This window comes from Molossus molossus, unplaced genomic scaffold (assembly GCF_014108415.1).
Source record: "Molossus molossus isolate mMolMol1 unplaced genomic scaffold, mMolMol1.p scaffold_m16_p_10, whole genome shotgun sequence".
NCBI classification, from domain to species: domain Eukaryota; kingdom Metazoa; phylum Chordata; class Mammalia; order Chiroptera; family Molossidae; genus Molossus; species Molossus molossus.
Window position 1 is genome coordinate 78221577 of NW_023425345.1, and position 69451 is coordinate 78291027.

The window sequence follows — 69451 nt, forward strand, 5'->3', positions numbered from 1 at the left end:
GGCAACCCCCCTACCCCCACACCCCCCACTCCAAATCTCATCAGTAAAATGAGGTTGCGTGAGTTGAATGATGTCACCTGTTTAACTTCGGGCACACTGTAAGAGTTCAATAAAGGGTCATTACTATCTATGGCCACATTTCAGGACCCACCTATTCTTTAAATGGAGGGTATACTAACACGTTGTTAGTGCCTGGTGTTTGCATAGCATTTGAATCTCTCCTGCCACAGGCAAGGTAAGATCTGGTCTGAAAATTCCCACAGGTCTTACTCCCTTCTGCGCCCCCGCACCGTGAATTTCAGATTCTGGTCCCACCCCACCACATATAGCTTTGTAAATGACTCCTGTCCCCTGCTGGGGCCCTGCAGTTTCTCTGGAAATCCAATCCGAGTCTAACCTGCAGCCTTATTTTCCTTTGGGCCCTCACCTGCGCAGCCGCTCCCCTTGCCTCAGAGACAAGAGTTAATTGCCTGTTTTATAAGTGGTTGTATAAATAGTCATGACTTCCAGCATGTTGGATGAAAGAGCTTGATATGCCCGGATCAATATTATCCCTGGACCTTGGCCATGGGAATGTGCAGGGCTGCTCTGACACCTCGCGAGGCCTTCTGGCCCAAGAACACCCATTAGGTTTAATGTTTGACCCTTAGTGTTCAGGTGGGCCCTAGGATTCTAGTCAAAAGGATATCCAAAGTGGGAGCCTGGCTTTGGAGCCTGAGGAGGAGCTTAAACGCTTAGTTGTTGCCTCAAAACCCACATTACCCGAGAAATCAGGAGGATTTACCAGGGGTGTTCCTGTGTGCCCAGCACCACCTCCTCACGCTGCAGGCGGGCCTGACAGAGATTGGAGGGCGCTCCCCATATAGCATCCCAGGCTGCAGGAGCCCTGAGGCTGCTGGGAATTCCTCACAGGCCCTGCTCGTTTTCGGATTGGGAGGGGGGATGCCTGACTAGTTCTAGCTGCACCACCAACCTTGACCAGGTCCTTCCTCTCTTTGCATTTATTTTCTTTTCATAAAATGAAGGTGCCATGTGGATGGTCTTCATCACCTGTCTGGGTCTGACACTTCTGTAGGGAGAACAGTGGTCTGAAGGTGGAGGAAGCCAGCTCCAGGAGCTTCAATTCAGTTCTAGGAGGCGGGTCCCCTTGACCCCCGGCACACCACTGCCTTCCTCTGATGCTCAGGTGTCCGTGAGCTCCCACTTCAAGGAGATTAAAGGCCCCCAATCCTACCCCAGGGCTGCAGCTCTCCCCTCCTTCCCAGGCAGGGGCTGGTGGAAGAAATTCTCCCTCCTTGTTTTTCTCTGCCTAAGGGTCCAGCCTGGGTCCCACACCCCTGCCACACTCCTGTGCTGCCCTGTGATTTCCACCTCCAGACCTGGGTGATGCAGGGTGAGATGGGGAGCAGACCTGTAGGGCTGACCCTGCCAGTCACACCAACTCCTCTCCAACCCTGCCTCCCACCGCTGCCGAGACTGTGATCGGGTGGCTGATAATTGCCCTGGGCCTCACCCTCTTGGCAGCCCTCATTTCAGTACCTGGGAGACTAGCAGGGCAAGATGAGCCCTCAACTGACCCTCCTCTTTCTTTTAAGGAGATCTAGTGGGGAGCGATGTGGAGAGGAGAAAAGGGTCACGTCTCTCTCCAAAGACTGCTGATCTTTAGTTTTTTTTTTTTTTGGTATGTGCCCCTAGCGGGAACCACACCCGGGACTCTCTGGTCCGCAGGCCGACGCTCCAACCGCTGAGCCAAACCGGCCAGGACTGATCTTTAGATTTAACAAGACTGTCCATGCAGACCTAACACAGTGCATTGCCCACTAAGGGCACTCGAGAAGAGGTTAGCTGTTGTTATTATGATCAGTATTATTCTTTTGTCCTCAGACTGGATGGGATCTGAAGAGGCCATTTCATTCATCCTTCCGCTTCCTCCAGGCCAGTGGTGTCCAAACATTTCTGCCCCTGAAAACCACCTGAGACCCTTCAAACTCCCAAAGCTGAGATACACCCCAGTGAGATCTAGCCTCTAGGGGTGGGCCTGGCACCTATGGTGTTGAAGCTCTCCAGGTGATTCCAATGTGTATTAAGTTTAGAAACTACTTCTCTAAGCTGTCCAACCAGTTGAAGGGTATCCTTTAGGGATAGAAATGTGTTCTAGAAACTTGACCCACCATTTAATACTGACCTGAAGTTAAGTATCTTTTTTGGGGACAAGTGAAATCTCTTATGCTTCATTTTAAGCCATTCCCTCTTGTTATGAGGGACTAGAGAATAGTTATCACCCTACACCGAAGGCTCTGTTAGTAGTATTCGCTGGGCCCCCTCCCCAGCCCTATGGGAGTGACAGCAGCCCCCCAGGGGTCACCCAGATGACAGGAGATAGGCCAGGGTGTTGGCATTGGATGGTGGCAGCTGACCACAGCCAGAGACCAGAGGTTTTCCAAACTCTGCTTCCTGGGGCGTGCTCTTTAGTTTTATCACAATTTAACAATTCCTCACATTTAGCATGAGGGGGAACATAAGCTGGGTGAGATTCCTATCAATCTTCTCGGCAGTGGAGACAGAAGCGAAGCGGTTGGTTATTTGTGTTCTTCGCGATGGTTGGAAGTGAGTCGTGCGGACAGTGCTGCAGTTGCGGGGGCTCCAGTGGCCCCGAGTCCCGGGGGGCTGCAGTGGGAGGGATGTGGGAGGGGGTGCGGTAGGAAGGAGCCTGGCTTGTCTGACTCCTCAGTTTCCAGCTCCTCAGTGCTCCTCCATATTTGATCTCAGCTACTTACTATCGTCTCCATGTGGAGCTGGTATTATTATCTTTATTTCACAGGCCAGGGGACTGAGGCTCAAGGAGTTAAGCGTGTGTCTAAGCCAGCGGGTCAGGATGGGGCAGAGCCAGAATTCAAACCAGTTTACAAAGCTGAGCACAAGGATCCTGCCCTCTGCCTGTTCTCTGGACTCTGCCGGCTCGGAGTTCCTGACTTCGGGCAGCTCTCAGGGACATGTCCCGGGCCTCGGCTCCACTCCCCTCTCTCCTCTCACTCTACTGGCTTTCTCCTTAATGGCCCCCGCACCCGGGGGCTTCCCTCTCCTACTGGAAGCTCCCTGAAGGGATTCGGGTCAGGACTAGGTGCGGACCTGAGCTGCCAGGACCAGGGTAGCAACTCTCTTGACTTGCCTGGACTATCCCGGCTTCAGCATGGCCAGTTCAGGCGAGTGGGGCCGCTGATCATCCTACCAGGATCTGAAAGTAGCTATATTTATGTTTGTTCAGTGCAGTATAGTGTTCTGTGCTTTTCTACATGCTTTAAAGCCTTGACTCCTTGAGAAATAGATGCTCTGATTCCTTTAACTATCTGAGGCCCTAGAGTGGGCGACTTGCCTAAGATCATAGGTGGGTAGAAGTAGGGCTGGGAGCTGAAACCAGCTCTTGTGACAGTAAATGTCAGGCTCCCTCTCTTCTATCCTGCAGTGTCTCCTGGAGATGGTTCACTACGGAGTTACTGAGGAGATACCAAGGCGTGGAGGCCGGAGGCTGCCCACAGAGCCCCTCCCAGCCTCGGATGCCTTCCCTCCCCGCCGCTCCCCAACACCTCTCTGCTTCTTTCTCTCACCCACCTCTATTGCAGCTGTGATTTCAGCCCCCACTTTTGCAAAAATATTTACTTGTTGCTCAAATATAAAGGCAAAGGACATTTAAAATATTCGGGAAAAAATCCCTCCTATAATCTTTGATAAATCAATTCACTTTCCATGTAACTTTTTAGGCCTGGCTTCTCTGCATTCTTAATTTTGATGAGTTCATTGTATATTTAGCTTTATTTAACATTGTATCACAAGCATTTCCAATGCTGCTACATGGTTTCCCTGATGATAATTTTATTTACTTATTTATTTTTCAATATACTTTATATTTTTCTTTTTTATTGAATTTATTGGGGTGACATGGATTAATAAAATTATATGGGTTTCAGGTGTACAATAAAAGTATTGGTGCTCGACCAGTGTGGCTCAGTGGTTGAGCATTGACCCATGCACCAAGAGGTCACTGATTCGATTCCCAGGCCGGGCACATGCCCAGGTTGAGGGCCAAATCCCCAGTGAGGGGCATGCAAGAGGTGACCAATCGATGTTCTTTCTCATCGATGTTTCTGTCTCTCTCCCCCTCTCCATTCCTCTCTCTCTAAAATCAATAAAGAGAAAAAGCATTGGTTTATAATACATCATCTGTATATTGTATTATGTATTCATCACCCCAATTTCCATGATGATTATTTAAAATAATTGTATCCAAGTGAGCAAGCCATCATATTTCTGAGTGAGGACACTGAGGGCTTCCCCCCCCACGTTATTTGGTATTTATCATCATCATCATCATCGTCGTCAAGTTTCGGATGATAGCTACCATCTATTTGAGTCCAAAGGGCATGCACATATTTTGTTGACTGACACTGATGCTCCTTGAATGAACTTCACCCCTGCTTGCTGCCTGGGTCAGTGCTTCCCAGAACGTGGGCCTGCACACCAGCGCTGGCCCAGGGAACTTTATTACTGACTTCAGAGGAGACAAACACTGAATTTGAGAATAAATATTTAGGAACTTAATATTTTTCTTTTTTGCGATAGAATAACTTTATGTCTGATGAATCTAAAATAAACAACCGGGGCTTGTATTTTGTATAACTTTAAAAAATCTCCCTTTAAAAATAATTTATTTTCTGTTTTACAAAAACATTGGTTTATAATAAATAGATTGAGAATGAAAAGAAAAAGAGAGAGATTTCAGGATTGTTTGTCTTTTGGTCTAGAAGACAACGTTAGGTCCTGGTAGATGCTCAATGGATCTACAATCACGGGCCTTTAGTGCTGCAGGAACATGAATGTTTGTATTTGAGGAGCCTGCAGTGTAGACAGAAGCAGTGATGTAGCCAGAAAAGTGTGGTCAGTCTTGGACAGAGTCCCCTGGCTTTCACTCAGTGACCACAATACCATGTTTTCATGTGATTAGAATTTGGGGTGTGCATGATGATGATAACAATGGGGAGCAGAACCAGGGGATGGGGACAAAACTTTTGCCCCATCACAAGTCCATCCTTGTCCCAGCTGTGGTCCCTAAGTGGCTAGACAACCCTTAGCTTTGTCCTGGATCTCCTGGGCACACCCCCCAAAACAAGCAACTCAGTGGCGGAGTTTCTTAAGAAGATATCAACTAATAATTTGGGGGAAACTTGTAGAGGAGTTTCCAGCAACTGGATCCTGAGTGATTATTGCACTCTGATCTCTAACTGGCAAGAGATGAATGATAAATGATCAAGTTGGGGAAGTTTGTCTACAGTGCAATTTCTGCAACTCATAGGTATGAAGTTTAAACAGATGGAGCTGGCAGGCAAACTAAACATAAACACTCCCCTGCCAGACTCAGAAAGTGCCCTGCCCAGTCCGTGCCTGCGTGTGTATATATAGAGACCGAGCCAGATCTCTTGCAGAGGAGTCACGTCCTTCCCGCCCTGCCCTGTCTCTGCCTCCCTCCAGCTGGGCCCTGTCTCTTGTCTGCTTGCCTGGATGCTCCAGCAACCATGAGCCGCCAGTTTAGCTCTCGGTCGGCGTTTAGCTCAAGGAGCAAGCGGGTTTACAGCCTTGGCTCTTCTGCAGGCTCTGGTGGTGGCAGATGGGCTGTGAGCTCCGTGTGTCAGGCCCGAGGCAGGTGTGACGGTGGTGGGTACGGCAGCCATGTGAAGGGGTTTGGCTCCCACAGCCTCTACAATCTAGGTGGCACTAAAAGTATCTCAGTTAACCTAGTGGGAAGAAGCACCAGTGGTTTCCGCCAGGGAAGGGGAGCAGGGGCAGGGGGCCTTGGAGGGGCCAGAAACTTTGGGGGTGCCGGCTTTGGAGGTGGTGGTTTTAGAGGTGGCACTTTCTGTGGTTTTGGGGGTGGTGGCTCTGGAGGTGGTAGCTTTGGAGGTGGTGCTTTTGGGGGTGGTGGCTTTGGAGGTGGTGGCTATGGAGGAGGTGGTTTTGGGGGTAGCAATTTTGGGCTTGGGGGCTTTGGTTATTCTTGTCCCCTGGGGGGCATCCAACAGGTGACCATTAACCAGAGCCTCCTACAGCCACTTGACCTGGAGGTGGACCCTGAAATTCAGAGGGTCAAGACCCAGGAGCGGGACCAGATCATGGTTCTCAACAACAAGTTTGCCTCGTTCATTGACAAGGTGAGTGCCTGAGGGGCAGGCAGAGTACTGGGCCCGGCCGAGTGACTGCGAGGGTCCTGTGCCCTGCTGTCGCTCGCCACATTGTGCTGTCTTGGTTTGTGGTGACAACTATTTCCAGATGTGTATGTTCTGGGACCTTAAGAAAGCATTTACCTCATTTAGGCCTCAATTCAACTTTAGGAAATTGTTTCTATCTTTCCATGTGGCAGGAAAGCAGATAGGAGGTGTGAAAATTCCCGGTAGACAAAATACGTGATATTGTAATCGCGTTCTCATTCACAGTTATTCACTTTCCATCCATTCATCTACCCATCACTCATCCATCCCACAGACATTTACTAAGCATCTATTATATTCCAGACAGTGTGCCACAGGGTGATCCCCTGTCCTCAAGGAGCTGTGGCAGAACCTAGGCGAATGCCCTGGCGGGTGACACTGGGGACTAAAGTCAACTGCACGATAAGTAGAATTCTGAGTTCCTCATTCTAGCTCATCAAGGGCCAAGAATGAGCCAGATGAAGTTTTTGAAGCCCCTCCCCTTAGTTTCCTGATCAAACCTTAGATTGGGTTTGGCCTGAGTCCAAATCACTAGGCAGAGGCTGGTTGGAGACCCACGGGGAACACCTTGCTCCACATTTCCTTTTGTCTAAGGGTGGAGGCATGGTGGCTACTGTAGGTTCCCCAGAAGGCCTTTTTTGCCCTTCGGGATGTAGTGGGGAAGACCCTGGGGGTACAAAAGCCCCTAGATTCACAGTGACTTTCCCTCAGTCCCCACAGGAGTTCTGTGTGGAGACAAGAGCTTGACCTGTGGTCTGACAGCAGAGTAGCCATGGCCAAGGTCCAGCTTTGGGTTGTAGACCCAGCCTCTGATATCAGGGTAAATGCTGGGGGTGGACAGTGTGTGAGCAGGGAGGAGGTGAGTGCTAAGCCCAGTGACAGCCTCAGCAGAGTGCTATCAAAGTGCTTCTGGCTACTTTGATCACCGTGGATGGGAAATTTGGTTGAATATCATCACACCACAGGCATCGACAGGGACTGGGAGGGTGTGACTGGAGCAAGGAGGTAACAGGTGAAGGAAACACTGCTGGGAGGTCAAGGCTAGATCAAGGAGGAAGCAGGAACAAAAGCAGGCTGGGGAAGGGGTCAGTGAAATGTCCTTGGGCTACTGGCAGCTGATCTCCAGAGACTCTATTTGGATTGTGGCTTCTGCCATTAATAAGACATCTGTTCAATTCTGTGGCATGGGGCTGTGCGCAGAGGCCAGGATGCAGGAAACTGTGGCTTCTTGTCCTTTCCCAAAGGCATGGTCTGTGGTGACCATGAGCAGAGGCTTCTTACTCAGGAAGTCTTTGACCTGGCAGGAAGGGAGAAGGCTTCTCCTGCAAGACTTTTGACACCAGCCTTTGATCTGGTCCTGCTTTCACTCTTAACCCTATCCAGCCTATTCTTAGCACCACATGAGAGCTATTCTTTAAAAATGTCATATCCACCCTGGCCAATCTGGCTGAGCTGTTAGAGCGCCAGCCTGCGGACCAGAGAGTCCCGGGTTCTGTTCCTGCTAAGGGCACGTACCTCTGTTGCAGTTTGTCCCCAGCCCCGACTGGGGTCGTGTGGGTGGCAACCACTCGATGTGTCTCTCTCACATAGATGTTTCTCTCTCTCTCTCTCTTCCTCCCTCTCTCCCTCCCACTCTATCGGAAGATAAATGCAAAAATGTCCTCGGGTGAGGATAATCAATCAATCAATCAATAAATCATATCATTCCTCCATTGGCTTCTTGTCTCATTTACAATAAAAGCCAAGCTCCTATAGGATTCTATATAATCGGGCCTTCCAACCCAAAGCTGCTGCTTGCCCCTGGCTTGCATTTGTGAGAATTAGGCAATGTTGCCACCACCGGATGGAACAGCTCTCAAGCTGCAACTTTTAGTAACAAAGTGAGCGCTGGAATTTAGCTCCCCAGGGTACAGACTCACTGTGTGCAGTGGTCCTGCTCTCCCTCCCTGCCTCCTCTTCCACTTTCCTCTTGCTTTGCCACTATTGCATTCTTGCAGCCTCCAGGGCCCCAAGCATGGTTCCACCTCAGGGCCTTTGCACTTAACATTTCCTCTGCTTGGAACTCCTCCCTCCAAAGAGTGGGCTGATGTCCCCTTCTACCTCCGTTAGGTTTTAGCTCAGATGCCCCTGTCTCTGTGAAGCCTTCCCTGATCTCTCTGTTTAAAGTAGCTCCCTCATCCCAGCATCTCTATCCACCGTCCCGTGTCACCTCTCTCCACAGCCCTACAGTCATTGGACACACTGTCTACCTCGCATTTCTTTACAGTTGTTTCTCTAAATAGAACATAAACTCCTGGAAAGCAGGGATTTTGTCTGTTTTGTTTATTATTGAATCTCCAGCATCAAGAATAATGCCAAGCACATGATAATTGCTCAATAAATCTGTGTTGAATGAAAAATCGAGTCAGCCCATCATGTGTCCAGCTTGACTCTCAGAGAGCAGGAATGGAAGCAAATGCTGTTTTAAAAAGAAATAATGACAAGAGAAAGGGGCCTCAGGAAGAAAAGGGGGAGAGTCCAGTTCTTCCCATGGAGACACTGGCTTGAGCTTTTTCAGATGACTCTGAATCCTCTATGCCAGGCAATTTCAAAGCTCTTAGCATTTCATTAGCTCATGCTACTTATACACTGTCTTCTCTGTGTTGGGCACTGTGTGTCCATGTGTCTCAGCACCTGTGTCCACTGGAGAGCAAAGCAAACATGGCGGCCATCCCGGGGCTCACACCTAGTAGAGAGGGTTGTACTAGAATACCCCCAAAGACCGCAGATCATGATGGATGTCACGGGCTGATGAAGAGGGGATGCCAGGGGGTGGCCACTGTAGTTGAGATCTGAAGGGTGAATAGGAGTCAGCTAGGCAAAGAATTGGAGAGATCCGGGCTGTGGGGGCACCAGGAGGCCATGAACAGGAGGGAGAGGGGCACGAGAGGTCAAGTGGACTGGGCTACGAGGGTTAGCTTAGCACGATGCTAAATTTTATGTGTTAGTGAGTATCCCCTCAGTATTGCTGATGGGGGGCACAGCCCAGGAGTGTTTGGGGGAGCCTGGGGAAAATTCACAATGGCTTTCAGCGATTTTTCTAGTTCAATTCCATTAAAATCGCCTGCACTCCCTGAAGCCAGCTTCTGCCAGCCGCTGCCTTGTAGTGTGCGTGGCCTAACAAGAACCACAGTCAGGGGGCCTCGGGCTAAGCCCCAAGCACTCAGAGGTGTCTGACTGCGCCCTCATTGTTTGATGTGGAGATTCCCTGTGGGACCATAAGATTCTTTCTTTTCATCCTGCAACACAACACAGGGCTATGAACTAGGGTTCGAGGGTTCGGTAGGTTTCTCCACTCCCTGGGAGTGCCCGAGTGAAACAGGCCACGTGGCAGAACTTTCTCACAGGGGTGTTTTGAGCTGTGTTGACAAACCTGTGAGAGCTGGTTTGCCTTATCTCTGGCTTTGATAAGTCAAACAAAAATGGGCCACGAGAAACAGTGGCCTCTCCACACACATGTTCTAGCCTGGAGTCGGAACCCAAAGGGAGTTAACCAGGACCCTCCAATGGGCAGTCTCAGGGCGGGGGTTCTGGCACCCTCCTTAGTGCTGTATTGTAGGAGGTTCTTCAGGGTTTCATTCTGACAGCACAGGCAAGGGGTTTGCCCACATACGCAGCTGCCAGACAGATTCTGGAGCGTGTGTGTGTGCTCACCTGAGCCAAGCATAACGGCATCCACGGGCTTCTCCTAAGACGTGGAAGAGGAGGGTCCGTCTGCGGGCAGCCGGCAGAGCTGAGGTGAGTTTGGTTCTCATCATGCACAGGATGGTCCATGCACTTGGTCTGTACAGCCGGCCAGCTCTCCGGACCCTGCACCTGACCTTTGTGTCCACAGTTTTGGGAGAGAGGTGCTGAGAATATAAGATGATGCCCACTTTTGATTTTCTGTGTGAACGGAGGAAATAGCAATCTGGGCGATCCCCGAACACTAGATAACCCCAAAGTCCTGACTTTGGGATACTGGAATGCATTACACAACATAAAAAAATAGAGAGCATTTACTTTTAAAACTCTGTCCGGGTGCTAAAAGTGTTGAAATGAGGTGACTTTCCTGAAAAACACTGGCGGACAGTGAAGCTGGTGGGGACACCCAGGCGATTTGGCTCAGAAATCCGTTACTATTCTAAGCCAAATTGTTCCTGCCCTCCTCTTGTTCTCCTTTGTCCCAGCACTTCAACCAGAGACATGCGCCTGTGATGTGTCAGTGTTTCAGATGCCTGCTCACCATCTCCTCCTGTTGGCACAGATAAACAGAGCGGGTTGGTGGCAGCTCTGTGGTGTGAACGGGGGCAGTTAAAGGACACAAGGGGCTCAATGGGAGGGATTTACCTTCAATACCAGAGTAGCTCAGTGTTAATTTCAGGTTAGTTGACTTTACAGCCTTTGGTCAACCATCAGCAACCACACTGTGCTCATGTGTCTTGGTCCCAAAGAAAGAGATGCTCTCTGGTCCCTAGAAGAGCCATCCTGATGCTCTAAGCTCTAGACATGTTATGGGCTGCCCATCCCCCTCCCCACTGGGGTGCTTCTCAGACCCATGACCGGGGTGAACTTGGAGGGCTCTTGCTTTTAGGTGCGATTCCTGGAGCAGCAGAACCAGGTGCTACGAACAAAATGGGAGCTGCTGCAGCAGGTAGACACGTCGTCTCGGGACTTCAACCTGGAGCCTGTCATGGAGAACTACATCAGCGAGCTGCGGAGGCAGGTGGACTTCCTCCAAGCAGAGCAGATGCGCCAGAGATCGGAGGTCATGAGCATGCAGGGTGTGGTGGAAGACTACAAGAACAAGTGAGGAGCCAGGCGGGAGAAGCGCTCGGGGAGAAGCGTGGCGGGGAACTGATTCATGGGCAGGACATTCTGCTTCAGTGTTACTGTGAAGCGGCGGGAGCAGGGCCACTAAGCACAGCCATGCAGGCTCTGCACTGCACAATAGCGGGGCACCATTTTGCACATGGGAGCCCTGGTATCGCCAGTCAGCTCTCGATTGCATTGCTTGGGGACAGGGCAGACTAGGTCCATGGAGCCAGATAAGCCTCAGTTCCAGTGTGGGCTTTGCCATTTTCTGGCTGCCTACAAGTTTTCACATTTGTTAAGCGGGGAGAGCGAGTACCCTCCTCGTTGGATTGCTGTGGGGGGTAGATCGTGGCTCTCAGAATTTAGTATGCATCAGCTTGTTAAAATCAGATCGATCAGGTAGGTCTGGGATAAGGCTGGAGTATTGGCATTTTTAATGTTTCCAAGTGGATGATCCTGGGAGATTGGGGACCGCACTTTGAGATCCACTGGCTTAGATGAAGTTGTGTTTAATAAGTTCTGAGGCTGTGCCTGCACCTACTAAGCACTCAGTGAGCACTGGTTATCACTAATAGCAATGGCGGGGGTGACAGGACCTGTCTAATTCTATATCACTGCTCTCGCACCCTGCAGACAACGGAGTGGCCTTCCCTCCCCTTGCTGGGGTGCAGGGTGCTGCTCTCAACATCTCCTTGGCATGCTTACTGCGCGGGCCAGGAGGGAGGCAAGTTTGTGTGAATCGAAAAGGGACAAATGAAATTCACACCAAAGGTGTTGGGGGTGGTGCAGAATCATAGGTGACATTTTTTTTCTCTTTAAAAAGTTTAGTAAAAGTGATCACTTTAAGTTCTCAATTAAAAAAAAAAAGATTGAGCTTGACACATTTACAAATAAAAATGGACACTTTGGGAGTGTTCTATGTAGCTCTGGGTTTTCCACCTTGGGTCATTGTCTCCTTTGTTGATCTGGAGAACTTGCCAGTGAGCGTGGCCGGCCCGGTCGAGGACAGCCAGAGTCCAGGGCAGTACAAATATAAGGAGCTCCGAGCCGCCCCTGCAGCCTGTCTGTGTTTCTCCCCTTCCCCCTACAGATATGAGGACGAAATCAACCGGAGGACCAACAATGAGAATGACTTTGTCATTCTGAAGAAGGTGAGAAACGAGGGTGTCCCGAGGGAGGCTGTGTGACTGTGGATGGACTAGGTGACCTTGGGGCCAGCTTGTTGAGCATGTTGCCCAAGCTCTGGGGCCCTTACAATGAAGGGCCAAGTCTGAAAGTGATGATAATGGACAGATTTAGGAATCTTTGAGTTTTATTATATATTTTTAAAATTCCACACCCGAGGATACTTTTTCTATTTATTGTCAGATAGAGTGGGAGGGAGGGAGAGAGAGAGAGAAACATCGATGTGATAGAGCCACATCAACTGGTTGCCTCCCGCATGACCCGACCAGGGCCGGGAACGAACCGCAACCGAGGTACGTACCCTTGATCGGAACCGAACCGCAACTCGTTGGTCCGTGGGCCGATGCTCTAACAGCTGAGCCAAACCAGCCAGGGCAGGAATCTTTGTTTTAATCTCTCCAGGGTCATGAAAGTGAAATGAAATTAACTGAGAGCTTCTGAGTGCTAGTTATGTATGGCCCTGGGACCTGGGGAGGGACGTGAGGTGTTTGTGTGACTGACCAAGACAGAGAACTTGGTGTCACACTTCCTCCTGTCCAGGAAGCCAGAGTCTGCAGGTCCCTTATTTGAGTGAGGTGAGGACATTTGCAGGCAAGGAAAGAAACCCAGAGAAGCTTCACGCCTTGCCCAGGCCGTCCAGCCCGCGGGTGGCAGCCAGTGCCTGGGCAGAGAAGTCAGTCTGCCTTTGCTTGCTGTTTAGGATGTGGATGCTGCTTATATAAACAAAGTGGACCTGCAGTCCAAGGTGGACGTGCTGCTCGGGGAGGCCAACTTCCTGAAATCTATATTTGAGATGGTGAGTTTGTAAGAAACCCTTGTCTTTTCTCACATCCTACAAGGCGTGTGGGTTGTAAGAGAGGGAGGCCCGAAACGAAACATTGTCCACCAGGGAATCCTCTCCCCAGTCCCCTCAACCATCCTCTTAACCCTGAGAGCTCAGGAGTCCTGGGGGGGGGGGGAAGGGGGGTGGCGCACTGGAGATGGAGGCTGGGAGAGTCCTGAGGTAGGACAAGGTGAAGCTGGCTCCACTTCTGTCTGGGGAATAAGGTTAACACCCAGGACATTCATGGGCAAAACGAACCAGAAATCTTCATCAGTGCTGAGAGGTCAATGGGGGCTATAGGGAACTCCACAGGAGAAGACAGCGTGGATCTCAAAGGGAATGAGGGGGAAGATGGCAGTGGTGACGGGTAAGATGCTCTCAACACCCTTGTCCTCCAGTCACCCATGTCTAAGTGGGGGGCACTGCTCTGGGCCAGATGCTGTGCTAGGATATTGCTATGTCCTGGGTATGTCCATTCTACAGATGAGACAACTGAGGCACTGAGAGATGAAAGCACTTGTTCAGTGGTCCAGTTAGTCACAGTAGAGTCCAGACTCAAAAGTTAGTGTGAGTTGCTGCACAGGTGGAGCTCTCTCCACTGCCTCTGAGAGCCCTGGTGCTTTCAAGGAGCAGGTCTGCCGTCAGAACTCACAGCTCGAGGTGTGGCCAAGCCTGAGTAAGGCGGAGATACGGGCGCAGGAGCGGCATGATGGGCACGTGGCGTCCACGAGGGCTCGGAGTCCAGGCTCTTTCTTCTCCCTGGTCTGGGTGCCTTTACTTTTGGTTAAGGGACTTCTCAGTACACAAAAACAATCAAAAGAACTTTCCCCCAAGAGTCCCATCTGGCCCAGGCTTCTGGCTTCCCCAGAGAGCCTTGAGGGGAGCAGAAGAGGGAAACTGAGGCCTCAGGCAGATAGTAGAAGGGTTCAGCCTGTGGTCCATGTCTTTAGGAGCTGTCCCAGATGCGGACCTACATCAGTGACACCAATGTCATCGTGTCCATGGACAATAACCGCTCTCTGGATCTGGACAGCATCATCGAAGCGGTGCAGATGCAGTACGAGATGATCGCACAGAAGAGCAAGGAGGAGGCCGAAGCGCTGTACCAGACCAAGGTGAGCCCTGCTCCCGCCCAGGCGCAGCACTCAGAACTGAACACCCCTCCCGGAACCTGGATTGTCTTTCTCTCACTTCTAAAGTCAAACATGTTTGTTACAGAAAAGTTAGAAATTACAGATAAATATTACTCATCTCCCTCAACCACTATTAATATGTCAGCATATTTTCTACCAGTGCTTGGTAGCTAATATTTATTGACAATGCATGTGCCAGACACTGCACTAAATGCTTTATATGTTATTTTGTTTACTCTTTACAACAACCCCATGAGGTAAGGATGTTGTTACCCCTGTTTCACATATGACAGAGGATATTACCTAATTTCTCTAAGGTCTTGTGGCTGGTAAGTGGCAGAGGCAGAACTTAATTAAACCCAGATGTGTCATCTGCAACTCATGCTCTCAACCATTGTAATGTTTTTATTCTTATTTTTCATTATGCAGTCTTTTGAAATATAGTTTTGCACTTTTCCCTTTTACTTGCCACTTTGAATGCCTTTCTGTGATAGTAAATATTTGCTATCGCCTTTAATAGTGGTGTGGTATCCATGTTAAAAATAGACCCTCACTTTCAGATAAACAGCTTTGTAGTTAAGTCTGTGGGCACATCTTTGGTTACTTCTGTAACATAAATTGACTTGGACATTTTTGGAGGGTGAAGACTCTGTAGGTAAGGGTCAAAGGCCAGACACTAAATTCTGAACACCTGGCACCTGAGATCCACTTTGTGGGTGGATTACCTGTGGCCAACTCCAATCTCGCTGGCCTCTGTCACACTGTCCTACAGGCAGATGTTCTGACTGGCATGAATTTCAACATCAGACTGGGGAGATAGATGGCAACAGTGAAAACATCAGAAAGTAGAGATTCCTATATCCTAAGAATCTCGAAACACCAATCAGAAAGAATATATGCACCCCTATGTTCATAGCAGCACTATTTACAATAGCCAAGGTCTGGAAACAGCCAAAGTGCCCATCGGTAGATGAGTGGATGAAACAGCTGTGGTACATTTACACAATGGAATACTATGCAGCTATGAAAAAGAAGGCTCTCTTACCCTTTGAGACAGCGTGGATGGACCTGGAGACTATTATGCTAAGTGAAATAAGCCAGTTAGAGAAAGACAAATATCACATGATCTCACTTATCAATGGAATCTAAAGAACAAAATAAACTGACAAACAAAGTAGGTCCAGAGGCATGGATGCATAGAACAGAACAACAGATCTGGGGTGCGATGGGGGTTGGGTGAAGGAGGGCAAAAGGGGAGAAAATGGGAGACATCTGCAATACTGTCAACAATAAAATAAAATAAAATAAAAAGAAAGTTGAGATTTCCTTGAGCCAACCCTCCCCACAGCTTCTTTCAGAGTCATGGCCTGTGGATAGAGTTCCTATTGCTGGGACCGTGTAGACACTGAAAAGGAGATAGAGAGGAAAATGCAAATAAACACGGAGCATGCTGAGGGCCCCGGAGGAAATGAGGGCCTGACTGCCAGGGAAATCATTCTGGAAAAGGGTAGGAAGAAATACACGAGGGTAGAAAAAGTGAGGGGTGTCCCAGTGTGGGTAGAACCAGTGTGAAGGCCTAGATGTAGGAAAAGGGGCATCAAGAAGCTCTGTCCATCTGGGATGTAGGGCTGGCCCAGACACTGGTGGGAATGAGGGAGGCTTGGGGTGTGTATGTGTGTGTGTATGTGTGTGTGTGTGTGTGTGTGTGTGGTCACAGCTCAGATCAGGGAGGTTTGGTATAAGTGTGAGTGTGTGTGTGTGTGTGATTTGGGAGCTTTCCCAGGGAAAAGTGTTCTTGGGGAGGGTCTGGGAAGGCAGATTCACTCCCTCTTGGAGGGGCTCATGGTGAGTAGCAGGTTGATGGTGATGCTGCCTTTGACCCTCAGTACCAGGAGCTTCAGATGACAGCGGGAAGACATGGCGACGATCTGAAGATCAGCAAGATGGAGATTGCAGACCTCAATCGCAACATCCAGAGGCTGCAAGCTGAGATCAGCAACGTCAGGAAGCAGGTGAGATGGGTGCTCATGGTGGGCTGACCAGACATGCCACCTCCCATGGTGCCCTGCTGGATGGGCTCCTTTGCACGCTTCTTCTCCATGACCATCTCCGAGCAGATTGAGCAGATGCGTGGAGTCATTTCGGATGCAGAGGAGAGAGGAGATCAGGCTCTCCAGGACGCGGGGCAGAAACTGCAGGGCATGGAGGAGGCCCTGCAGCAGTCCAAGGAGCACATGGCCCGGCTGCTGCGTGACTACCAGGCACTGCTGGGAGCCAAGCTGTCCCTGGATGTGGAGATCGCCACCTACCGCAGACTGCTGGAGTGCGAGGAGAGCAGGTGGGCCATGTTTTGGGGCCAAAGCATACTGCTGGAGTAGTGGGACTGACTTTTGGAGAGAAGACCATCTCAGCTTTTTTGGGAAGATCGGTAGCCCAGGGTGAGCAGCATTCAAGTCAGAAGCAGAGGATGTGTGATTTGGCAGGGTCACGGTCCTCATTCTCCTGCCATTAAGTAGAATGTTCCTATATCTCAACCCAAGCGATTGCAGCCAGGTGGTGACACCCAGTGCTAAAAGGCTTCAAGAAAATCCTTAAAATCCCTTTGGCCCCACCAACCCTCTTACCTCTCTGCCCATGCACACACCTTTCCCATGCACCACAAGGCTTGCGGACGCTCTTGCTTCCCATGGGACATCTCTGCTCCTGATGTCTCCAGGCTGCTGCATGTCTTCCTTTGGGCTTTGCAGGTCTGGCTAATGTGTGCTTTGGTTTTACAGGATGTCAGGAGAGCTGCAGAGCCACGTGAGCATCTGTAAGTAGCAGTGCCCTGGGCCTGGGCTGGTTGGTGCTCAGGGGGGAGGGCTTCACAGGGCTACCCAGCAGTGAACTGGCAATGGGCATTTTGGCCTCCAGTTCCACACAATGAGAATGAATGAGCAAACACAACTGCAAAGCTTGGGAAATTCGTTGAAAAAAATTATGGCTTTAGCTCTTCTTTATCTTAATTTTATAATCCTTAATAATCAGCACAGCTTAGAACTCTTTAGGGTATATTAATAATGAAAATATGCCCGCACCTGCCTTTGTAGCGTAAAGAGTACTTTAGACATGGGAATACTTCCATCCAATGTATCTTTCTGCAAGTCGGATGCTGCCAGCGATGAAAGGTGTGGGAGGCTGCCCGGGGTGGCTGCAAGCGGGGACCCCCTGCTAGGTCCTTCTGACCCCGGTCTGGGCGCCCTGTCCCTTGCAGCCGTGCAGAGCAGCCAGGTGTCTCTCAGCGGCGCAGGAGGCGGCGGTGGAAGAGGCGGTGGAAGAGGCGCTGGAGGTTACGGCGGAGGCGGCAGCAGCTGGGGCTACGGCGGCGGCGGCGGCGGCGGCGGCACCTCCCTTGGGGGTGGCGGGGGCTATGGAGGGGGCAGTGGAGGTGGTTACGCGAGCGGCAGCGGTGGAAACTACGGAGGGAGTAGCAAAAGCAGCAGCAAGTTCGGGGGCAGAGGCGGCGGCTCCTCCAGACTGCAGATCATCCAGACTTCTACCAACACCTCCCACAAGCACATCGTGGAGTAGAGGCGAAGGTTTCTGTGACCCCTCGCTCCTGTCCCCTCCTCACACCCCTCTGATCCCCCCATACTTACTTTTTTCTGATGGGTCTCAGCAGTTTTGCCAGTAAAGTCCACTCTAGAGGAGGAAGCCGGTGGGTAGCCCCAAACAGCAGATCTATCTATGCAGGGCACTGGCTGGCAGGCAGAACACAGCCAGTCGCCTTGCATCTCAGACTCCACTGAGGGGCCCTGCTCCTGCCCGGGGCACCCAGGGCCCAGGTTAGCCAGAAGGTAAAGAGCATCTGCAAGGCCAGTAATGAGAGCCCAGGTCGAGCACACCAGGTTCCTCAGTCTCAGGCTCCCTTTCCTGAACCTGGGCTGCCCTGGGAACAAGACTCCATCCCTCAGGGACCCACAAATGAGGCCTTTGGGTGAGTGGCTGATGGCAAGGCAAGCTAGCTTGGTAAAGGGCTCCTCTGTGCCAGAAACTGATTCCTGCTTCTTGGTCTGTAGTCTCACCATGTGGATGGAGACTGTGTCCTATCGGCCTGATTCTGACTCTGTCTCAAGAAGCATTACCCCCTGGATTAACATCCCAGGTGGGAGTATTTCAGAGGGCTGAGCGAGTGTCCACAGGGAGGGCCGTCGTGAGCAGCGAAGGGAAGAGTCGATGGATGAGCATTCCTCCTGCTCTGTCCTGCCCCTCCTGCTCCATTCTTTGGAAGCCTGGCCCTTTCTGAAATCTGCTCCACAATGACCCTCCTGAGAATTGTCCAGCAAGCTGAGCACATGCAGCCCAGCCAGGCTCTGTCCAGGTGCCCAGCCCCTGAGCAGTGTGAATGATCAGACTTGCGTCTTGGGCAGTTCAGTCTGAACCAGGCTGTGAGCTGCCCTTATTTACAAGGTAGCTTAGTGCTCTTTCCCAGACTGCGAAATCCCTTCTGCCTCCTGTTCTCTGTGACTGAGCACTGCGTGAGAACCTGCCTCCTCGCTTTGGGCTTTACATAAGATGCGTGAGATGTGCTGAAGGGGACAACAAAGGGCAGGTATTGGCCAACTAATGGGCCTTGAGAGTGGGAAGGTGGCTTTGCTTCTAAGACCTGAAGTCACCTTCACTGGCTTGCTGAGTCCTAACACAACGTCCAAGCTCATGATTCTCTCGGTGTGGTCCCTGGGGAGTGCTGTGACATCCTCATTTCCAGGGTGAAGGTTGTACCTTGAAGGGCTTGACATTTCTGGCGTTTCTACAATAAACTTGTCTGTGATCTCAAACTGCTCTTTGGTCAGGAGATGAGTTATTTCACTTTTAAATTTCTACAGGCCTCTGAAATGATTCATATTTGGGAAGTAAAGTTTATTATTTTTACTATTTTTTATTGCACGAGTAATACACAGTCTTGAAACACCTTGCAGATATAATCTTATTAATCCTTACCGTGATCATTCAAAGGTCAGTTACACATCTGTTCAACAGGCATTTATTTGGCCCTTACTGTGTGGCAGACAGTGGCGTAGGCCCTGAGAATGCAATGTTGAATGAACTTATTTCTGGAACTGAAAGATGCTTACAACCAAAACGCTGTGGGGAGGGGAAGGTTCAGAGAGAGGAGAAATCAGCATGTGTCCAGCACGCAGGAGCAGTGGGACCTGCAGCAGGTGTCAATGCTGGGGAAGGGACTTCCCAACAGGTTCCTGGAGGGCTGGAAATGTGGAACAGAAAGTGTCAGAGCAGGTGTAGGCAGGAGGTCAGGGAAGGGCCCTCCAGACAGTCTGCTCAGAGACTCAAAGCTAAGAGAAGGTGAATGTGTGTGAGTCAGAGGGGGCAGCCTCACCGGAGAAACTGAGCTGGGGAGACAAGAGGCTGAACCCAGTGGGGGTTATGGGCAGGGGTGTCTTTCAGTGATGCCCCGAGGGAAGCATAGGTGCAGAAATTCAAGAATGGAGCAAGTTAAGCTGTCGCCTCATGCTACATGGTATTTCTGAGTCTGTGTAAAGAAGTCTCATGAAAGATGTGACCTACTTTCTCATTCCCTGAAGGAGTACAGATGAAACTTGGATATGAGATTCACTCAAATATGACTGCAACTCACATTGATAAGACATTGTGTGCTCAGACACACCCTTACATTCTCTCTGAGCAGTTTCTCCACATCTCACCTGTCCTGGTGGCAGGCCTGCGGAGGGAGGGCCTGTGGAGGGGAAGGTGGGCAGGCGGTTGCCTGAAAGGAAGGAGAGAGAGCAGACCATGCAATTTCTACACTTGAAGTCAAAGACCAAGGGCACGAGGACAAGGACAGGAAGGCAGAAATAAACACTAGTGGGTATAAACTTGATTTAGAGTGTTCAGCTGATAGTGGTGACACATGAGCCAATAGGTGTGGTGGCTGCTGGGACAGGCATGAGGACCAAGAAGAGAGTATTGTGCAGAGCCTGCTTTGTCTCTTCTGTAGTCGGCCCACTCTGAGAACATTGCTAAGTAGAAGCCCATTCAGAGGACAGTGGCCAAGATGGTGGTGATGGGGAATCAAAAGCCTGGTTATAATAAGATGATGGAGGGTCCCGAAGAAGACTAGGGGAAGATGTGATGGCTAACTGCAAACATTTGAGGAACTTCCCTATCAAAATGCGGTTGACCCCCCTGATTGATGACAGAGATGGACAGGTGGAAACTGCAGCAGATTTGGTTCAATATAGGAAGCACCATTGTACTGATCCTGAGATGGGAGAGGGAGAGGCCACATGGGGAGTTAGTACCTTTTAAGCAGAGGTTGGCTAACCATTTGGCAGGAGGTTGAGGGAGGAAGTGAAGGATGGGTGGGGATATGTGTATGGCAGCATTTCACGTCTTTGCTGCCCTAAGAATTCATGTGATGAAGCCTGAGAAAAAAGGAAGTCTACTCTCTAGTTTATATATGGGAAAATTAAGATCAGATACCAGGGGAAGATCAAGTCATGGAGAGGCCAAAGGCTCTAGCCAGGATTGTAAAATGAAGCCAAGTTTTCTGGCACCACCAGAACTATTACAGGGTGTGGACTTAATTATCCCTGGATCATACCTGTGCATATGATATTATTAAGGAATCTACATTGGCTCTGGGAAAAACACAAGGGCAAGGCCAACCCGAGGTCATCCTTCTCATCCTTCTCCTGGGCAGAAATTGGGATTGTCCCAGAAATCATGGACCTGTCTTTTCTCTTCAGAAGCCTTGACTATCTCAGTCATGGTCAAGGGGGGAACCATGTGACTGAATTCTAGGAATATTGGAATGGAGATGCCACAGAGTAGGGGAGTGAGAAATGAAGGCCAAGGAAAGAACAGTTAATCAAAGAGGACCTCAGGTCTAAATGAGACATCTTGATGTGATATTCTGGGCCTGAACAACGGGGACTAGCCCCAGAGGACACTGGAAGATGTTTCCTGGGATCAACAATATTCCTGTTACAGACAAGGAGCAATCTCATCGGGAGCAATGAGCAATTCCCTAGCTCTTTATCATATACGAAATGCTCCCACATGCATTATCACATATGATTCTCCCTGGCCCTGGGAGAGGCCTGGGGAGACCACATGTGGGGGTTCTGCGGTCCTTCTAGAAACCATGGAGCACTCCATCCCTGTTTCTGGTCAATGCTATTCCCACCAGGCAGATACTCAGAGGCAGAAGCAAGCAGGCCCATCCATTTATCAACAGAGGGGCAGCAGGAGGGAGCATGGCATTCCGGGCAGCACAACTCCCAGGGAAAGTCTGCCAGCTGCTCCTCTCTCTGAGAGGACATGGCAGGGCGGGGCACTCTGGCAATCTAAATTTAATTCCACCAGCTTCTCATGTACATAGATTTCAATCTGGGGACATGGTGAATAGGAGGAGCAACCATTGGCTTAATAGAATTCCAGCTCTGTCTAGGACAAAGTGTGCATTTCTGGCTGGGAAAATCCTTGGTCTAAGAAAAGAAAATCTCTCAAGAATGTCACCTCAGTTACCGGCCAGTTAGCCCAGGAAATATCTTAAAATTGTGAGCTGTGTACTTCGACAGTCTCTTTCAAGCACAGTGTGGTCCCCGTGATTTTGGTGGACCTGCTGACCTGGTTTTGCCAGCTTTCTGATCAGTACAGGGAACTCTATGTCTTCAGGTTGACCAACACTCTGTTACAAGGCTGAGCTGGGAACTTGGGATGTTGGGAGGTTCTTGGGCATGAGGGTTGGTTCTGAATGTCTCAGTATCAGGCCGGAGGGGCTTGTGGGGGGCTCTGAGTGAGTGGCCCGGCTTCCACACCTGTCCCAAAGTGCTTAGCCCCGGGATCGCCCTCACTCTGCAGAGCAGGCGTTCTGCAGTGGAAATAATACCAAGTCTGGCCTCACTTACTTGCACACCAGGTGCGCTCAGCATTCCTTCCTGGATGTGGTGGGCACCTGGCTTCCCTAGTATAGTCTATAGACCTCCCCTAAGCATTTCTCCCATAAGATGGCTTCCTTTCAAGAACCTAAACTTCCTTTCTGGGGTTTTCCACTGTTTCTGGTGAAACGGGCTGTCCTAAAGCTTTTTCTGATTGTTATGTAATCTTCTGGGTCCTTCCAAAAGCCAGGGTGAGAGAGAATCCCTTCTCTTCCTTCTGTCTGTCATCTACCACACTTCAGTTTCCCTGTAAGGTAGATATAGTCCTTATTTTACCGATGAGAAAACTTAGAAGGCTCAGAGAGGGTAAACAATCTATCTAAGGTTGCACAGCTACAAATCTGTAGTCAGGAGTGGCATCTGGTCTGGCTGACTCCATGCCTCACCATGAGACAAACTGAGCCTTCCTGTTCTACATGCTCATCTGTGGCTTTCTCTTTTCGAGTCTCTGCTCTGCTCCAGCCCTGCTAGTAGGTAACTCCTGGGGGCCTCTGTCTTTGCTGTCTGTCCTGAACAGGCTACCCCTAGTTCTGCACCTCTCTCTCCTATATAAGAACCTCAGCCCCTCCCCTGCTGCTGACAGCTTTCAACATCTCACCTCGCCTCCCCATTGTCATCCTTCTTTACACCTCCCAAGCTTAGACTTTTCCCACTCCCCTGAAATTTCCTTCTCCCACGTTCCTGGTGGAGTCCCGCAGGGCTGGGTGGCTTGTCAATGCATGTTTCTTGTCATCTCTTTTCTCAGTCCCATTTTTCAAAAGCTCTCAAAACATCACCACACCTGCCCCTGCCATGGCCTGCCTGTGGCAGCCTTGTCTCCGTGACCAGTTCTGGGGGGTGTGTGGGTCCTGAGGGTTGGAGGCGCTCTGGCACTCTGTTATCCAGCACTGATGGTGGCACCCCTCAGGTTCAGGGGGCTGAGTGGGAGGCTGGGGGCAGAGGGGAGCTGGGAGGGCACCCAAAGTTATGGAGGATTTAGTCATGCTTTTTTAAAGCTTATGGAACAATCGAGGGACCAGCAAACACACACATATACACTCACACACATGTGAAAATGAGCCAATCTATATATAAATATGCACTTGAATCTGGCAGCAACTGAGCTTGGAAAAAGAAACCAATGGATCAGTTGAGTGGTGTTAATCAAGGAGAACTTCCTGGAGGAGCCAACCTGTCCACCACCTGTGGGAGCAGAGATGTAGGCATTTGCCCTCAAGACCTGATGGATCAAACATAGATTCAGGCCCAAATGCTCATGAATTAAGATCTTAGCTGCTCCAGAGCTAGACTATGGGGAGGAGTATTAAGAGAGTTGCCAAGGCAACTGGAAGGCCTTTCAGAGAAGAGATGAGTAGAAGTGGGCTTGGAAGATGGAGAGGAATAGAGAAAAAAGAAGAAGAAGAGGACTGAATAGTCTGAGCAAAGCATGGGAGTGGAAAACTCAAGATAGGAGGGTGAGCAGGACATTTGTAGGTGATGCGGGTGGTGGGGCGGCCAGTGATTAGAGGAGGCCACGGGCTGAAGCAGGCACATGCTCGGAGTTGGACACTCTTGGCTTGTCAGTTACCACCCGGGGCCACTTGGGCATGTATTTAAGAACCCAAGTTGCCTTTTCTGTAAAACAGGGCTCATGACTACCATCTCCTAGACTTTTTGTGATGTTTAAACGAGATGTAGCTCCTTGCACATAGTCAGTGACTGTGGATAGTAGTGCGTCTTTTCTCTTTCATCTTGTCTTTATTTTCATTTTGCCTTTGTTTTACAAATTTGCTGTACACAAATAAGCCAGGAATGAGAGTGTGTGGTTAACGTTAATATCCCACTTTGATATCACCACACACCCTCTCCAACCCTGCGACATCGCCGGAAACGATGAGGTTGGCTGCCAGCAGCAGGGTGGTTCCCGGCCCGATTGGATTGTCTCAAAAGTAAGTGGGGGAAAGAGAGTAGGAGTTCGGTTCAGAAACTGGAGGGTCCCAGGCACTGAGGATGTGACCTGGAGGCATGGCTGAGCTTTTTGGGCCTGCCTTCTCACTGCTTTGTGGGCGAGTTAGATGGTGGGGGCCTTGGAGCTCCGGCAGAGGGGAGCATTCTGTGATTCCCTGTGCACTCACTGTGGGAACCCATTCCACTTGCCGGTCCTTGAGCCTCTTCTCCAGTTTAGCTGGAAGAACATTTGAACTGAAACCAGAAAACTCAAGTGCTAGGCCCAGATATGTTTTTTCTTATCTGGAGTGTCTAAGCAAGTCATTTAATCTCTCCGATCCTCAGTTTTCTGTTTTGTAAAAATTGCTTGATTGTCTAGTTCACAGGGTTCTTGTCAGAATGGTGTTTGTGTAGGTGTTTGTTGAGGTGAACTATGCAAATGTAAACTGATGGTGATTTTTACACCTTCTTTTTTGGCGGAGGGGGCGCCAAAGTTCAAATATGCTTATTAATTGTGATTAACAAGATCATTTATTCACAAATATTATTGAATTAAATAATTTAATGTTTCCAGAAACATAAGCACTAGTTACATCCTTGAAATGAAGACCTAGTCAGTTTAGAGTATTTAAGAAAAATGTCATCTCACCTGAGACCTATGATAGTATATTGTTTGTAACATGCAACATTATTTTACATATCACTCTGAAAGAGATAACATATATCACTGCCAATTCAACCTTAATATGCCATTGAGCCTAAAATTAATCCTAACTTTGGAGATATTAAAATCTGACAAAAACGTCTCTCCTGGAAACAAGGGAATATTGTATTTTATCAAAAGTACAAAAATAAATAAATGAAAGTTCTCTAGTGGATATATTTCTTTCTCTTGCTACCTAACAACCCAAATTTTGTTCCAGAAACTTCAATCATGAGCCCTGTGATTCAAGGGCCACTGATTTTGATGACCTTTTTTTAAAAAAATTAATTTATTTTTGTTGCAGATGCTTCTCCTTTTTCCCCAATGACACTTTCCTCCTGACCCCCCCCCCCCCAGTGTTGTTGTCTATGTCCATAGGTTATACATACATGCATTTAAGTTCTGTGGGTTATCTCTTTCCTCCTCTCCTCTGTACCCTACTTCTATGTCTCTGGGTTTATTTTGTTCATCAGCTTGCTTTGTTCATTATATTCCACAAATAAGTAAGATCATGTGATATTTGTCTTTCTCTGTTTGGCTTGTTTTGCTTAGCCTAATACCCTACAGTTTCCTCCATGTCATCTCAAAAGATAAGAGATCTTTCTTTCTTATAGCTGCATAGTATTCCATTGTGTAAATGTACCAGAGCTTTTTTATCCACTCATCTACTGATGGACACTTGGGCTGTTTCCAGATCTTAACAATTGTAAATAGTGCTGCTATGAACAGAGGGGTACATATATTCTTTCTGATTGGTGTTTCAGGCTTCTTAGGGTATGTTCCTAGAAGTGGGATCACTGGGTCAAATGGCAGATCAATTTTTAATTTTTGAGAAAAAACCATATTGGTTTTTACACCTTGTTTCTCCCAGTCCCTGCGCCTCTTCTTCTTCATGGTGGCAGCTAGAGAAAGTTTTTCACTCTGTAAATTGTCTATCGATTGCCTGACCACCCACCTCTGCATGCAAACACACATACAAGCAAACACACATGCACACACACACACACACACATGCACACCCCTCCAAAGTGTTAGAAGCAATCAGCTGTGCAGAGTAATATGTCTCATGAGGGAGTATGCTGAACTGAAAGTACTTTGATTGCCTGTCAGAAGATATTAGGCAACAGTCATTACCACACCAAGACCATCCCAGGTCCCATTGTTCCTAGTCAGGAACAAGATCTGGATTACTCATTGTCTATAGAGATGGTTGGCTTAGCAGCCCAAGGATGTTAGTGTTAAGACAGTTTCAGACAACAGTGCCATGGAGATGGCAAGGAAGCAGTGGGGAACAGAGGAGAGATGAAGGACACTTTTTGGAGGAAGGTATGGGACTAAAACTGTGATAGAAGAGAAGGGACAAGGCTCAGTGGCTGGAGAGGGCTGTCCTGGTTAAGAATCACAGGGCAACAGGACCAGATGCTCTTCACAGACTCCTCTTCTGCATACCTTGTGTTATGCAGTGGAGACCATCATACAGGCCTACAATTTGCCACTTAGAGCTGCTGGGAGCCAACTGAGGTTAGCGGTGGCTTCTCACTGAGTCTCCAATTCTGAGTTTACATGCAATTGAGGGGAGCATGCCAGGCTTCTAAGAAGTCTCGGAATGAAAGTCAGTGTGGGTTTGGGGTCTTTCCAGATCCCAATGCCACTACTTGCCTCCCCATTGAGATTGATCAGGTGCTGCTCTCCAGGAAGGACCCTGGGGTTTCCCAGCCCGTTGCAGTACATGCAGGGCATCCTTGCACCTGGACAGAAGCAAAATCTCCCCATGAACTTTGCACTTCCCATCTCCTCTTCTCAGAGTGAATTGAAGAACATGTTCCATGCATGCACAAGTGCTGGGGCCAAGGACTCAAAGGGTTAAAATGGGCCCCTGGCTGCTAGAGTTCCTTGCAGCCAGACAGCTCCTCATGCTGCCTGGCTTTCCACAAAGCGAGGAGCACAACCAAATTCAGCTGCTGTGCTGTCATACGACGTGCTGGTTAGGATCTTGCCCACCAAGATCAGCATCCTCAGTTCAAATCCCAGCCATGCCACTTAATATCCAGGTAAACTTGGGCAGGCTATTCAACCTCTGTGCCTCAGTTTCCTTATTTTAAAAATTGGGTAGCATGACAGGATCTATCTCAAAGTTGTGAAAATTAAGTAAGTGAATACATGTAATATATGTAGAACAGTGCCTGGTATGTGGTCAGTTTTTGATACATGTTGGCTATTATTACTATTACTATTGCCATTGCTATTGTCCAGAAACAACTTCAGCTTCTCAGATCAGGCTTTCCGGACTCCCTTTCAAATCTTCACTAATCTCTCCCTATAGTCTAGTGTGAGGCTTGAGCCACCTGTCAAGTCCTACCTCCTCCCCTTCACTTTACAAAATGTATGAACCAGGTTCTCTCTGCTCACCTCACTGCTGCATACGCTTTTCAACGGGCACGCACATGCCACGTGTTTGCACCTGGTTTCTGCTGCTGGTGTCTCTGTCTCCTGCCCTGGTCTATCTTCGAGGAAAAGGAACTCAGAACGAACATGTCTTTCCCTTCAGGTCCTTCCAGATCGCCTATCCACCCCCCCTGTTTGACGACAACTTCTCTCCCTCTGCTATTAGTACAGCGCATTTATAAAGCTAACATTGACTACAAATAGCTTCTTTGCATTGCTCACTTATTGAAGCTCTGACTTTGTGTCTGGAGATAAAACCTGGTGAGCTCCGGGGTTTCAAGGGCAGATCTCAGAAATGGGCTGGAGGGCTCCTTCTGAGATGGAGCGTGGGGAACTGCACCTGCCACACCTGAGGAGACAGTGTTTTCACAGCTGACAAGGGCAAGGTAAGAATGGGAACTTGCATATTTTTGTGACAGGAGGTTACGAAATCCTGTCAAGAAGCACCAGGTGGCAGAGGTAGGGTCCTCTTTCCTAAAGTCGCAAGCACTTGAAGAGAGATTTTTGCCTGATAAAACGATTACCACATGAGCAATCTTGCATGTGCAGCAACTTTGAGAACCATCCTGGGAGTGAGTGGTGCAGTGTTTACTGTATTGTTGAGGCTCGTAAAAATCTTGTATGGCTGCAGGCAAGCCAAACCCGTGAGTAGCACTGCATCCCGCTGACTCGAGGACCAAGCCCAATCACTCCCTGTATATAAAGGGAAGCCTCTGTGCTCAGGGTAGAGGAGTGTTAGCTCCTTCCCCTTCTCCACTTTCTTCCTACTCTCTCTAAGGCAACATGAATCGGCACTTTAGTTCCAGGTCTGGGTACCGGAGCGGAGGAGGCTTCAGCTCTGGCTCTGCCGGGGTAGTCAGCTTACAACGCAGGACCACTAGCAGCTCTGTGCGCCGCAGTGGAGGAGGTGGCGGGAGATTTTCAGGAGGAGGATGTGGTGGGGGAGGTGCTGGTGGTGGCTTTGGAAGTCGCAGTCTTGTTAACCTTGGTGGCAGTAAAAGTATCTCCATCAGTGTGGCTAGAGGAGGTGGACGTAGTGGTTTTGGTGGTGGTTATGGCAGTTGTGGCTTTGGGGGTGGTGGCTTTGGTGGTGGTGGGTTTGGGGGTGGTTTTGGCAGTGGTGGTTTTGGTGGTGGCTTTGGCAGTAAAGGTGGTTTTGGTGGAGGTGGTTTTGGTGGAGGTAGTTTTGGGGGTGGTTTTGGGCCCGTCTGCCCCCCTGGTGGCATACAAGAAGTCACCATCAATCAGAGCCTTCTGCAACCCCTCAATGTGGAGATTGACCCTGAGATCCAAAAAGTAAAGTCTCAAGAAACAGAGCAAATCAAGTCACTCAACAACCAATTTGCCTCCTTCATTGACAAGGTGAGTTGACCTGCTCAGTGCGCAGGGAACCTGCTCCTGGTCCACTTGGGAGTGGTGCAGCCAAGACATGTTCGGCCTTGAGCCCAATCTGTGCTTATATGATTAAAAGGGTATTTTTAGAATTGTCTTCCAGGAGATATGTTGGAAGTATGCTTATGAATGATGCTAGTGACTAAACTCTCTCTTGGACAAATGGGTCTGAGGTCGACATAAACGTGGGTCAATTTGACATCACCCTGAAGTGTTTTTTAATTTAGCTCTTGGGCTGAATTGGGACTCATACATGTTGAATGAAGATGACAGAAATGGGGCTAACTCAGCTTTCTAGGGTACAAATGAGAACCCTGGAAAAGTCTTCCAAACCATGAAAAGGAAGTTGAGTGTGAACAGAGCACACCGGATATTGTAGCAGAAAGAGTGTAGCAGTGCCAAAGACCTTTTGCTGTCAGAAGGGGAGGTCTGCCTTCTGAGAACTTTCCACTGATACCATATCAGGGTGGAGATGTTTTTGTACTTATATTTCCAAGTATCTGCTCTGAAAACAAAACAAAACACGTAAACTACTTTTTTACTTTTTTTGCTTAATCATCAATAACAATATCAACTCAATTTATCCACAATAGATTTGGGATTCAATTTTGGATTTTCCCAACCCACTTTTATGGTAATTGACCTAAAAAAATTGAAAGGTAAATCTCTTAAGTGTCACGTATCTATTTCAAAGTGCAGTCGCAGTAATTTCACATGCGCTTTGCTATTGGCTTTGTGTAGCTGCTCTCTTCTAAAGTTCCAGCAGAAATAATACTGCAATGGCCATTCTCAGGGAAATTAAAGCTTCACTGAATTGACAATGAGGTGGGTTTTGTTTTGAAGATGATGCTAACTCGATCATCTTCTTTCTATTTTTCTGTTTGTCATGGCCAGGAAGACAATAATAAAATTCTTTTCTAAGTGAGGTATGGGCCTTGCTGTGTGGTAGCCCTTGGGGCTCAGTGCCATTGGGCTCCACTTCTGTATCAGTGGGTGATGAGGTTTTGTGTTTTTAGGTGAGGTTCCTGGAGCAGCAGAACCAGGTGCTGCAAACAAAATGGGAGCTGCTGCAGCAGGTGGATACCTCCACTAGGACCCACAACTTAGCCCCCTACTTTGAGTCATACATCAACAGTCTTAGACAGAAACTGGATCAACTGAAGAGTGATCGATCTCGAATGGATTCGGAATTGAAGAACATGCAAGACCTAGTAGAAGACTACCGGAACAAGTAAGGAAACATGGCTGGGCAATTCTTGACCTTTGTTCTAGAATATTTCCAGGCAATGGCATGCTAAGACCATGAACAGAATATAACAATGTCTTTTCTTAGGTTAGAGGCAAATCAATTGGGCATTTTCAGAAATCTTCATCTTTTTAGAATCTGGAAATTATTTAATGGTTTTATTGCTCAAAAGAAAGGGGTGGCGAAAATATCCTAGGCTAGTAATGGAAAAGCTATAAGAAGCCATGCCAGTTTTAGTCTAGAAAGCGAAACCTCAGGACTCGCCTTCTCTGGATCGCCTGTTCACTTCTGGTTTCCTTGCAGGTATGAAGACGAGATCAACAAACGGACAAATGCAGAGAATGAATTTGTGACCATCAAGAAGGTGAGCAAATTCCGTAGGATGGACCTCACATCGAAAATAAACACTAGAACAGGGCCTCTAATTACTAGGCAGAAGGAAGTCATGTTATGGAGAACCAGAGAGTGGCCTGCTGAATGTCTGAAGTAGAGTTTTCCTTCCACATAGTCATGGACCTGGACTTAACCAGGCCCTCTGCTTCTCTGGAGCCCTCAGCATTTCATGTAGTAAGTGGGGAGGCAAGTTCCCAGCAAATCAGGCAAGCTTCTTTGTGTGTAATCCCACGGGTGGGGCAGCTGAGGGATGCTGATGCACCTGTGATATAAAGGTGTGGAATAGACCCAAAACACCTTTTCTACTTGGAAAATCACCTCACTGCTGGTGAGAGGGGTTTGCCCTGTAAAGACTATGACTCTATGCTGTCTATTTTCCCCTAGGATGTGGACAGTGCTTATATGACCAAGGTGGATCTTCAGGCCAAAGTTGACAACTTGCGTCAGGAAATTGATTTCTTCACAGTACTCTACCAAATGGTAAGCCCTCTAATTTCAACCACGTTTACCAAGTGGAGAACTTTTAAGCCCGAATCCACCACTATCCAGAGATTTAGAGGTATATCTTTCATTTCCTGACCCCTCCCTCTGTCTAAGTTGTTTTCTGTTTTAACAATAAGAGTCACTGAATATTATGTCTTGCAGGAGCTGTCTCAGATGCAGACTCATATCAGCGAAACCAATGTCATTCTCTCCATGGACAATAACCGCAACCTGAACCTGGACAGCATCATCGCGGAGGTCAAGAACCAGTACGAGGAGATCGCCAATAAGAGCAAGGCCGAGGCTGAGGCCCTGTACCAGAGCAAGGTGAATGGGCTGAATGTCTGGCCAGTTTTCCTGAAATGTCTTGTTTTGCTAGGCTGTGTTTTCTCTTATATTTGTGTGCGTGAGAAGGGGTATATGCTCTGTCACATCTAATTGACTTGATCCATCATCTTTAGTATGAAGAGCTCCAGGTCACTGTTGGCAAACATGGGGACAACTTGAAAAATTCAAAAATGGAGATTTCTGAGCTGAATCGGATCATCCAGAGACTTAGATCTGAAATCAACAGTGTAAAAAAGCAGGTACTTGCTTCTTCTTTCTATTTAAGAGGTGGTGAGTGAGAGAAAAGGCAGCCAAGAGGTCTCAGGGTAGGCATTTAGGAGAATGCCAAGGGTGTAAGCCTTGACTCAGGGCCAATAGAGGCTGCTGCATCACATTGAAGGGCTAAAGAAAGCAACCTGGTGATATGCTATCCAGAGGCAGGTGAAAGCCTGAAGTGACTTAAGTTCTTGTGGTTTTGTTGGACCCAGAGAACTGGCATCACTGGGGTGGAGAGTCTATTGGAGATAAAAAGGCCAGGGTGGGATTAGGTATTAAGAGAGTGTGTATTGCGCTGGATTCTCCTTTCTCAGATCTCTGGGCTGCAGCAGTCTATCAGTGATGCTGAACAGCGTGGTGAGAATGCCCTCAAAGATGCCCAGGGCAAGCTGAATGAGCTGGAGGATGCCCTACAGAAGGCTAAGGAGGACATGGCCCGGCTGCTGCGTGACTACCAGGAGCTGATGAACACCAAGCTGGCCCTGGACGTGGAGATCGCTACCTACAGGGCCCTCTTGGAAGGAGAGGAAAGCAGGTGAGAAAGGGACCCTGGGCAGTTTGGCTTCTTATTTGTTTCTTCCCTTGCAAGTTGGCCGCTGTTGAAAACTGGAGCTGTGTGGCTGCAGCTTGTCCTAGGTGTGGGGAAAGAGTGCTGGAGGAAAGAGATGGCTTCGCTTTGGGAGCCGGAGTCCCACACCTTTCTTTTGTGAGGTCTATAGCGTCTCTGTGAAGTGCTTTGAGACGGAGCAATGTATTCTTCATCTGGGCTGGCTCAGATGACATCTGGCCAAAGTCTCTGCCTTTGGAGGTTACCTGCACCAGATGCAAGATTCTTGTCTAATTTATATGGAGATGTCTTCCTGTTTGTGAGACATGGTTTTGGGAGGCCAGAAGGGACTGGATTAGTTAAAGCTCAAAGAGGAGCCCCTTTGGGAGCTGTGGGGCAGCTGAGAGGGCCTGGGGAAGCGCTTGTTGTGAAACTGGAGGGTGACAAGGACTTCGCTTTTCTCTCTCCTGCAGGATGTCCGGAGAGTGTGCCCCGAACGTGAGCGTGTGTAAGTGCAGCACAGGGCCCGTGCAGGGTTCCCGGGGGCTTGTGCAGGTTTGGTCGGGTTGGAAAGGGAGCTGGGATGGGAGGTGACTGAGTGTCCCCTTGCAGCTGTGAGCACTAGCCACACCAGTATCAGCGGCGGTGGTGGCCGCGGAGGCGGGGGTTTCAGCTCTGGCGGCGGCTATGGCTCCGGAGGCGGCGGTGGAGGCTACGGCTCCGGAGGTGGCGGTGGAGGCTATGGCTCCGGAGGTGGCGGTGGAGGCTATGGCTCCGGAGGTGGCGGTGGAGGCTACGGCTCCTCCGGAGGTGGCAGCGGCAGCGGCAGCTACGGAGGCTCCGGAGGCGGCGGTGGAGGCAGCAGTGGGGGACACAGAGGCGGCTCTGGAGGCGGCGGCGGCAGCTCCGGGGGCCGGGGTTCCGGCAGTGGCGGGAGCTCTGGAGGTGGCTTCGGCTCCTCGGGAGGCTGGGGATCCAGCTCTGGGGGCACGAAGACCTCTGGGGGCACGAAGACCTCTGGGGGTAGTTCCAGCGTGAAGTTTATTTCTACCAGCTATTCCCGAGGGGCCAGATAAAGCGGTGTTCTCTAGCCTGTTAGCTCTGCTCTCCATCACTCCCAAATACGCTTGGCAAGAGCGAGGTCAGTGCCCCAGCCCTACTGAAGAAAAAGCTACTGGTTAGTTCCATTGGTTCATCATGTCTCCCCAGCTCCTTCCTTTCTGCTCTGTTTCCCGAAGAAGTGTTTAAATCAGTGGCAAGCTCAGACCCTGGCCGTGACCCTGCTTTGTGCTTTGTCCCAGAACCTGTTCAGTCATCACCACTACACAAATTACATTTCAAAGAACCTCCTAAGTCAACCAGAGGCGGGCGGGCTGGTCAGACCCAAGGCTTCCTCCTGCGCGGAAGGCGCGTGCTCCGGGCAGCTCAGCACTTACGGCCCCATCTCTTGCAGGAGCTCTGCGCTGCTTTGGTTTTGTACATACGGTGTAAGCCAGTTGATTGACTTGTGTGGCGAGGTCTGGAACTCCCGTTTCCTTGTGTTGCTGCAATAAACTGCATCTGAAATTCTCTGAGTCTCCAACTCCTCTGTTCACAGCGCTGTTTATCCCGGATGGGTACTTTGTGGGAGGGAAAGAAGACCTTAGAGCTGCATGGTGTATGGGGAAGTTGGGACACATGAACATGAGCAATATGGGGAGGCTGGTCAGGCAACAGGTCACTTTAAACATTTAACATTGAACTAGACAAGCTCTTTTTTTCAGAGGGTAGATATGTCATGGAGAAATGGTGACAATAGGGTAGCAGGTTTTCTTCATCTGAGGTTTTCTTGAAAAGGGCAGTGAGCAAGCAGGTTGGGAAGGAGGAATTTGGCATTGAGAAGAGGGGAAAGTATTGCATGGATAAGTAATTATTCATGTGGAACAGCTGGTGATGAGAGGGTGTGGGTAATGAAGGCAACAGTTACTACAGCCAGAATACAGAGTTTGGCCTGGGGCGAGCAGGAACCAAGAGTGGTACTGGAGAACGGGATATCCATTTCCCCTCTTTCTCAGGCCACTACCCAAAGCTCTGCTTAATCTAAGTTTATATGTGGACATACAGCCCATACTTGTGAAGTAGTACAATGAGATAGCATAGTGGCCAGAAGCATGCACATGTGGATTCAGATGTGCCTGGGTTTGGGTCTTACCACCATCAGTTACTAGCTCAGTGATAATGTACAAGTTACAGAGCTCTCTGCCCCTCAGGTTTGTTATCTCTAAAATGAAGGTAATAAGCCTCCCTTGTGGGAATTATTGTGAAAATTAAATAAGATGACTAACACATAGTAAGCACTCAGTGAGTACCAATTTTAATGGTAATGGTGACGACGACGATGATGATGATGATGATCTGTCAGGTGTAATATTGCTGCTTGGTCTCCAGGCCACTCAGTAGATGCTTGCTGTAAGGAATAAATGAACATTCGTTTCTCATTGCTTCTATGACCATGAAAAAAATCAGTCATCTTCTCTGAAGATTGGTTTTCTTAGCTTCCAATTAGAAAAAGTATTCTTAGCTTCATTGTCAACCCAAGGGGAATACAGAGGATCCATCAACAAGAGTATCATGTAAACACAACTTGGTGAGCTCTATCCCTTCTTTCTAGTTACCCCTTCACCAGAGCTGCTTCCTTTCTGGACCTTCTCCATGGGAGAGTAAACCCCTGGGGCCACCAGATATAGCACCTGGGACACTGTTGAATGAACAGCGATATATTCTACTACTCTGACATACACATTTTCTAAATTCTTTATAAGGTTACAACTTTATTTAGTTACATTTCAGTATTGGGAATACACCTGTTCATCTTGTTTGGACTTGGGTATTCTTGGTAAGGCCAGACATGAAACAGAGACCACTAAAATTTACAGGGAAACTTATAAAAACTTGTAAGGCCCCAAGGACCAAATGAAAATTCTGTGTACGTCAGTATATAATGTAGAACTAAATTAAGTGAGATCAAATGCCCAAATACATTATTAGAAATACAGTAAAGAAAAAATCTGGATTCTGTTTAGTTCAATGAATAGTTCTTGCACACACATGTCAGGGATGAAGCCAATCCTTGGGTACTATGATGAGTGTGGCATGGTCTTGTTCTCAAAGAGCTTGTTCTCAAAGAGCTTAGAGACTTGGGTGATGGAGAGTATGTAAACATGTTATTACAACACACATGACTCATGTAATGACAAGAACATATACAAGGCATACAAATGGTTCACATTGAAGTGAGGGTGATTAAAAGTGATGCCTGGCAGGATTTTAAAGAATGAATAGGAGTTTATCAGGCAGAAAAGGACATTTAAGGCAGAGAAGAACATTTCAGGCAGAAGAAATAATATGGGTAAAGATGTGAAAGAAAAAAACTGCATAAGTATTTGATCATCTGAAGGAACGTGAAGTGATTGACAAGAAATGAGGGTGAAGAGTTACTCAGATCCAATCAGGAAGGCCTTGTAGGCATTCAGTGGAGTCTGGACTATAGTGTGTGGCTCAGAAATTCTCAGATGGGGTTTTGGAGCTTACTGGCTTATGATAACCTACGTGCACTGGGCCAATGAGAGGGCAAGGGTTGCTTTACTGATAGTGGAATAAGAATAGAGCATGGCCCTGGCTGGTTTGGCTCAGGGGTTAGAGTTTTGGACTGCGGACCAGGGATACCTGGGTTGGTTCCCGCTAAGGGCACGTACCTCGGTTGCAGTTTGTCCCCAGCCCCGTTGGGGTTGTGTGGGTGGCAACCAGTTGATGTGTTTCTCTCACATTGATATTTCTCTCTCTCTCTTCCTCCCTCTCTACCTGAAGATAAATGCAAAAATGTCCTCAGGTGAGGAGATATATATATATATATATATATATATATATATATATATATATATATATGAATCAAGCATGAACCACATTTCAGGTTGTACTTGAGTATTCCCTAAGAAATCTGGTCTTCCTAGGGGAGATCTGCCCAGGGAAATGCCATTTTTTCAGGCATTTTATGGCTGAAACAGCTGTGATAGGTGAAGAAAAGCCAGTAAAGGGATTTAATAGGAGAGTGACTTGGTCAGATTGGTGTTTTAGTGGGATCACTCAGGTCAGATTGGAGGTAAGAAGACTTGTTAGGAGATTATTGCAAAGGTATAGGTAAAAGATAATCAAAATTTGCACTTTAGTTCAAGTCCTTAGAGGTGGCAGAGTGACCAGAAATGAGGATGAGGATATGCATTCCAGAGATAGTTAGGAGTCAAATCATGAGGACTTGGTGATGGATTGAATGCTGGGTGGGTGGGGTGAGGCAAAGGGAAGAGTCAAGGGTGGCTTCATGTTCCTGGTTTGGGTAATAACAGAGAATATAGTAAGAGGGCTTGTGGAAAGAAATCATGAGTTAGTTCTTTTGAGGTGCCTCTGCTCTATCCATGTAATGATTAGGGCTACACATATAAAATGAAGAGTCATCAAAATTTAAAATATAGAGTAAAACCATCAGATAACTCAGGAAAATGGGGTAAGAGAAGAATTGCAGAGAACTCCCAGTAAGAAAGCCAGGGATATATGGGAGAAACTTGATCAAGTGGAGAAAATTCAAAGGACATAAGACCAATGATAACTCTTTTGGGACTATCCAGCCAAGAGACTGAGGTGTCCCAGATCTGGTAATGACCTCTCAAAATCTTAGACTTCTATGTTTTACCATTGGCTGCCCAATGTAGATTTGAAGCTTGGTGCTTATCCAAGTGATAATATTCAGGAGGAGGGAAATCCACAAGCACAAGTGTGGTAAAAATTCCCCTATCCCCACCACCGAGCTCCCTTTCCTGGTGGCAACCATATTTTCTTGGGTATCCTTCCAAAGGTATCTATACACATGCAAGCAAAAATGTACATATGTATTTATTCTCCTCTCTCAAATGTCCTGCTGCCCTGGCATCCCCACCCAACAGACACGACTGTCTCCCTCTAATGGGATTTGAATTGCATGTTCTTCAGCAGATAAGCCTTTAAAAACTGGTGTGGCTTCTGCCAATATGGCACAGCGTATGACTCAATCTCAGCATTTTGCCCTAACTTTAAGATATCTGCACACACCTCTTCTCCTTGGGGCTAGACCCATGTGTCTCCCTCCTAGAGTCTCAGCTGGAAGGACAGAATCCTCCTCTCCACCCATTGGCCAACAGATGCTTACACCTCCCTTTGAGCCATTCTTCTTCCTTAAATGGCCACAGTGTTGCAGCCATCAGTTTGGTGGCCAGTCTTCCTTCTATATCTTGTTAAAGTTTCTTTCCATAACTCTGTGGCTCTTACACAGCCACCTCTCTCAGATCCATCTACCTGTAGAGAAGAGCAAACTTCCCACCTTCTTCCTTCTCCACACACTGTCTCCTCTCCCCAGATTCCAGGCCCAAGACAACCATCTAGTGCCCCTGGGAAAACAGTGGAATCCAACTCATCCTGCACCGTTTGCTTCTCAGATTCTAGTCCAGTTCTGCCATCCCACTCCTTCCCCCGGGGGAGGGTCTTTGCTAGGTTTGGGGGCTGTTCACTAGCTCATTGAAGAGAGAATTCCAGAAGATGATCTTGAACCAGAGCCTATGGTTTTGCATGGAATTTTAGGAACCAAATCCACAGGAATGAGAACCTTCTATTGGTCCCTTGGAGGAATTATGACAAAGTCTCATACGACTGACTGTCCAGCTCTATCAAACACATGTATGGAGATTTTAACAGGGACTTTAATGAATGTTTCTTTTGAAAAAGAATATTTTTTCTTTAGATCAGTAATTCTAAAGTTATCAGTTTCATTGACCCACTTTATGATAAAAAATAAAGAAACACCCTTTTACTGCCAAGAAAAGAAAAATGTAGATAATATAATTTACAATTATATATAATTAAAAAATATCAATACAATGCCTTAACTGCAATATAAAGGAGACACAAAAGGGAAAAATACTGGTAATACTAATATATATATATTTCACGCTGTAGGTTCTCAAGCAGGACCGTATTAGAAGACATAATGATGCTTGCATTGAGAGGTAGAATTACCATGTGTTCAATTAGCCACAAATGCAGGCTGATGCAGGTATGCTGTATTGGCAACTTAAACACAATGAACAACTTTGTCATTGATGACACAATTTTCTAAAAAGGTGAAAACCCTGTAAGCTTTCTAATGAAAAGCAAATGCATTTTTCCCGATGTACACAGTAGTTGTATTTCTCAGCAACTCAGACTATCTGAAAATTGAGCAAAAATACTTTGCGTGTGTATGTGGTATGGAGTTGGGTTCTGGGCTGAGCCACTATAAATGGGAGGGCTTTCAAAAGTTGTGCAGGGGGTCAAGCATAATCTGGATTCTGCTCACCAAATATTAGTAACAGCTGCCACTCCTCAATATTACAGAGACAAGCAAGAAATGTTTCCATAGAATCTAGAAGTTCCCTTTGGCAATACTGCTGTTTTGTGACATTTTGTGGCTGGGGACATTTTTAGAACATTAAGGTGAGAATATGAGGCACATATTTTCAATTGTACTCCTCTCTCTCTCTCTCTCTCTCTCTCTCTCTGTGTGTGTATTGAGGGAGAAAGGTTGAAGAAAGGCCACATCTCCATCTGAGAATATATTATGTGGACCCCTAAATTGTGTCACTATTTCCATTAATTTGTTTCATTTGCATTAAAGAAACTTATGAGAGAGAGAGAGAGAAGAAGAAGAAGAAGAAGAAGAAGAAGAAGAAGAAGAAGAAGAAGAAGAAGAAGAAGAAGAAGAAGAAGAATCAAGAAAAGAATCCCACTCGGCCTATGACAAGACAAAGGCAGGGAAATCAGTAGAGAGTTTGGGGGTGTAGAGGAGCATTCATGGGGGATGGAAGAAGTGAGAGAGCATGGTGTCATGGAAACCAAGAGGGAAGCAGAATTCAAAAGCAGCCAGGAAAAGAAGTCAAATGTGAGTGCAAGTTTCCTGGAGAAGGTACGCATTGAGAAGAGCCTAGAAATATGGTCAGGATTTTGGCAGGTGGAGGGATGAAGTGGGCACTACGGGCTTCTTTCCTTGTGAACAGGGCGTGGCAAATAGACTGACTACAGTTGGAGGCCAGAGACGTGGCTTATAAAGTTGCTTCCTAGAGCTGCAGTTGGATGGAGTCTTGTGCCAGAGGAAAGGAGGATAAAGATGCCCATGAGACATTTGGGTGGAGCCAGCAAATTTTGGTTGTATGTTGGAAGTCCGGATACCAATATGTCTTGGGATGCTCTGTGCCACTGTGATTGCCCCTCCCATATCTGCTGAAATGAATGTGGCACTCCTTGCCAATCCATTATCAGAAAAATGGCACAGTCTTAGTCAACTCGTGACCTTCCCAGGTTCACATAGGGTTATTCCCACCCCTCCCTGGTGCCCACGCCCAGTTTCCAATCCGTCAATGGGCCCTGGTAGTTCTGTCTAGACAGGATGGAGTGTCCTCTGCTGGTGCAAAGGCTCCTTTACACACAGCGCTGGGACCGGTACGGGTCACGGCAAGGCAGCAGCTCTCAGGGGCCGGTAGAGTGAAGATGATGTGATACAAATATTTCAGAAAACTTTTGGGGAATAATATTTTTACAAATATTTTTTCTTGGTTCTGTTTATAAAGACATAAGGAAGCAGCTAAATCCCTCTTGGTACAGAGAATCACTTGGTACAGAGAACGTTCTCCCCACTGGATGTTGAACTCAGTGCCGAGCATTTGAAAAGTTCTGAGTGACCCACTGAAAGGCAAGTGTGGGTTCAAGAGCAAGAATTGGGGCAGAGAAAGGACTTGGAAGGAAATCAAAGGGGACTGAGGGTGGGTGTGACAGTCACATTCACTGAAGACAGATCACACCATTGTTATATGAAGAGGGTCAGGACTGTGGTAGGGGTCACCCTAAAGAAGAGCTTCCACCGAGGTCCAGTGCCTGACAGTGGCAGAGGCTGCCGTGTGAGATGATGTGTCTCCACTGGAGACACATCAGGAGACTGGTCTTTTCCAGGAAGGGGGGCTTCAGAAGAGAGTCAAACCCTGGATGGAACCACTTCCAACCCGAGACCCATGGCTGCCTCCTTTCCCCATAATCTTCCCCAATACTCACAATCTTCTTCTCTTTTCCTGCCCTAAGACTCAGATTCAACTTCAAGGATATTTTGACAAGTTATTTTAAAAAGTATAAATGTTTGGTCTTGGTTTGAGCTCAGCTGACAGGTGATTTGGAGAACATTTTTGTTTGGTCAGTTAGGAAAATGCCAGAATTTAGTCCTTGGGCTTGGGTGCCTCGTGGCAAGGTGTGCATGAGATGAAGACTGAGGTGAGGTCGTCTGGCCTCTCCTCCAGCTCCAGGTCCTTAATGAACCTCAACTATGTGGAAGATGAGGAGGGGTGTGGGGAAGTGCAGGTCTCTGGCTTAGCTTTCTGGATCCAACAACCCATACGTTCCTACTCTGTACACAATGTGGTAGTTTATCGGTCCCTTTGATTATCAGCCTTAAGTTCCTCCTGTTGTCAGCACAGTTGATTTCCTTTTGTTCTACACCTGGTAGAGCTGGAAGAACATTCTTGGCAAGTGGAGAGCATACAGCAATATTTCTGTGTCCTTAAAGGAGCATTAGTACTTTAATTTAAACCATCCTTTATCAACATTCACAGGTTATCATTTGAGATCCATGGGGAGTGCTCCATTTTTGGTTGCCTTCTCTTCAGTAATCTTCTCTCTTGTTTTGCTAATATATAAACAAGGTTTCCATAGTGAGGATATCAGACTATGAGGCAAGGTGGCGTGGCAAGAGCCTCATGACCCCTCATTGGCACTTGTGACTTGCCACGTGCACCACGTGCCTCTGTCCAGGAGGCGTGCACCTGGCAGGACCAGAAGAAGAAATGAAGTCCATCCAATGTCAGGACAATCATATGGCTATTAAGGGTCTGATGGGACAAGGGTTGGATTATCTTGCTTGCGGACCCAACTTATTAGCCCCTTCCTTGGCCACCCACAGGTGTGTAAATAGGAAGGAGCCGTCTGTTTGACATCTAACATCCCAGAGGTAATGTTACAATGAAAGACTTAGAAGCCTGGAAAGGACGCAGCTCCTGTTTACTTCCTATCTTCCATCATCATTGTGTGTAATTGGGTGCTGACTGTGATATTTATTAAGCTCCTGCTGTTAGTTTATGTGAGACCTTTTCTGGCTCTGAAATTCCACGCCGTCCGACCGTGTGGTTTGGTGGCAGAGATGCTGGGCTGGGTTCCTGCTCTGCCACCCTTTAGTCACGAGACCTTGAAAAGTCATTGAACTTGGTCTCTTTATCTTAAAAAGGAAGGTATCAGTTGGAGTGGTCTCTGACATGTTTCTGAGCTGTCAGTACAGATACTAACTAGACTGAGGTGGAGCGCCTCTCAGAGGGGCAGGTCACTCTCATTCAGTCTCAGTGTTGAGAGCAGGGACTGGGCAGACAAAGGTGGAATGGATATAAGTGGGGTTCACGGAAAAATGTGAATCCCGAAGATGTTGGTCCTAGCTCTGCCGTGTACTTATCTGTTGATCCCAAGCTGGTCTCTTCATTCTGTTAGAGGCTCAGTTTGTTCATGTGTGAAGTGGGCATAATATTTGCCCAACTTATTTCGGAAGAAAATTGTCAAAATGAGATGACATCTGTGAGTATGATTTGAAGTATTACAGGAAGGCGGCTATGGTTACCACTCTTGCTCTTCCTGGAGAACATACTAGAACATGGGGTGGGGCCAATGAGCAGGGGCACAGCTGGGGTACCCAAGAAAGAGTGCTTCCTTGGGGACCAAGCTGGACTCCTGTCCCTCATTCTCCCCTATGGCTTCATCCTTGTGGGCCTTGAAGCATTCAAGAGTCCTCCTTTGAAAAGAAATAGTCATTCCTGTGGGGAAGGCTGATATCATAGAGCTTTGTGGTGAGTGGTCGGTCAATACCTGAGCAGGGCTAGCTGACTGCCCGCTGGGAACTGGGATGGGGAAGGGGTCAGAGCTTGGGTGTGTAGTCAGGTGGCAAGATGCAGCCCAGGAGTTGATGCTGGTTCTATTTTGTTGCCACAATGTTGGAATTTCTAGACATTTTCTGCAACTGAGATAATGGAAAAGTAGAAACCTTTGCTTTCTGCTGGAAGTCGTGCTAAATGTTACATGTGTGATTTCATTCCTTTTCTACTAACTCTCTGAAGTGAATGCTACTATCCGGTCCACTGTACAGATAAGGAAATAGAGGCCACGGAAAGAGAAGCTAGTGCGTGGTGAGGCTGGGATTCAGCCCAGGTGTGTGACATGAAGCCATGTCCATGACCAGCACTCAGCACGGCCTTTGCTTCTGACAAGGGGCTCCGCAAGGGGATTTATCATTGTAGGTTTTCTCCCCCTAGACAGAGAATCCCTCAGAATCTTGCTGTTGGAAATCTTTCTGGGACTATAGTGAAAAGTGACTATAGGGAAAAGAGCAGGGAAAAGACCCAAGGGACAGGAAGAAGCCCCAAGGCCCAGTGTTTGAGCCTATGGCTTCTGTAACCCAGGCAGAGAACAGTGACTCAGCCCTGGACCCTTCCTTCTCACCCCTTGTCCCCACCAGGATCCCTCAGAGGAGGATGAGGACCTGTGCCCTCCCAGTCCTTGGAAGGCCTCTGTCTGCCCTGGCACGGGGGAGCCACTGCCCCAACGCAAGGCAGAGAGCCGAGTGCGGCTGCTAGGACGCCCGGGAGGAAACTTCTGGAATCTCCCAGCCCTGTCACGAGGATCACTTCAACCCTTCCCCTCCACTGGCAACACTGCTCCTTCCGTGGCTCCCACGGAAGCATGTAGAGACTGCTCCCTCCATGGCAGATGGTTGTCCAAGTGTTATGGCACAGGCAAAGTGTGCTTTCCCAAGATAACTGAAGCAGCCAGCCTGCTCAGGTCTGGGAAGCAGTTGTCCCAGAAGGGCCAGGACACCAGACTCTCAGCTGGGTCTGGGAGGGGGTGAGGCGTGTAGGACCTTCTGCAGGAACATGGGTTGGAAGAGACAGCGAGTCCTGGGGATCCAGCTGTGCTCAACCTCCCAGGGGCTAGCCTAGGAAGCAGAGGTGGGAAAGACAGAAGGATGGTGGCCGGTGAGTAAGAGATGGAAGCTCAGGGTGTGGGTGCAGTGAAAACACCGCGCAGACAGCCTGGCACTTCTTTCAACACGGCCGAGATTAGCAGCAGCAGGAGCTCCTCACTCTCTGCTTCTTCCCAGGGGCACCCACCCAGCCCAGGCTCTGCCCTCCAGCCCCCAGGACACTCAGCCCTCCCACAGCAGCTGAGACCCTTCCCTCAGGGAGGTTGGTGATGCCTTCCCAAAGGCATCCTTGATTTACCCCTCACTTCTGAAGACTGCCCTTGGAGCAGGGCCCCTGGTATGGGGCAGGGTGGGTGCCTCTCTCGCTATTCTTGTCTCGGCACACCTGGGCTCAGTCCACAGCACTGCTGTGCCAGCACCTCTGTGCCCAAGGAGAGCAGCAGGAGGGCCTCTGAAACTGGTTCTCAGCGAGGCCCTTGGGAACTCCCTGCAATGTCATACCGAAGGGCCTGCCAGCCGAATTCCACTTTGCATGGAGGGGAAGGATGCCAAGATTCACCCCATCCTTTCTAGTTTGTGACATACAGATCTCCTGGGACACGCGAGAGGGAGGGGAACCCCCTCTTTCTCACACTCAATCTGATAATCTCTCATATTCTTTCTCTTCTCAGCACTCCTGGGCCCACACCCACAGCAACCTCCCCGCCCACCATCTCCACCCTCTTGGGTGTGAGCAGAAACCCAGAGCATCCTGACACTGTGAAGTCCTCTTCCTGTGGCTGCCACGTGTGGCCAAAAAGTAGTGGCCAGAGAGACAGCGTCAGTTAGCAAATTTGTGGCAATGTGGCAAGCTGCTGGAGTAGTCAGGACCTGGGGCAGGTGGCAGGAAACACCAGGGAGCGGGGTCAGTCCCGGCAATGCTGGGCACACCTCTGCGGGTCAGGGGCCCCAGTGGGAACCTGGAGGAGTGTGCTCCCTTTCCTCGGTGAAATGGCGCACTCCCAAGTAAGCACCCCGCTTTGCAAGAGCTGCCCAGGGCCCAGCCAGAGACTCTCCTTGGACCCCCGTGGACTCCTGGTTAAAAGCCGCCTTGGGAGAGTGTGAGCCAGGACCCACGAACGTGGCCGGCCACTTGAGAGAGTGGAGTCAAAATCAGCTAAATAAGGTGAAACAAAGGCACAGATGAGATAGAGTAAGAAGCACAGAGTTAAGGGGGAACAGGCATCCCATGTGATTGATCCACGCTTTCCAGAGAAGGGGGATTCCGAGCAGGAGAGGGTTGGAGAGATGAAAAAGACAGAGGAGTGTGGAGAGGAGCTGGGGAGGGTGGAAGTTCCAAACTACTGGCCCTCTGGCGTCTGGAGAGACGTTGGGAATCCCTGTGACCAACAAAACAACATTTTGGTCCATGGGACACTCCTAACCAACTGAGCCCTCGGCCAAGGCACAAGTGGGAGATATTTGAGGTCCTGCCAAGGAGGCCAAACAAGTGAACCCACCCTTCCCGGGTCAGCAACTCCAGATGTTGAGTCCACTGCCCACGTGGGAGGAGGTCCCGACGGTGAGCTGCTTGGCCAAACCTGACACTTCTTTCTGCTGGCTCTGGAGGACAGGACTTGTACTTGGTCAGTGTCTACACAGAACAGGGCCACAAAAAGTGTCAGCCACGATCTGGTGCCGTGGACCTGCCTCCACAGCCCTACCACACATCCCCATCATGGAAGTCTCTCAGTATTACCTCTCTCTTTCTTACCAGAGAAGCATTGTTCCTGCTTGAGAGTGAATGTCCTGCAGCTAAACCTACAGAGAAGTATGGCCACCATCCTCACCCTCTGGGGACTTCCAAAGTGTGGACGTGGGCCAACTCCACGTAAGTAGCAGTGGGTCTCAGAGGGCAGGCCCTGAGCAGACAGTGCGGCTGTGTGGGGTCTGACCGGAAGTATGGGGGCACAGGGAGCCCTAACCATATATGCTCTAGTGTCTAGGCACCAGCTGAAATGCTGATTTGGGGGGTGGTAGGGAAGGTAGGGTCCACACAGATTCCGCACCTCCACCTCTGCCCCCAAGGGTCTTCGTTGAGAGGCTCCACGACGTTCCCACCCGTCTTTGGAGTTGCTGTGTGGGAGATGCCTCTCTGAAGCATGCACCCGAGTCAGGGTGTTCAGACAGATGTCAGACACAGCAAAAGAGCTCCGTCCGAGGGAGGAGAGAGCCTGAAGATGTACACCCCAGAGACCCCAAAGCTCAGACACGTGAACTTTTGTTATAATTTTCTCAGTGGCTAACGTGGCACCGAGAAGAAGAGGTGAAGTGCCTGCTACCAGGTCTGCCGGTGAACCCTGACGCCAAGGAGAGAGTCCTCGTCGGCCTTGCGGCTGCCACTTCTTCCTTTGTTCTTCAGTGAGAAAATAAATGAAAGCAGAGTCTGGGTTTGATCTGCAGTTCAATGCCTCCAGGTCGCAGATGAGGAAAACCAAGGCTCAGGAAGGCTGTGGGCTGCCGCCAGGTTCTGAGGTCAGCTGGGCACAGGGCTGCAACAGAGTGTAGGTTCACTGACCCCTCCTCTAATGTTACTCCTATTCGTGTTGTTTTCCAAGCCCCTCAGGCCACAGGGAAGGAAAGGCAGGCCCAGCAAGAGGGGCGACATGCATGGTCACACTGCTAGAGTCTGGCAGAGGGACTTGACCTTTACAACTAAACATGATCTTCCCAGCCTATCACACAACGTCCCTTATAAAAGAATGTACCGCTAAACAGAGATAAATACGCTGCTTTGAATACCTGACGGGCAATGAAGTATGTCTATGGCTCATAAAAATAAAACTGTCGTACATTTGACACATCCCAAATGGATGACTCTATTAAACATTCACTGCTTAATTAGCAATGATTGCACTTGCTTTTTTTTTTTAGAATTGAAAAGACTTTTAAAGAAGAGTTTAGAAGACCCATGATATTTGCTATTTTAAAAAAAAGTTGTCCAGAGAGTTTTGAACAGTTTTCTTTTTCCTCCTGCTCCTTTGTTTGGAGGTGGGAGGATAAAAAACTGTAGCAAGCAGGTCATCCAGAATCAAGCCTTTTGCCCATTCCTTCCCAAACAAGGTATTTTTGGCACCCACAGGTCTGAAGGCATCTTGAAGAACTTTGTTGCTAGACTGAGAAACACGAGTCTCTTAAAATAAGAAACTATTTGGTCTTTAAAAATTCCATCTGTTTTCATGCTTTTCTCTCTCTTTCTCATTGTTTGTGAGGGGACGACTTCTCCGCCTGCCTCTTCCTACCATTATCCCCAGCAAGCCCAACACGGAAGCCTCAATAGCAATGAAAGAGGTCATGGGGGGGGGGGCAGCTTTAAGTGATGGGGCAGGGTCGGTGGGGCTGAGGGAGGAAAGAGAAGTGTGTCTGAAAGTAGCGGATGGGACTGCCGGTGGGCACCGGGCATGGGGCCGCTGCTGAAGAAATGGCCGGTGTCCAGAGGCTGTGAACTAGGGCTGTGGATGCTACGTAGGGTTAGCAGGAAGACCCCCCCAAGAGTGAGAGGCAGGGTAAGAAGAGGGCAGCATTAGGTCTGGGAAAACCCAGAGGAGTTTCTGAACTGCAAGGAAGGCATAAGTAGTATAACTATTAATCACCAGGACGAGATGGAATACTTGTCTTTCCATGTTGGGATGGCTCTATGGGAACGGTCAAGAGTAAGAATATGGGTGCCTGGAACGAGGGTTGGGGCTGGGACCCACAAGAACTTTTCGTGGGAGACCCCTCTTGGCTCCCTCTGGGTGAATGCAGACATTCACAGGTGAGTCACACCTGCACATATGCCAGAGTGGTTTCGGTGGCTAGATAGCATTTCAGCAAACAAGTCACGTGCCCCAGTGTGTGTCTGTAGCCACGACAAGAACTGAATTCATCAGCCGTGGATTGAACCCTTGCAGAACCAAGCTAGGATGGGTAACTTCCCATTGCCTGGGTGCGAGGTGCTGGGCCCCCATTAGAAAATTAAAACTACATATGACTTTTTGATCACTGCAGTGGGAAAGAAAGTGACACTGCAGTGGGAAAGAAAGTGACATTTGTTGAGCACCTACTATGTGCGAGGTGCGATGCAGGAAGCTTCCTCTGTTGGTTGCTTGATTGCTTCCTTAGTTCAACCCACATGTGAGGATCCCTGCTGTGCCCTGGGCAGCACCCCTGCTCTCATTTCTCCTCTGTTTCTGGGGTCTGCCTGTTTCTGAGCCGTGGGCACCTCCTGCTTTCCTGACGAGCCTGGAGTCTGCATTCCAGAGTGGACCTCTGCCCGCGGGACATGGAGCACTTCATAAAGGGGTGGCCCTGGCTGCCCACAGCTGGCTTCTCAGTTAAAACCAGTTTACCCAGTTGAATCAAGGTTGGTGGCAAGAAAAGGGGTTGATTGAAAAAAACTAAAAAGGGCATGTTAAGTAAGAAAGGCAGGGAGGCCCTGGGCTTCGATGGAGAACTGGGTCAGGGCCTGAGACTACAGATGAGTGAGCAGTTTTAACACATCACTGGCAAAGAAATGGCCCTGAGGAGACATTGAGCAAGTGACTCCTGCTGGGAGCCTGGAAGTCTCTGGTCCCACCTTCCCTGGGAGCCGCTGGGGCAGTTGTGATAACGCACCGGCTCAGCGGCTCAGCGGCAGTCGGCATCGGGAGCAGCTGCCTCGACAGGTGTCTGCTGCAGGCCAGCCTGTGGACAGCTGTTTCCAGCCTGCAGCTGGCCAGCCCTCTCTGCTTTCTGCACTTCTTTCTCAGTGTTATTACATGTTATGGGTGTTGAGCCTTTGAGCAGCCTGAACTCAGCAGCAGGAGCTGGAGGAGAAGGGTTTGTTGTTTGTTTTGATTTGTATTTGAAATCTAAACACTTGTTTTCCATTCTCTGGCTGTGGAAACAGATAGCTGGAGGCTCAGCAGCTCCGTTCCCTGATGCTTCGCGTCTTTGGAAAGGAGAGACTCATTTCACTGGCCTGTGGAGGGAAGCCCCGATGTGGGGTGCGGGGAGGTGGAGCAGAAACCTGAGATGAGGTCCAGGTGAGATCTTAGGGGACAGGGGCATGGCAGACTGTGATGACACAAGCATTGCTCACATCACATTCCCATGCCAGGGAAAAGCTGTAATTCCAAACCCCAACCCCGAGAAATGATTTTTGGATCATAGGCTTATTCCCTGAGTGACTGCTCTGTGCTGAAGGAACAGAAGTTTAGGGTAAAGATAAATGTGCCCTTGGCTCTGACGGGCAGAAATCCAGGAACACAGCTCGTTGTAACACAGGGAGGACTGTGATGAGGCCGCAAGGGAGGACACATGCGACTAAGGGAGTAGATGGGAGGGGAACTAGTTCCCACCTGGAGAATCTGGGGTCAGCATCCGCATGTATTTCCCGCTGGCGTGACACTCCATCCCCCCCACCCCCTGCTTAAAACTGGGAATTCACTTTTCTGCTCCTCTGGCCAAGGGAGCTACCCAGCCAGGGCCAAGGGATGTGCTTTTGAAAACCTATAAAGAAAAGCATCCAGAGACCTGGGCTTGCTGGTCGCCTGTTTGAAGAAGGCTTTTGACCTACAGGAGCGCTGTTCTGCTCTCAGAGACAGCAGAGCTAAAAGCCACCACACCAGCAGGTCAATGTCCTCGTGGGACCGTGGGGTTGAGGATAAATATTCCCACTTTCCTGATGGAGAAATTGAGGACCATAGTGGAAGTCAGCTGCAGAATCACAGCCGGAACCAGCGTCTGAACGCCCATTTCCCTCCTTTACCGAATACAGAACATGTGATCTACACAAGCACATTGATGGTATGGAAAAGGTCAAGTTAAAACACATGAAACGAAAACGTTATATAATATTCACATTCCATTCTTCCACCCCCCTCATTTCAAGAGAAGAGGAGGGCTCTCCCTCTTCAACTTGACTTCCAAAAACTGGCGAATGGGTCTAGAAAGGGAAAGTGCCCAGCGGAGACGCTGGAAAGCGAGACGGGTGTGGGAGCAGAATTCCAGGCGCTCAAACGTGCAGACTGTGTGCGCGGCACAAGCCTGGTGCACAGCAGATGCTCAATAAATGTTCGTTCCTTTCTATCACAGAGGGACTAAGCACCCCCTGCACACCCCCACCCCGCCCCGAAGCTGGCATGGCCTCGGCACAGTCATGATGGAGTAATGGACAATTAGGGTGTAGTTCAGATATCTATAGATAATGACACATGTGACTTTGGATTGAGTCTCTCTCCAAAGCTTTTAGCTTTATGATGTATTTGCATACTTATGATTATATAAGCGCAAATGAGGAAAATACATAAAGGAGACACATGGATTTGCTTCTTTCAGCATTCTCTTCTTGTAAATCAAACCTCTGAAATAACTAGCTCCCTGTTCTCTACTCTCACGGCATGGTTAAGACATGGGGTTGGAGATGGGGGAGGTGGTGAAGAAGGTAAATCGCACGGAGTTTTTGCTATTAACTAGCAACTGTGCTTAGCGTTGTTTATTATCTTGTTCTGTTTCTACAACAGCCACATTCTTCTTCTCATTCACTTTTCGTAGATGAGACACTGAAGCTCAAAGGGGATTTTGAATTATCCAAGATCATTTAACCAAAATACAATGAAGCTGGGACTTAAACTTGAAGATTATGTTTTTGACATGATTGTATGCTAACTCTGTCCTAGGATCTGAGAAAGCCTGGTTCTGGGACCTAGGTGACTGTGTGGAGTTCGTGGTCATAGCACTTAGTTCATGGTCATAGCACTTGCCTCACCCAAAATAACAATACCTAACATTTGTATTGTGCATCATGGTTTTCAAAACACTCCAGATGAATTTCCCATTTTATAGCTAAGAATATAGGACTGAGTTTAATTCAATGGCACAGAAACAGTAAAAGGCAAAACTGGGACTTAAACAGAATTTCTAACTTTAAATTAAATTCTAGTGCCTCTTGCATGTATTTGGCCACAGTTCAGGTGTGAGTGCTCTGCACTTGGTGACTCAGTGGGTCTTCTGATATTTATCCAACCCCGGGTATCACTGAAGAGCCTGGCTTCCTAACCGATTAGCAGAATCACGGCAAAACATGACTACTGACTGACTAAATCGAGGTCCACTTGGATCTTGGAGCTGTGCAAAGCCTCTGATTGCAACCTTTTATTGGGTGCCCAGCTTGAGATAGACCCAGAAGAGAAACTTTCCTTAAGCCCCTCATCTTCAGGTTTTCATGTAGAAAAATGACAGAGTTGATGGTTATACAAACTTCTGGATACAGGAAAGTCTTTCATCAACGCCTGGCTATTGTGTGGTTTGAAGAATGACAACTCTTTGCAGTGTCCTGGTCAACTTCCTTCTGTAAGAGGATACCTATTTTCCCACATCACATGCAAAGGCACTTGTTAAAACTCTTCCTGAGGCAGAGGGAAAAGCAAGGAGAACTCTAATGCTGGTATTGAGGGGCTTCCACCGTCTATAAACTTATTATCTCCCTTATCAGCTGAACTGGGTTGGGAGCTTGCACAGGCCCAAGTGGTAGCTGGCCTTCCTTGGGTTGGTCCAGGGCAGGGAGCAGCATTCTGCAGAAGGTCCCTTTTCAGATTGAGAAACCCACATTCTGATCTCTTTTGATGATTTTACAAAAATCAAATTGCATGACAGATGCCTAGATAAATGGGAGAAGTTTGCAATCAAAGCAAGTTCTGGGACCGGACTGATTATAGATTTTTAATGGCTCATAACTTGATAATAACACACCAGGAATAGCTTCCAGGCAGACCAAACCCATGCATAAGTGGGCCCACACCCATGCACACCCAACACCTAGTTAGCAGCATAAAAGGGGACCCTGATAGTCTCTCAATAGCAGAGTTGTGTCTCCAGCCTTAACTCTTCTCAGGAACCTTCATACCTTCAACTTACCTTCCTGGGCAAAGGCATCATGAGTTGTCAGATCACGTGCAAATCTCGAAGAGCAGGAGGTGGAGGAGGATTCCGGGGCTTCAGCAGTGGCTCAGCTGTGGTCTCTGGTGGGAGCCGGAGATCAGGCGCCAGCTTCTCCTGCTTGAGCCGTCATGGCGGTGGCGGAGGGGGCTATGGTGGAGGCGGCTTTGGCAGTCGGAGTCTTGTTGGCCTCGGAGGGACCAAGAGCATCTCCATTAGTGTTGCCAGAGGAGGTGGAAGCTTTGGCTCCGGTGGTGGATTTGGTGGCAGAGGAGGTGGCTTCGGAGGTGGCTTCGGAGGTGGCTTCGGAGGTGGCTTCGGAGGCGGCAGTGGCTTCGGAGGCGGCGGTTTTGGAGGAGGCGGCTTTGGTGGAGGCCGCTTGGGAGGTGGCGGTGGCTTTGGAGGTTTTGGGGGTCCTGGTGGCTTCGGGCCTGGAGGATACCCTGGTGGAGGCATCCATGAAGTCTCCATCAACCAGAGCCTCCTGCAACCTCTCAATGTGAAAATTGACCCTGAGATCCAGAATGTGAAATCTCAGGAGCGGGAGCAGATCAAAACTCTCAACAACAAATTTGCTACCTTCATTGACAAGGTGAGTCATGAGAAGCTGGCTCCATCTGACTCTTAGGATCCCATCAGCGTAGCCGTACAAGCCGGGCTATTAGCAATATCCAGATGGGAAGGGTGCAGGCTTTGTGGGCTACCTCTTCCATCGCAGTCCGCAGTTAGGAGTTATTTGTGCCCCTGGCTTTATTGTTTTTGCCTAGATAAAGAATATTTATGAAAAATTCTGAAAATCATAGAAAAAGTGAGATAGACGAGTAATGGACTGATGTTCAGGCCACGTGACAGCAGGTTCTGGAAGGGTTGGTACGACATTTCTCCTGAGATCGTTTTCCTTCCCTAGACGTTATTACTGTTAAATTCCGGGAAGCTGAATCTGAAATATCTGTTTGAGGATGAATGAAATTCCTGCCTTCAAGAGAAACATTCTCAGTTTTGTGACCCATAAAGTCTTTAGTGGTGTCACTTTGGAGTGTTACAGGGTTTTCTTTTATTTCAAGGCAGTTGATCCTAAGGAATTTACAAGGCTCTTAAAAGCCAGACGGAGGAGCCCTGCCTTCCTGTGCTCTCACATTCATCACCCTTAGGCGCAGTGCCAGGGGATGTCTCCTTTTGGGTTTCCCCCAGAATTTACGGGACCTTTGCTGGGAATTCAACGAGAATGGGAGGGAAATGGCCTGGAGTCTTGGGAGCAGCTGCAAATAAAGTGGTAGACGGTGAAGTAGGAGGAAAGAGTTTTGTGCATGAAGAACGCTGAATGTATTACGAGTCTGCAGAACTTGCCCCGTGCGGAGGCAGGGAGCTCATAAGCTCGCTCTGGCACGAGCCGGCATCCGTCTCGGGAGCATGAAGCTGTGTAGACTTGTCCAGTTCCCAAAGCAGGGCAATCCAGAGCTCATGTCCTCTCTTTCTGGTCATGGCAGGTGAGGTTCCTGGAGCAGCAGAACCAGGTGTTGCAGACCAAATGGGAGTTGCTGCAGCAAATTAATGTCAGCACTCGCTCCACCAACCTGGACCCCATCTTTCACGCGTACATCGGCCAGCTGAAGAAATATATAGATTCACTGTCTTCAGAAAGGACATCACAAGATTCAGAGCTGAGCAACATGCAGGACCTCGTTGAGGATTATAAGAAGAAGTAGGTGGCAGAGTAACACCAAGCGGAGATAAATAGTCATCTGAGCCACCTGATTATTTCCCCGGCAAGCCACTATCTCCCGGTTGCACTTGTGGTGATAAAGGGGAGAGGCAGCAAGATCTTTGTCAATTTTTTTTTTGTGTATGTGTGTGAAGAAGACATTTAGGGCTTTAGAAATCATATTTTTACATGTTTTAGCGTTAATTTATAGGAAAACATACTCATTTAGGATATCATAGTTTCAATTTAGACAATTAAAGAGTGCTTAATATTCCAAGAGAATAGGGTATTTTGGGTAAATCCACTAGAAAAAGGAAAAAAAAAAAAGTAAACAAAATAGAACTAATCTAATGGCTATGTCCTTTGGGTCCCAACAGGTATGAGGATGAAATCAACAAGCGCACAGCTGCTGAGAATGATTTTGTGACACTTAAAAAGGTGAGCAAGAGAGTGTCCTGGCTGGGGTAGGAACGAGGCTTCCTCAGAAGCCTGTTGTGTTCAGACAGACAGGCTGGAGAGCAACCTTGAGCAGTGGCAAGGGGAACGGGGGAGGCATACCTATCACTGGTTCCCTTGGAAACAAAATTGTTGCTGTAGTTTGTTTCTGGAGACCGTTTTCCATTTGCTAGACCCTTTCCCATCAATAATTTACTTAAAACCTAGATTGGATCATGAAAGAGCCAGAGAATACTTAATTCTTCTGAAGAGCTGAGGAAGGAATGGGACTTCCCTTAGAAAGCTTGCTGAAAGAGGTTATCTGAGATACTGATAAAGGGTAGGAGGCAAAAGTGTAGGTTTTCAGCCTGGTTCCTACAGAGGCTTTGGTATAAAACCCAGATGAATTCAAGAGAGATTGGGATGGACAGACAGGATGAGGGAGTTAAGGATTGTTAAAACCACAGAGACCGTATGTTCCATAGTGTATCAAGAAAGAGGGAGAGGACGGTTGATAAAGATCGGTCCCATCAGAGCTCCAGTGATCTTGAGGGCGTGAGCAGTGAACATGAGCATGGAGCCCCCAGGAGAGGTGTATAGTAGACTCCATGCCCAGTGAGGTCCCAGGGGGACATGGCTCATCTGGAGGTGCCTGGGATATTGGAAAGCAGCTAACAGGGGCTGGATGGAGTGGAGTGTAGAGAGAGGGTAGGACCCATACCCAGAAAGCTAAAAGGTTAGTGAGTGAGTGGGGGGAATGACTTTTACCAGAGGCCCCTTACCTTTCTTACAGGACGTGGACAATACCTACATGGCCAAGGTGGAGCTGCAGGCCAAGGTAGACGTGCTGAACCAGGAGCTTGAGTTCATGAAAGTCCTCTTTGATGCGGTAAGGAGACTGCTCTCCACCCTTCCCACTGACAGACAGTCCTTCCTAATTAGTGAAAAGGTGTTATAGGTGGGGTTTATGGACTGGTTGACTTCAACTTGCCATCATTCCAGGACTAGGGGGCTTCTACAGTGTAGGTCTCGGAGGAGAGAAACTTTCTGCTCTGATGTCATAGGAAGTAGGGCTCAAGAAACACGAGGACAACTTCCCCTTACTCCATTCCTCAACGTCCAGCTCCTTTAGGGAGAGATCTGTCCTGTTCTCATCCCTATGTCTAATATACTTCGGAGGTCAAATATGACATACCCCTCTGCTCCCTGTCCAAGTGAACATACGTGACTTCTGAAGCAGGAAGTAAAATTTAAGGCATTTGCCATCAAGCAGCTTCTTTCTGGGGGCACTAATCAAAACGGCATAAATGGTGAAGGCTGTTAACCAGGAGGCTCAGAAATACAGACCCGTCTCCCACAGTTCTCAGGACAACCTTGGCAGGAGCCGAGGAACAGTGGTTACAGCACTTTAAATCCCATGCAGTGCACGCTGAGTCTGAGACTCTGTGCATTTCCTGAACACTGGGGAGGGGGTGCTGGCTCACTGGGCAGGGAAACCATGGCCAGACCTTCTGTGTGTTGCAGGAGCTGAGCCAGACGCACCAGACTATCACCGACACCAATGTTGTTCTGTCCATGGACAACAACCGCAACCTGGACCTGGAGAGCATCATCGCCGAGGTCCAGAGCCAGTATGAGGAGATCGCCTACAAGAGCAAGGCTGAGGCCGAGGCCCTGTACCAGAGCAAGGCAAGTACTAGGAGCTCAGGGAGAGCCACAGCTTCTTCCAATCAGCCAGAAACTGTACAATGAGATTGTCGGTGTTCTTATCTAATGGAAGTTAGGCATCGTTCCCCAGAAAGTGTCCACAGTACTCCAGATGCCCTCAATTGAGATTGGCACTGAGTTCTGGGGTGTGAGATGGTCTCCACCTCCCATGAATGCAGCCATGCCATTTGGCTTGATTGACCCTCCCTGGACCAGTATCAGACTTTTCCTGGCTCAAACCAAGCCCCTTCCCAGCTGCAACTGTCCTCCTCTTTCCATACAGTATGAGGAGCTTCAGATCACTGCAGGGAAACATGGAGACAGCATGAAAGAGATCAAGATGGAAATCAACGAGCTGAACCGCATGATCCAGAGACTGAAAGGGGAGATTGACCACGTGAAGAAGCAGGTGGGGTGTGGCCCTGAGCACTGGTGCAGCTCCACTGGTTGACTGGGGCTTGGGGTGGTGTGGGGTGCTGTGGGAGGCTGTGTATAGGTGTGTGCAAGTGTGTGTGTGTGTGTGTGTGAGACAGAGAGAGAAACTGAGATATTCTAATCTAGCACATGCTGATCCCCAATGCCTTGATGTGAACATAATTTAAGCCTTATAACAATGTTTAGAGTGGCCTGAGAGACATTCTAAAGCAAGGAGTAGTGCAGGGAAAGAACTGTGTCCACTTTTGGACCGCTTACATTAGTGAAAGGGAATAATAACAAATAAAGCAAGAGGTTGTTGGACTTGCCGTGGATTGCAGGAAGCTTCCCGCTGCGGCTCAGCCCTGAGAAAGCTGGTTGCATGATGGAGGGGCAGTGAGCATTGCAGGGAGCTGACATAGGGCTGGACATTAACTTTGGAAGAGATGATGAGGGGCACAGAATCTATTGCACAGACAACAGGATTTGTGATGTAGTCCACATCAGATGTTTCCATTTGCAACCATAAAATGGGATAATGATTCTGGCTCTGTGTTGTGAGGATCAAAGGTCTTTATGGGAAATTCATAAGGGTCCAGTCAAAGGTGACTTGGGAAAATGACGCCCAGAGACAACAGGGCGTCTTAGCACAGTTGTTTGCAGCTTGTATTACCTCCAGGGAAGCCAGCACTTCCAGGGCCACGGTTCTGGCTCCCACACCCTAAACACCTTTGCTTCCTCTCTGCCAGGCAGACTCCATTCTCTAAAGAAATCTTTTCTGCTTCTCCCCAGTGTAAGAATGTGCAAGACAACATTGCAGACGCTGAGCAGAGGGGAGAGCATGCCATTAAAGATGCCAAGAACAAGCTCACTGACCTGGAGGAGGCCCTGCAGCAGGCCCGGGAGGACCTGGCCCGGCTGTTGCGTGACTACCAGGAGCTGATGAACACCAAGCTGGCCCTGGACGTGGAGATCGCCACCTACCGCAAGCTGCTGGAGGGCGAGGAGTGCAGGTGAGAGGCGCTGGGAGGGCAGAAGGGACCCTGGTGCATCCTCCCTTCTCTCTTAGAGCCAGGGGTGGAGGCAAAGGCAGGGAAAGCAGGGTGGAGCAGGGCCTTCTGATGGCTGAGAGCTGATATCACGATGTCCTCCAAGCGGAGATTCAGGACAGAAAGCATTACTATACAGTGGTAGATTTATCGATATGGAATGACTAACAAGGTGGAGTACATTAAATTAAGCTAAGCAATAAGTTAATTTGTGGTATTTTCTGAAAGAGAAAACAAAATGCTGTGAAAACAGGTTAGTTCTAGACAGCATGAAACCTTGCATTCCGGGTCTGCGGGGCGCACAGTCTCTCCTCCCTCCACACTGTGACATGGGACGGGGAGATGGTGGGTTGGAACACGTGGACTGGCTGGGGCTTGCTCACCCAGAGCGGGCGCCAGATCTAATGCTTTGCAGGTTTCTGGAGAGATAAACAGAGCCATTTGCTAATCCCCTGAAAGGGAGCCTTTCTCACCAATGTGGTTGGAAGTTTGTCAGTGTTATTCGTACCCCTGTAAGCAACTGGAGAGGAAAAGCTGCCCCGGGCCACCAGCGAGCCTGTGTGGCGGAGGGAGCGGCTTGGCTGGGCTGCTGCTCGGAGCCTGTGTGCGGGGCGGCCTGATAACCCAGCTTGCAGGAGGCAGTGGGAAAGATTTCAGATGGAGCAGAGGAGGGTGGGGCAGGAGGGCGGGACGGGAGGGCTGTCCAGGGTTGCAGTTCTTTCTGATCTAAGTGGAATGTTCACACAGTGCAGCCTCATTTCAAAATTTCTGGTGTGGCTTGGATTTTGAATATCAGACTCTTTAAGATGGATGTAGATACAAAAATGGGTGCAAAGTCTAAAGTGAATTTGACTTTCGATCATTTTTATCAGAGCTAAAAGCTTAGACAGATTGGGATGCCAGGCAGTGTGGAACGTGCGGCTGGTCCCGTCTCTGCCATCTGGCCGCACAGAAGAGAGTGGCTCTCTGAGGCCTGGTGGCTGACGTCAGAGGCCATCTGCACGTGTGTAGGGGACACTTGCAAAACAACATGGGTGCGGACCTGAGTGCTCCGCCCTGAGTTCTTTTCTCTCTCCCCTTTACAGGATGTCTGGAGACCTCAGCAGCAACGTGACTGTGTGTGAGTGGGGGTGTGGGCCTGTGCTACGGGTGGTGTGCCGGGTGGAGAGAGGCGGAGGCAGTCAGCAGTTGCTGTGGTGACACCGTTTCTCTCTGCAGCTGTGACAAGCAGCACTGTTTCTTCGAACGTGGCGTCCAGGGCCGGCTTCGGAGGCTCTGGCTCTGGAGGTAGAGGATCCGGCTCTGGAGGAGGAGGAGGAGGATTCAGCTCTGGAAGCAGCAGTTACGGCTCTGGAGGCAGAGGGTCGAGCTCCAAAAGTGGCGGCGGTGGGCGCTATGGCTCTGGAGGAGGATATGGTTCTGGCAGCAGCTCCAGAGGAGGCTCTGGAGGAGGCTACGGCTCCGGAGGAGGCTCTGGAGGAGGCTCCAGAGGAGGCTCTGGAGGAGGCTACGGCTCTGGAGGAGGCTCTAGAGGAGGCTCTGGAGGAGGCTATGGTTCTGGGGGTGGCACTAAAATGGGAGGGGGAGGTGGCGAGAAGATTAGCTCCGGTGAAGGTTACAGTTCCAACGTGAGCTTCTCTTTCAGATAAAGAGTCCTGCTCTTGATTCTCCCACTCTAGAAGCTTGTCTCTGTACATCTAACTGACAGTAGAGCAAACCTTGTCATCCACCTCTGATCGCATTTTGGGGGAAAGGGATGCCCACATAGAATTTTTGAAATAGCTCCTCTTCAAACAAATTAGTTGAAGCCAGTGACAAGACACCCTGTGTCCCCTGGGAAAAATCATTGCCTAGGTTTGTGCTTCCAGTCACGCCCCTATTCCTGGGCCCTCCTTGCATTGCCCATTTGGTGGTCCTTCCCCACCCCAGACAAGCATCCTGTCGAGGACCCATTTCAAAGCCCGCGCCTCTCCCCTGGCAGTGCCCCCAGGAAACCTGTTTCTGTGTACATAGCCTGTTTTGCTGGCTCCTGCATCTAACGTGCTGTGGTCTTGGTGTCTGCACAATAAACTTCATTTGCAACTCAGAGCACGTGATGTGTGTTTCATGTCAAGCTTTGGCAGACGTGGGTAGCCAGGAGCTGTTACTCATTGCTGTGTAACTTACACCCGGAAGTGGAGAGCTTTGGAAAGGGTGCAAGAGAGGCTTCCTGGAGCAGGAACGTGTTGCCCTGAGGCAGTGCGGCTAGGAGAGGCCAAGGGATGTTTTCTTCTAGAAGTCTTTAAGAACGGTGAGGAAGCCCTGGCCAGTTTGGCTCAGCGGTTAAAGCGTCGGCCTGCGGTCCGGAGAGACCCGGGTTCGGTTCCCGCTAAGGGCACGTACTTCGGTTGCAGTTTGTCCCCAGCCCTGGTTGGTCGTGCGGGTGGCAGCCACTCGATGTGTCCCTTCACATCTATGTTTCTCTCTCTCTCTTCCTTCCTCTCTCTCCCTCCCACTCTATCTGTACAAATAATGGAAAAATATCCTCGGGTGAGGATAATAAAAAAAAAAAATAAAAAAAAAAATAAAAAAAAATAAAAAGAACGGTGAGGAAGAGGGGCCAGCCCTGGAGTCAGAGGATGAGGGTGATGTTCTCAAAAAGTATGTGCCAGACACGGGGACTGTAATATTGCCAGGAAATTGACAGGGGGATTTGTGGAAAATTCTCTTTTCCAAAAAAAAAGCCACACTTTTTAAAGTTTTAATATGTTTTTATTGACTTTCTTAGAGGGGGGGGGGGGGAGAGAAATACAAACATCAATGTGAGAGAGAAACATCAATTGGCTACTTCCCGCATGTCCGCCACCGGGGATTGAGCCCACAACCCGGGCATGTGTCCTGACCAGGAATCGAACCGGGACCTCTCAGTCCATGGGACGACACTCAATCCACTGAGCCATGTGGACCAGGCCAGAAAAAGCCACTCTTAAGCATTACCCACAGCCTGCACCCCACTCCCGCCCTTTCTGACAAAAGCTCTGAGGCCCCTTCTCTTCGGGGCAAACTGGCTGAGTCCCCTGAACTCCCATCCAGGCTCTTGGCAGCTCTGAGTTTCCAGGGCAGAAATCCCTCGTCTGCACCTAGGTCCCAGGCTCTCTATGTCCCTGCAGTCCTATGTCCCCATGGGGGTTCTCATAAGCCTGAAGGAGAATATCTGGGGTAGTCTCAGGGACTATAAAGTGGCCTCCAACATAGAAGACTGCTATTCCCACAGAACGTTTCCCCCCATCAGAGAAGTCCCCCAACACCGTCAGCATGTAATGGACCCTTCTTTTCTCCTCCCATCCAGCAGCGCTCGGGAGCCTGCATCCCTGGACGTCCCAAGCAGGGCGGCCTTCTGTTAGTGTGAAGATGATCTCAGCCCCTTTCCCCCAAAGGCCTTGTCACCTGACCAGGACCTCCTGGGAGTTCGGGGATGGCTGGGCCGTGGGAGGGGCTCTTGGGGTTGGTATCACACTGGCCAGAGTTGCACAAGTGGAAGTCGGAGCTTAGGTTGAGTCAGAGGCAGCAGACGTGGCTTAACACAACTCAGAAAAAAGCTCTGAGGGAGTCTTTCTCTTTCATTTTACTTTAGCTTCAAGACTTGGTGAGGCTTTGTTGAGTCTCAGAGCCTCTTCCTGTTCCTAGAGGTTGTAGAGATGGTTTTGAGAAATGCAGGGGAGGCATTAATAAATAATAGGTGGCTTCACGGGTCCCCAGACCAGCTGGCCCCAGGTGTGAGGATGCTGGGAGGAAGAGCTCTGGGGCTGCAGGTGACAAGGTGACAGTACATGATGCTGACTCTTCTAGAGTGATCTGGTGCTCAGAGAAGGCCCCTTGGTCAGGTGGTAGAGGCCTGGGAGGTGAGGGCATAGACTGGGAAGAAGTGAGAGGGGCCTGGCTATTTCAGGGTGTATATACCATGAGAACACAAACATGACCTTAAACAGGAACTGGGGTCCCAGACACTTAGGGCTGGAAGAAAGCTTTAGCAGTCAATGAAATGTAAACCTCTGATTTAGGTCAGAAAACAGGTAAGACCCCAGGTGGGCACAGAGCCAAGCCTCCACCCTTGATTCATGCGCTAGTTGAAGGCTTCAGGATTGGTGAGTCCTTTGATAGGTTTCAGAGGGGAAAAAACGGTGAGGCAGGTAAGGCAGCAGATTTTATTCCCAACTACCTGAATTCCTGAGACATCAGTGGTGTGAGTCTCCTGTGGCTCATAGCTCCTCACTCCTACCCCACCTAGAACACAACCCTTCTTTTCACATGTTACTTTCATATTGGACTCCTAGCAAAATTAGCCTTGTAGATTAACTCAGGGATACAGCCCTGAGGCCGGAAAAAAAATCTGACTGTAAGCAGGTAATGGGGTGAGGGGCCAGTTCAAGGCAGAGATTCTCCTTTTCTTCCTAAGAGGTCCAGGAGACTAGTCCAGAATCTGGGTCATGCTCCTCCCTCCAGGGCCTCTGCCCATTTTCCTCCAAAGCTGATAATTGAGTTGTCAGGTCCTGGGCTTCAAAAAGTAGGTGGATGTAAGTAGAAGGGTTTTACGAGCTCTATTTCCATAGAAAACTGGGCTAAATATTTATATTCTAATGATGTTGCAGAATATTTGGGACACACTCCTTCTTATGGTTCCCTTTCTTTTTCTTCCTGGGAGTCCTAGTATGAATTCAAATGAGTCTCTTCCCACACCTTCACCAAGCTCATTCTTTCCTGTCTACTTAAATGAGAGTCTTTGGACAGCTCACCTCCTCCAGGAAGCCCTGTTCAATGGAGCACTCCAGCCTCCTCTACTTACTGTGAAGTGGGGAAGGCCTTGCACTGGGAGTTGGGAGACTTAAATGCTGATCTTCATCTTGGGAGGAATTACTGTGTGACATTACACAAACCATTTCTTCTCCCAAGGCTGATTTCTGCATCAGTTAAAGAAGATGGAATAAGATTGTCTCTGTGTTTGCCCCCAAGGTTCTGATGAAAAAAACCTTGTCTGTGCTGCTGGGTGGGCTCATTCACTCAGCCTCTCAGACTAATGGGGGATTTGGGACACAGAGTCAGGAGAGACGCTTAGAGACACAGTGTGGATGGGTGTGAGCACCTGAAGCTCTGTGTTGTTTTCATCCTATTTCACTTCATTTTATGTATTTATTTATTATATTTTTAAATTTGAAGACCTAACTGGCTTTATTAAATGATTCGTGAATCGGGCAGCATCCCATCTAGCAAGTAGAGAGGTGCCCCTCATCTCATTTCATTTTATTCATTATTGTTTGTTGGACAACTGTGGCAAGGTACTGCCCTTGGCTATTTTGAGGGTACAAACACTCACAAGACACTGCATCCCGCAGGGAGCTTCCACTCCAGTTAGGGGATGGATAAAAAACTTCCAAGGAACTATTAATACAAGAGCTGTTAATACTCTGGCAGTAGAAGTGATGCATTAAAATCACCTGGGGACCTCATTCGAAATCAACATTTCTGGTTCCAACAGCCTTAATGCTCTTCCCTTAAGATCTGGAACAGGTAAGGACACCTGCTTTTATTACTCCTATTCAATATCATACTAGAATTCTTTTTTTTTTATCCTCACCCGAGGACATTTTTCCATTTCTTGTACAGATAGAGTGGGAAGGAGAGAGGAAGAGAGAGAGAGAGAGAGAGAGAGAGAGAGAGAGAGAGGGAGAGAGAGAGAAACGTCGACATGAAAGGGACACATCGAGTGGCTGCCACCCGCATGACCAACCAGGGCCAGGGACAAACTGCAACCGAAGTACATGCCCCTAGCGGGAATCGAACCCGGGTCTCTCCGGACCGCAGGCCGACGCTCTAACCGCTGAGCCAAACCGGCCAGGGCTAGAATTCTTAAACAGTGCAATGATGCAAGAAAAAGAAAGAAAAACATACAGATTTGAAGGAGGAAATGAAACTGACTTTATTCATATATGATGTGATTTTCTATATGAAAGACCACAAAGACTCTCTACACAAATGCTCCTAGAACTAATATGTGAGTTTAGCAAGGTTACAGACTACAAACTAGCAATCCTACAGTTGGAAATTAAAATTAATAAGGCAGTGTCATTTACAATAGCACCAAGAAAGCATAACATACTTAGATATACAGATAAAAATTTGTGCATCATCTATGTGCTTAAAACTAAAAAAACAATAATGAAAGAAATAACAAACAAACAAACAAACAAACACCAAAAACCCCTAGATAGATGGAGAGATACACCATGTTCATGGATTGGAAGACTCACGTTATTAATATGTCAATTCTTCCCAAATTACTCTATATATTTGATGAAATCTCAGTCAAAATCACAGCAATATATATATATTTTTTGTAGAAACTGGTAAGCTTATTCAAAATGTACACAGAAATGCAAAGTACCTAGACTAACCAAAATAATTTTGAAAAAAATGTGGGAGGATTCAGACTACTTGATTTCAAGACATTATAGTAATCAAGATGGTATGGTATTGATCCCATTGGAGTGGCTCAGTTGAAAGAGCATCATCCTGTGCACCAAAAGGTTGTTGGTTTGATTCCCAGTCAGGGCACATGCCTGAGCTGTGGGTTTGATCCTCAGTCGGGGCACGTAAGGAAGGCAACAAATATCCCACATCAATGTTTCTCTCTCTTTCACTCTCCTTTCTTCTCTCTAAGCATATCCTTGGGTGAGGATTAAAAAAAAAAAAGATAGTATGGTATTGGTTAAAGGACAGATTCGTGGATTGGTGAAATGGAATAGAGAGTCAGAAATTAACTATAAACATTCTAGAAGAAACAATAACTGAAATTTTTGTGACTTCGGGTTAGGCACATGAGCCATAAGAGAAAAAGATTAAAAAAGAAACGTTATCAAGATTAAAACTTCTCTGTGAAAGACACTGGAAAGAGAATGAAAAAACAAGCCACAGCCTGAGAGAAAATATGTGCAAAACACATAGTATCTGAAAAAGGACTTGTATCTAGACTATATAAAGAATTCTCAAAACTCACTAGTGAGAAAACAGACAAATTGATAAAAATGGGCCAAAGATCTGAACAGACACCTTTCCAGAGAAGAGACAGAAATGGCAAATAAACATGGAAAAGATGCTCAATAGCATCAGTTTCTAGGGAAATGCAAATTGAAGCCATAATGAGATACCAATACAGCCTATTAGAACGTCCTAAACAAACAAATAACACCAAGTGCTGGAGAGGATGTGGAGCAAATGGAACTCTCACGCATTGCTGTTGGAAATACAGACGTGTACAGATACTTTGGAAAAAAATTTGGCATTTTGTTATAAAGTTCAATATACACTTACCAGGTGATCCAGAACACCCACTCCTGGGCAGAGGGAGTGCATGGGTTTACATTTCCACCAGCAATGTAGGAGAGTTCCAAGTTCCCCACCTCCACCCCAACAATAGGTATTGTCAGTCTTTGTCATTCTTATGTACGAATCTTATCTTCTTGTGGTTTTAATAACATGTTTCTGATGACTAGTGATGTTCAACATCCTTTCTTGTGCTTATTGGCCATTTGTACATCTTTTGTGGAAGGTCTATTCAAATCTTGTGCAGATTTTTATTTGGTGGCTTGACTTACTGAATTGCTGGAGTCCTTTATATATTCTGGAACACAGTCCTTTGTCAAATATAAGTATTAGGAATATTCTCTCCCAGTGTGTGGCTTGTCTTTTCATTTTTCTTAATGGCATCTTAAAAGAGTGAAAGTTTTGTTTTTGTTTTTTGCCTGGCTGGTGTGGCTCAGTGGTTGAACGTCAACCCATGCACCCGGAGGTCGCTGGTTTGATTCCCGGCCCAATCCCCAGTGTGGGGCATGCAGGAGGTGGCCAATCAATGTTCTCTCTCTTCCTATCCTTTCCTCTCTAAAATCAATAAAGGAAAAAATATAAAAAAAAAATAAAGAGTGAAAGTTTTTAATGTTGATGAACTCCAGATGACCAATACTTCAAAATATTTTGGGCTTTTGGTGTCCTGTCTAAGATATCTTTGCCTGCCTAATGGTGACAAATATTTTCTCCTGAAATAAAAACCTGTGAAGGAAAAGGGGAAAAAAATAGAGAGTGTTGCACAATCATATTTTGCCTCTGCCTGGGAACTCGGTCCCTCCTGTCACTTTGTCATAGTTAATCTCTTCAGACTTGACTTGGCCTGTCTTCCACCTTTGTCTCCCTTTCACCTTTCAAGTTTTCTGTGACCTCTCTCAGACCCCCTCTTTCCCAGCATTCACATCTAATGGGGCTCCCCCAGTGTCTCTGTAACCACCACCCTCTGTCCCTGCTCCCTGTGTCCTCCTAAACCTGCTCAAGACTCACCACTTCACCAGGGCTCCCAATCCACGGGTACTCAGTATTCATGGATTCGATGTCTGATTCAACTCAACACTGGTGTATTAAATCCTAGAAGCAGTCAGCCTTGGTTCAAATCCTACCTCTATGCTGAACTAGATGCATCATTTGGGAAAAGCACTCAATCTTCTGAACCTTAGTTTTCACTTCTAAAAAGTGAAAATAATCATCAAGCTGTTGTGAGGACTAAATGAAATTGCTGCCAGAAAAAGACATGGGCTGAAACATTTATCTGTGAAATACCAATGGTAAAAACTAACATTTATTTTCATTCTCTTGAATGGTTTATATAACATCCTTGTTAAGTAGCAAGGACAGGTGTCATTATCACCCTATTTGACAGATGACAAAACTGAGGCTGAAAAGCCCATAAATAAAAAACTAGGGCTCTGACCAGTGTGGCTCAGCAGTTAGCATGTTGGTCTGCACACCAAAGGATCAGAGGTTCAATTCCTGGTCAAGGACACATTGTACCTCGGTTGCAGGTTCGATCCCCGGTGCATGTGGGTGGCAACCAATTGATGTGTCTCTCTTACATCGATTCCTCTCTCTCTCTCTCTCCTTCCTTCTCTCCCTTCCATTCTCTCTAAAAATCAATGGAGCCCTTGCCAGTTTGGCTCAGCAGTTAGAGCATTGGCCTGCGGTCCCAAGAGACACCGGTTTGGTTCCCGCTAGGGGTGCGTACCTTGGTTGCAGTTTGTCCCAGGCCCTGGTTGGTCGTGCGGGTGGCAGCCACCTGATGTGTCCCTTTCATGTCGATGTTTCTCTCTCTCTCTTTCTCTCTTCCTCTCCCTCCCTCCCACTCTATCTGACCAAAAAATGGAGAAAATATCTTCAGGTGAGGATAAAAAAAATAATCATAAAAAAAAAAATCAATGGAAAAAAATATCCTGGGTGAAGATTAACAACAATAACAAACAAACAAAAACCAAACTAACTAGGAAGCAGTGAAGCTGGAATAAAAAATTAGGGCTACGACCTTATGTCACAGACCATTTCCACTATACCCCACTCTGTTTTCCTCCTCCTCCTAGATCTCCTCCCCGTGAGAGGATCGAGGTGTTCACGCAACAGGCGGGAGGCCTGGCCGAGCAGAGAGGGCACAAGATTACAAGTGAGTATGAGGGACATCCCACCTTCTCTGCTTGGTCTGGAAGCGGAGGCTGACCACCTGAGAGCGTGGCTGAAACCTTCCAGAGCACTGTGTACACACAGCTGCACAAATGACTTGGGCCAGGCCTGCAGCCTCAGGGGGAAGAGGAGGATTAAGGGCCAGATACAGGGCCACTAGTCAGTGTGAGACCCACATTTTTCTCGCCTAAGTGAAAGGTAGTGAGAGGAGCTTGAGTCCAGAATATTCCCCCAGGAAGCTGCCCTCATGATTAGGGAGTGACCCGAAGAAGGGATCAGGGTCCTTGACCTGAGCTTCTAAAGGAAGGGCTGCTCTCACATCCTGCAGAGGAGCCTGCGGCTTTGTGGGGCTTGGCGGCTTCTATTATGAAAGTAACACCTGCTGATTATTTTAGACTTGGAAAAATAGAAAGATAGAAAATTAAAAAATCAACTATCACATGAACTAACTACTGTTAACACTTTGATACATATTTTGAACATGTTTTTCTAAAATATTTCGCTTTAGTCAGTTTTTAAAAATAATATAGCTATGCTCATACTGTATCTCCAGTCTTATTGCAAACCCATTCTGTGCCTTGGATTTAGCAGTCATGCTGATTATTCAATTTTGATTTCTCCTTTTCTCACTTAACATTAAAACTGATTTTTTTTTTTTTTTATGTTTGCATAAGCAAACCCTGTAACCATAGTTTTATTAACTATGTCCATTTAGGGACATAGTTTATTTAACTATTCTCTGTTCTTTTTTGGGTATTTTTTTTCGGGAAAAATTTTTTTTTTTTTTGGTAAGGAGGTGGAAACAATTCCCACCAACTATAGAAAACCCTATTCAGTGGTCTCTCTGAATCACCATTTTTTCTAGATAACAGTTTCTAACTCATCAGAGTTACTATCCTAAATCTTCTAGGATGTATCTTGAGTTTCAATACCACTCAGGTAGAACTAAAAATGTTGAGATATGAACAATCTCAGAAAACACCCTCTCTGAGAGCTCCCTGGGTATGCACCCATATGGCTCATATTGCTGAGGTCAGCTGATAGTTGATAGATAAATAATAATAAGCAAACCCCGCTAAGTAGGCAATAATTATTTGACATATTTCTCAAGCAGATGGTATTATTTATTTTCTTGTCACTTTCAGCTTTGGGGAGCCAAGCCCACCAACCTCTCCTTGGCCCACTGCCCACCCCAGGAATTATATCAGGGGAGGCTTCCAGGCTGCAGCAGGGAAGCTCTTCCCATCTTCTCAGTGTCACTCGTTACCCCCAAGTCACCATGAGCAGCCAGGTCTACAGCCTGAAGTGCCAGAGTGGAAGTTCTAGCAGTGTCTCTGCCGCCCTGCCAGCAGGGTGCTGGCGATGGACAGGAAACTCCCTGTGGGTCCAAAAGAGCAGCGATGCTGCCAAGGTTGTGCTGGGCGAGGAGGTTACAGGAGCTGGAGTATCGTTAGTGTTGGCGACAGCAGGAGCATCTCCCCAGTGTAGCTGGAGGCCTGGCCCACAGTGGCAGTCTGGAGAGTCCTGGGGTGGGCGTTTTGGGGTGGACAGTCTGCGCGCGGGGGCTTTGGGAGGCTGGGGTCAGTCGGCCCAGCAGTCTGGCCTGGGGGCATCCAGGAAGTTGTAAGCAACCCAAGCTTGTTGGAGCCTTTGGGTGTGAAGATCGAAATTGAGGTCCCGGAGGGGAAGAAGCAGGACTGGGGGCAGATTAAGAAACTTAACATTTTTGCCTCCTTCATTGACAAGGGCAGAGTTGATGCCTGGAGACCAGACAGCCAGGCTTGGCTAAACCCAGGGACCTGCAGTCAAGGCCTTTTTGCCATGATGAAAATATCGCTAGTGGCTACCATACTAGACAGAGCACATCTAGATTTCCTGAGGTCAACTAGTTCAGTGCCTGTCTCTTAAAGCTGGTCCCGGTGGAAGGTGCCCACTTTGTTGTCCATGCTCTCCAAACTTCCCCAGGAGACTGGACCTGAACCTCAGCAACTCATCAAGCTTGCGACCTTCCAGTCTTGCCCCGAAATAAAGATGATTCCTCTTGCATGAACAGTAAACTGGAATGGGATGAGAGATCAACTTTTAAAGAAGCCAGATGGTCAGTGGGTGTTTTGTAAGGGTACACATTAAGACATTGGCGATGGTTTTCCCCCATAAATTGCCATGTGATTCTGAGTTTAGGACTTTCTCTCTGAGTAAACCGGCATTTCTGCTCCCAAAGCTGGTGAATGGAGACCACCAGAATCGTAGTGCCCACTTAACGGGCTCTGGAAAAGGAGTGGAGCCAATGCAAATGATTGGCCAGGTGACTTTCAAATCCCGATGATCAGGGCTGGGAGTGGTGAGCAATGTCCATAGCCTTGAGAAATCCTGACTTTCAGATCGTATTTAATCTTAACATCAAAAGGAGGCCAGACTTCTTACACTAGCTGCATCAAACAAGCTGCTCTTGGACCAGGCTTGGATGGAGGTTTACCCTGAATAGCCCTGGGGATAATGGGAGTCAGAAAGGCTGCCTCCTGAATTTTTGTCAATGGGATGCTCAGGATTGTCTGGGAGGAGTGCTCTAGGTCTGCCTGCCCCCGCCTTCCTCGGGGTGCTCTTCCTTAGGGAGGAGCAGCTATGGATTAGCGCTATTGCAAGGCCTTAGAGCTAGGAAAAAATGAGGAGAAGCCAGTTAAGAAGTAAAGTTGTGCCCAGAGCTCTGGGTTTGGGCAGACTTGCCCGTGCAGGCGGGGCATCGAGGAACTATGTTTTTAGGAAGTGGTGACCATAGTTGATAACACTGTGTTGTATAATTAAATTTGCAAGAGAGTAGAACTTAAGTGTTCTCTCACACACAAAAAGGGCAAATGTGTGACGTGATGGACATATTAATTAACTTGATGGTGGGATCTTTTCACAATGTTGTGCTCTTTAAATATATTGTAACTTTATTTGTCCATTATACCTCAATAAAGCTGGGGGGAAAAAAAGAAGACGTGGGAAATTGTATGGAGTTCCTGCTTGATTAAAGCCCTGGCTTGGGGAAAAAGAGACTGCGCTGTCCTCCGGCCTCCGAGGTCCGCTGTGCGGAGAGGGCGGGTGTGCTGGGCATGCGCGGGTGGGATACGCAGCAGGAGGAAATGTCTCCTGACCTTTATCAGGAAGGTGCTCAACAAATTCAAGGTGCACATTATCAGTTTACTCTTCTCCTTTGCGCCTGTTGCTGCTGTCTCTTGCAGTGTCATGAATATCGTGAGAAGGGTGAGGACAAGGAATATTTTGTCCACACCAAATAGTTGTGGCTATTTGTAAAAGAAGTTCCTGAGAATGAGTTACTTTGCTGGCTCATGGATGAGTCTCTTCCTGGCATCTCCTCTCCCGCGATGATCTAGGCCAGTGGTTCTCAAACTTTGGTGGGAGTCAGAATCAAGCAGGGAAGTTGGAAACCACACAAAGGCTTACACTCAGTCCTGCATTAAGAAACCGGGATCTCCATGTTCTCTGCCATCTTCTATGTCAGTGGTCTAACACCCTCCAGTTTGAGCACCGCTGCTCCAAGCAGTTGACCATATACACATAACTGAAATTTCTCCAAATAATAGGGCTAAACCAGCCTGTAGCATAGCATGTCAGGAATTAACACCAAACAGGAATCACTTGTTCCTCTGCCAGGTGAGCAAGGACTTCTC

At 48.3% G+C, this 69451-nt stretch overlaps 3 protein-coding genes across 5 annotated transcripts; all 3 read left to right on the forward strand.

Moving 5' to 3' along the window:
• Positions 1-5492: 5492 nt before the first annotated feature.
• KRT77 (keratin 77) lies at positions 5493-19008 on the forward strand. The gene is made up of 9 exons (XM_036252788.1): positions 5493-6200; positions 10870-11084; positions 12181-12241; positions 12976-13071; positions 14049-14213; positions 16118-16243; positions 16349-16569; positions 17009-17043; positions 17485-19008. The coding sequence occupies exons 1-9, from the start codon at positions 5568-5570 to the stop codon at positions 17799-17801; spliced, it is 1869 nt and encodes a 622-aa protein (XP_036108681.1). The 5' UTR covers positions 5493-5567; the 3' UTR covers positions 17802-19008.
• Positions 19009-27971: 8963 nt separating this feature from the next.
• On the forward strand, positions 27972-33413 carry KRT1 (keratin 1). Of its 2 annotated transcripts, none has more exons than XM_036250914.1 (9): positions 27972-28607; positions 29654-29868; positions 30187-30247; positions 30661-30756; positions 30922-31086; positions 31221-31346; positions 31677-31897; positions 32383-32417; positions 32522-33413. In XM_036250914.1, exons 1-9 carry the CDS (start codon positions 28029-28031, stop codon positions 32983-32985), a joined length of 1962 nt encoding a protein of 653 aa, XP_036106807.1. In that variant the 5' UTR covers positions 27972-28028; the 3' UTR covers positions 32986-33413. The 2 variants fall into 2 exon arrangements, with proteins under 2 accessions (XP_036106807.1, XP_036106806.1); XM_036250913.1 differs by having other exon boundaries at positions 27990-28607; positions 32383-32407; positions 32488-33413.
• A 17511-nt stretch (positions 33414-50924) lies between these two features.
• On the forward strand, positions 50925-58286 carry KRT2 (keratin 2). Of its 2 annotated transcripts, none has more exons than XM_036251146.1 (9): positions 50925-51537; positions 52433-52647; positions 53025-53085; positions 53876-53971; positions 54607-54771; positions 55073-55198; positions 55996-56216; positions 57338-57372; positions 57471-58286. In XM_036251146.1, the coding sequence occupies exons 1-9, from the start codon at positions 50944-50946 to the stop codon at positions 57899-57901; spliced, it is 1944 nt and encodes a 647-aa protein (XP_036107039.1). In that variant the 5' UTR covers positions 50925-50943; the 3' UTR covers positions 57902-58286. The 2 variants fall into 2 exon arrangements, with proteins under 2 accessions (XP_036107039.1, XP_036107040.1); XM_036251147.1 differs by having other exon boundaries at positions 57338-57370; positions 57484-58286.
• Positions 58287-69451: the final 11165 nt, after the last annotated feature.

Excerpts from the sequence above, each read along its gene's own strand:
- KRT2 (XM_036251146.1), top strand. The coding sequence starts at position 50,944 with ATGAGTTGTCAGATCACGTGCAAATCTCGAAGAGCAGGAGGTGGAGGA. Across the intron at positions 54,772-55,072 it reads AGGCCCTGTACCAGAGCAAG|TATGAGGAGCTTCAGATCAC; the intron begins GCAAGTACTAGG and ends CTTTCCATACAG. Across the intron at positions 57,373-57,470 it reads CAGCAGCAACGTGACTGTGT|CTGTGACAAGCAGCACTGTT; the intron begins GTGAGTGGGGGT and ends TTCTCTCTGCAG.
- KRT77 (XM_036252788.1), top strand. The coding sequence starts at position 5,568 with ATGAGCCGCCAGTTTAGCTCTCGGTCGGCGTTTAGCTCAAGGAGCAAG. Across the intron at positions 13,072-14,048 it reads TGAAATCTATATTTGAGATG|GAGCTGTCCCAGATGCGGAC; the intron begins GTGAGTTTGTAA and ends CCATGTCTTTAG. Across the intron at positions 16,244-16,348 it reads TCAGCAACGTCAGGAAGCAG|ATTGAGCAGATGCGTGGAGT; the intron begins GTGAGATGGGTG and ends ATCTCCGAGCAG.
- KRT1 (XM_036250913.1), top strand. The coding sequence starts at position 28,029 with ATGAATCGGCACTTTAGTTCCAGGTCTGGGTACCGGAGCGGAGGAGGC. Across the intron at positions 30,248-30,660 it reads AATTTGTGACCATCAAGAAG|GATGTGGACAGTGCTTATAT; the intron begins GTGAGCAAATTC and ends ATTTTCCCCTAG. Across the intron at positions 31,898-32,382 it reads TTGGAAGGAGAGGAAAGCAG|GATGTCCGGAGAGTGTGCCC; the intron begins GTGAGAAAGGGA and ends TCTCTCCTGCAG.